At 43.8% G+C, this 72089-nt stretch overlaps 2 protein-coding genes across 2 annotated transcripts; one reads left to right on the forward strand and one right to left on the reverse strand.

Annotated features, from left to right (window-relative positions):
• The first annotated feature begins 20136 nt into the window (after positions 1–20136).
• Positions 20137–21660, forward strand: LOC125520855 (F-box protein At3g26010-like). The gene has a single exon (XM_048685890.2). The coding sequence runs from the start codon at positions 20279–20281 to the stop codon at positions 21407–21409; it is 1131 nt and encodes a 376-aa protein (XP_048541847.1). The 5' UTR covers positions 20137–20278; the 3' UTR covers positions 21410–21660.
• Positions 21661–23480: 1820 nt separating this feature from the next.
• On the reverse strand, positions 23481–45833 carry LOC125518732 (tryptophan--tRNA ligase, cytoplasmic-like). The gene is made up of 11 exons (XM_087532583.1): positions 45778–45833; positions 45503–45607; positions 44228–44425; positions 44014–44065; positions 43666–43818; positions 43184–43276; positions 25626–25706; positions 25382–25453; positions 24667–24735; positions 24454–24564; positions 23481–24199 (listed from the first exon to the last, which is right to left on the reverse strand). Exons 1-11 carry the CDS (start codon positions 45831–45833, stop codon positions 24149–24151), a joined length of 1041 nt encoding a protein of 346 aa, XP_087388709.1. The 3' UTR covers positions 23481–24148.
• Between the last annotated feature and the right edge of the window lie 26256 nt (positions 45834–72089).

The following is a 72089-nucleotide window of genomic DNA, read 5'->3' on the forward strand; positions in this document are numbered from 1 at the left end:
CGGCCGAACCTCCGCGGTGCGAGGGAGATTATACTTGGGCTTCTTGTTCCCTTCACTTTGTTTATCCTTCGAGCTTCGGCTCGATGAGCCCCTCAAAAATCTCTTCATCTTTTTCTGAAAATTTCTGAAATTTTTAGTAACTTCAAAATAAAAGTGAACCAAACTCAACAATATTGACAGCAACTACTCCTACAAGTGCCTAGAGGCAATATCATGCATCAAAACTACTTTTGACCACATAAATTTGACATGCAAGCTCAAGAACGGGGTCACCTAAGCAGCAAAAATATGCAATGAATAAAGCACTAGAACAAAAACTAATTGGACCATTGGAGGAGTCACATACCAAAGAACAATCCCCCAAAGCAGTTTTGTGAATGGAGTTTTAAGCTAGGAGATCGAAAATGGCAGCAAGATGAGCTTGGACTCGGGTTTGAACTGGCTAGTGATGTTTTTGGGAGGAAGGAGTGTGTGGTAGCTGGAATAAGTGGAGGGGAGCCACCGTGGGCCCACGAGGTAGGAGGGCGCGCCCTCCACCCTCGTGGTCAGGTGCTTGCTCCCCCTGCTGTGTTCTCAGTGCCAGATATTCTCAAATATTCTAGAAAAAATCATATTTAATTTTCAGGGCATTTGGAGAACTTTTATTTTTGGGGTATTTTTTATTGCATTGATAATTCTAAAAACAGACAGAAAAATATTATTTTTCTTTATTTAATATAAATAACAGAAAGTTAAAAGAGGGTACATAGAGTTGTTTTTCTAAATTCATCCATCTCATGATCATCAAAAGGAATCCACTAACAAGGTTGATCAGGTCTTGTTAACAAACTCATTCCTAATAATATGGAACCGGAGAAGTTTTGAATAACACTAGGTTACCTCAACGGGGATATGCATGTCCCCAATAATAATAGTATCATATTTCTTCTTGATAGTAGGAAGAGGAAATTCAAAACCTCCAATAGTAATTGTTGAAATTTTTCCAATAGAATTGATACTGTGGACTTGAGGTTGTTTCCTCGGAAAGTGTATTGTATGCTCATTACCATTAACATGAAAAGTGACATTGCCTTTGGTGCAATCAATAACAGCCCTTGCGGTATTCAAAAAGGGTCTTCCAAGAATAATAGGCATACTATCGTTCTCGGGAATATCAAGAATAACAAAGTCCGTTAAAATGGTAATGTTTGCAACCACAACAGGCACATCCTCACAAATACCGACAGGTATAGCAGTTGATTTGTCAGCCATTTGCAAAGATATTTCAGTAGGTGTCAACTTATTCAAATCAAGTCTACGATATAAAGAGAGAGGCATAACACTAACACCGGCTCCAAGATCACATAAAGCAGTTTTAACATAGTTTCTTTTAATGGAGCATGGTATAGTTGGAACTACTGGATCTCCAAGTTTCTCTGGTATTCCACCCTTAAAAGTATAATTAGCAAGCATGGTGGAAATTTCAGCTTCCGGTATCTTTCTCTTATTAGTAACAATTTCCTTCATGTATTTAGCATAAGGATTCATTTTAAGCATATCAGTCAAACGCATACGCAAAAAGATAGGTCTAATCATTTCAGCAAAGCGCTCAAAATCCTCATCATCCTTTTTCTTGGATGGTTTAGGAGGAAAAGGCATGGGTTTCTAAACCCATGGTTCTCTTTCTTTACTGTGCTTCCTAGCAACAAAGTCTCTCTTATCATAATGTTGATTCTTTGATTGTGGGCTATCAAGATCAACAGGAGGTTCAATCTCTACATCATTATCATTGCTAGGTTGAGCATCAACAAGAACATCATCATTAACATTATCACTAGGTTCATGTTCATTACCAGGTTGTGTTTCAGCATCAGAAATAAAAATATCATTGGGATTCTCAGGTGTGTCAATAACAGGTTCACTAGAAGCATACAAAGTCCTATCATTTTTCCTTTTCTTCCTCTTAGAAGGACTAGGTGCATCTATATTAGTTCTCTGAGAATCTTGCTCAATTCTCTTAGGGTGGCCCTCGGGATACAAAGGTTCCTGAGTCATTTTACCACCTCTAGTCATAACTCTAACAACATTAACATTCTTATTATTTAATTCATTGAGAAATCATTCTGAGATTTAAGTACTTGTTCTACTTGAGTGGTAACCATAGAAGCATGTTTACTAATAAGTTTAAGTTCACCTTTAACATTAGCCATATAATCACTAAAGTATTCAATCATGTAAGCATTATGTTTCAATTGTCTACCAACATAAGCATTAAAATCTTCTTGCTTAACCATAAAGTTATCAAATTCATCCAAACATTGGCTAGCAAACTTAGCAGGAGGGATTTTAGCTTTATCATATCTATAGAGAGAATTTACCTTTACTACTTGTGTCGGGTTATCGAGACCATGTGTTTCTTCAAAAGGTGGCAAATTAAGACCATGTATTTCTTCAATAGGAGGTAAATTCTTAACATCTTTAGCTTTAATACCTTTTTCTTTCATAGATTTCTTTGCCTCTTGCATATCTTCAGGACTGCGAAATAGAATACCCCTTTTCTTCGGAGTTGGTTCAGGAAGTGTCCAATTATTTTCATTATTCAACATATTATTCAATAGAATGTCAGCTTGATCAACTGTTCTTTCCCTGAAAACACAACCAGCACAACTATCCAGGTAATCTGTGGAAGCATCGGTTAGTCCATTATAAAAGATATCAAGTATTTCGTATTTCTTGAGAGGATGATCAGGCAAAGCATTAAGTAATTGGAGAAGCCTCCCCCAAGCTTGTGGGAGACTCTCTTCTTCAATTTGCACAAAATTATATATTTCCCTTAAAGCAGCTTGTTTCTTATGAGCGGGGAAATATTTAGCAGAGAAGTAGTAAATCATATCCTAGGGACTACGCACACAACCAGGATCAAGAGAATTAAACCATATCTTAGCATCACCCTTTAATGAGAACGGAAATAATTTAAGGATGTAATAGTAGCGAGTTTTCTCATCATTAGTAAACAGGGTAGCTATATCGTTTAATTTAGTAAGATGTGCCACAACAGTTTCAGATTCATAGCCATAGAAAGGATCAGATTCAACCAAAGTAATTAACTCAGGATCAACGTAGAAATCATAATCCTTATCAGTAACAAAGATTGATGTAGCATAAGCAGATCATATTTCATTCTAGCATTTAAAGTTTTTTGTTTCAACTTAGCTAAAAGTTTCTTAAGACCACTCCTATCATTGCAAGCAAGAAAGTCTCTAGCAGTTTCCGCATCCATAACATAACCCTCGGGAACAACATGTAATTCATATCTAGGGGGAGAATCTTTGTCATCACTTTCATCAATATTATCAGTTTCAATAATTTCATTCTATCTAGCCCTAGCAAGTTCTTCCTCAAAAAATTCACCTAGTGGCACAATAGTATCAAGCATAGAACTAGTTCCATCATAAGTATCATGCAAAGAAGAATTGGCATCATGAATAACATGCGACATATCAGAATCAATAGCAGAAGCAGGTTTAGGTGTCGCAAGCTTACTCAAAACAGAAGGTGAATCAAGTGTAGAGCTAGATGGTAGTTCCTTACCTTCCCTCGTAGTTGAGGGATAGATCTTCGTTCTTGGATCTTTAAAATTCTTCATAACGATAAGCAGATATAAATCCCAGGTGACTAAAAGAATAGAGCTATGCTCCCCGGCAATGGCGCCAGAAAATATTCTTGATAACCCACAAGTATAGGGGATCGCAACAGTTTCCGAGGGTAGAGTATTCAACCCAAATTTATTGATTCGACACAGGGGAGCCAAAGAATATTCTCAAGTATTAGCAGCTGAGTTGTCAATTCAACCACACCTGGAAACTCAATATCTGCAGCAAAGTATTTAGTAGCAAAGTAATATGATAGTAGTGGTAACGGTGGCAAAAGGTAATGGTAGCAAAAGTAATATTTTTGGTGTTTTATAGTGATTGTAAAAGTAGCAGCGGAAAAGTAAATAAGCGAAGAACAATATAGGAAAAGCTCGTAGGCATTGGATCGGTGATGGAGAATTATGCCGGATGCGATCGATCATGTAACAGTCATAACCTAGGGTGACACGGAACTAGCTCCAGTTCATCAATGTAATGTAGGCATGTATTCCGAATATAGTCATACGTGCTTATGGAAAAGAACTTGCATGACATATTTTGTCCTACCCTCCCGTGGCAGCGGGGTCCTAATGGAAACTAAGGGATATTAAGGCCTCCTTTTAATAGAGTACCAGACCAAAGCATTAACACATAGTGAATACATGAACTCCTCAAACTACGGTCATCACCGGGACTGGTCCCGATTACTGTCACTTCGGGGTTGCCGGATCATAACACATAGTAGGTGACTATAGAGTTGCAAGATAGGATCAAGAACTCTCATATATTGATGAAAACATAATAGGTTCAGATCTGAAATCATGGCACTCGGGCCCTAGTGACAAGCATTAAGCATAGCAAAGTCATAGCAACATCAATCTCAAAACATAGTGGATACTAGGGATCAAACCCTAACAAAACTAACTTGATTACATGATAAATCTCATCCAACCCATCACCATCCAGCAAGCCTACGATGGAATTACTCACGCACGACGGTGAGCATCATGAAGTTGGTGATGGAGGAAGGTTGATGATGATGATGGCGACGGATTCCCCTCTCCGGATCCCCGAACGGACTCCAGATCAGCCCTCCAAAGAGAGTTTAGGGCTTGGCGGCGGCTCCGTATCGTAAAACGCGATGAATCCTGTTCTCTGGATTTTTTCTCCCTGAAAGTGAATATATGGGGTCAAGGTTGAGGTCGGTGGAGCGCCAGGGGGCCGACGAGGCAGGGGGCGCGCCTAGGGGGGTAGGGCGCCCCCCTCGTGGATGGGTGGAGGCCCCCCTGACGTGGATCTTTCTTCCAGTATTTTTTATATATTCCAAAATAATTCTCCGTTGATTTTCAGGTCATTCTAAGAACTTTTATTTCTGCACAAAAAAAACACCATGGCAATTCTGCTGAAAACAGCGTCAGTCCGGGTTAGTTCCATTCAAATCATGTAAGTTAGAGTCCAAAACGGCAAAAGTGTTTGGAAAAGTAGATACGACGGATACGTATCAAGGACGAGGGAGAGTTCCGTCAACACGATGGCGTGGTGACGGTGATGATGAAGTTACCGGCGCAGGGCTTCGCCTAAGCACTACGACGATATGACCGGGGTGTGTAACTGCAGAGGGGGGCACCGCACACGGCTAAGTGAAACTTTGGTGTGTCCTTGGGGTGCCCCCCTCCCACGTATATAAAGGAGGGAGGAGGATGAGGCCGGCCTAGGAGGGGCGCGCCTATAGGGGGAGTCCAACTAGGATTCCCAATCCTAGTTGGAGTCCCCTTCCTTTTCCAAGAGGTGGAGAGACGGAAGGAGGAGGAGAGGGACAAGGAAAGAGGGGGCGCTGCCCCCTCCTAATCCAATTTGGACCAGCCCATGGGGGGGCGCTGCCTCCCCTTGTGGCCCTTCTTTCCTTTTCACTAAGGCCCAATACTTCCCCCGGTGAATTCTCGTAACTCCCCGGTTCTCCGAAAAATACCCAAATCACTCGCAACTATTCTGATGTCCGAATATAGCCTTCCAATATATGAATATTTACCTCTCAACCATTTCAAGACTCCTCATCATGTCCGTGATCTCATCCGGGACTCCGAACAAACTTTAGTCATCAAGTCACATAACTCATAATACAAATTGTCATCGAACGTTAAGCGTGCGGACCCTACGGGTTCGAGAACTATGTAGACATGACCGAGACACATCTCCGGTCAATAACCAATAGCAGAACCTGGATGCTCATATTGTCTCCTACATATTATACAAAAATCTTTATCGGTCAAACCGCCTAACAACATACGTTGCTCCCTTTGTCATCGGTTTGTTACTTGTACGAGATTCGATCGTCGGTATCCTCATACCTAGTTAAATCTTGTTACCGGAAAGTCTCTTTACTCGTTCTGTAATGCATCATCCCGCAACTAACTCATTAGTCACATTGCTTGAAAGGCGTATAGTGATGTGCATTACCGAGAGGGCCCAGAGATACCTCTCCGATACATGGAGTGACAAATCCTAATCTCGATCTATGCCAACTCAACAAGCACCTTCGGAGACACCTGTAGAGCATCTTTATAATCACCCAGTTGCGTTGTGACATTTGATAGCACACAAGGTGTTCCTCCGGTATTCGGGAGTTGCATAATCTCATAGTCAGAGGAACATGTATAAGTCATGAAGAAAGCAATAGCAATAAAACTAAACGATCATAATGCTAAGCTAACGGATGGGTCTTGTCCATCACATCATTCTCTAATGATGTGATCCCATTCATCAAATGACAACACATGTCTATGTTGGAGAACGCAGTATTTCAAAAAAATTCCTACGATCACGCAAGATCTATGTCTACAATACTAGAGTAAATAATCTAGTTCACATCTTTATGTGATTAGTTCACATCTTCATGTGACTAATACCCAAAGGGTTTAGTAGAGTCAATAATCTGGTTCACATCGCTATGTGATTAACACCCAAAGAGTGATCATGTTTTGCTTGTGAGAGAAGTTTAGTCTACGGGTCTGCAACATTTAGATCCGTATGTATTTTGCAAATTTCTATGTCTACAATACTCTGCACGGAGCTACTCTACCTAATTGCTCCCATTTTCAATATGTATCTAGATCGAGACTTAGAGTCATCTAGATCGGTGTCAAAAGCTTGCATCGACGTAACTCTTTACGACGAACTCTTTTATCACCTCCATAACCGAGAAATATTTCCTTAGTCCTCTAGGGATAATTTTGACCGCTGTCCAGTGATCTACTCCTAGATCACTATTGTACTCCGTTGCCAAGATCATGCTAAGGTATACAATAGGTCTGGTACACAGCATAGCATACTTTATAGAACCTATGACTGGGGCATAGGGAATGACTTTTCATTCTCTTTCTATTTTCTGCCGTGGTCGGGTTTGAGTCTTAACTCAAGTTCACACCTTACAACACAGGCAAGACCTCCTTCTTTGACTGTTCCATTTTTGAACTACTTCAAAAAACTTGTCAAGGTATGTACTCATTGAAAAATTTATCAAGCATCTTGATTTATCTCTATAGATCTTGATGCCCAATATATAAGCAGCTTCACCGAGTTCTTTCTTTGAAAAACTCCTTTCAAACATTCCTTTATGATTTCCAAAAAATTCTACATCATTTCCGATCAACAATATGTCATTCACATATACTTATCAGAAAGGCTGTAGCGCTCCCACTCACTTTCTTGTAAATACAGGCTTCTCCAAAAGTCTGTATAAAACTATATGCTTTGATCAACTCATCAAAGCATATATTCCAACTCCGAGATTCTTGCACCAGTCCATAGATGGATTGCTGGAGCTTGCACACTTTGTTAGCACCTTTAGGATTGAAAAAACCTTCTTGTTGCATCATATACAACTATTCTTTAAGAAATCAATTAAGGAATGTAGTTTTGATATCCATTTGCCAGATTTCATAAAATGAGGCAATTGCTAACATGATTCGGACAGACTTAAGCATCGCTACGAGTGAGAAAATATCAGCGTAGTCACCACCTTGAACTTGTCGAAAACTTTTTTTCGACAATTCGAGCTTTGTAAATAGTAACACTACTATCAGCGTCCGTCTTCCTCCTGAAGATCCATTTATTTTCTATGGCGTGCTGATCATCGGGCAAGTCAACCAAAGTCCACACTTTGTTCTCATACATGGATCCCATCTCAGATTTCATGGTCTCAAGCCATTTTGCGGAATCTGGGCTCATCATCACTTCCTCATAGTTCGTAGGTTTGTCATGGTCAAGTAACATGACTTCCAGAACAGGATTACCATACCACTCTGGTGCGGATCTTACTCTGTTTGACCTACAAGGTTCGGTAGTAACTTGATCATAAGTTTCATGATCATCATCATTAGCTTCCTCACTTACTAGTGTAGGAATCACTGGAACTGATTTCTGTGATGAACTACTTTCCAATAAGGGAGCAGGTATAGTTACCTCATCAAGTTCTATTTTCCTCCCACTCTCTTCTTTCGAGAGAAACTCCTTCTCTAGAAAAGATCCATTCTTAGTAACAAAGATCTTGCCTTCAGATCTGTGATAGAAGGTGTACCCAACAGTTTTTTTGGGTATCCTATGAAGACGCACTTCTCTGATTTGGGTTTGAGCTTATCAGGTTGAAACTTTTTTCACATAAGCATTGCAACCCCAAACTTTATGAAACGATAGCTTAGGTTTCTTGCTAAACCACAGTTCATACGGTGTCGTCTCAACGGATTATTTAGACGGTGCCCTATTAACGTGAATGCAGCTGTCTCTAATGCATAACCCCAAAACGATAGTGATAATTCGGTAAGAGACATCATAGATTGCACCATATCTAATAAAGTGCAGTTATGACGTTCGAACACACCATTACGCTGTGGTGTTCCAGGTGGCGTAAGTTGCGAAACTATTCCACATTGTTTCAAATGAAGACCAAACTCATAACTTCAAATATTCGTCTCCGCGATCAAATCATAGAAACTTTATTTTCTTGTTAGGATGATTTTCCACTTCACTCTGAAATTCTTTGAACTTTTCAAATGTTTCTGACTTATGTTTCATCAAGTAGATATACCCATATCTGCTCAAATCATCTGTAGGTCAGAAAATAACGATACCCGCCGCGAGCCTCAACACTCATCGGACCGCATACATCAGTATGTATTATTTCCAATGAGTCAGTTGCTCGCTCCATTGTTCCGGAGAACGGAGTCTTAGTCATCTTGCCCATGAGGCATGGTTCGCAAGCATCAAGTGATTCATAATCAAGTGATTCCAAAAGTCCATCAGCATGGAGTTTCTTCATGTGCTTTACACCAATATGACCTAAACGGCAGTGCCACATATAAGTTGCACTATCATTATTAACTTTTCATCTTTTGGCTTCACTATTATGAATATGTGTATCAATACGATTGAGATTCAGTAAACCATTTATATTGAGTGTATGACCATAGAAGGTTTTATTCATGTAAATAGAACAACATTTATTTTTTGACTTAAATGAATAACCATATTGCATTAAACATGATCCAATCATATTCATGCCCAACACAAACACCAAATAACATTTATTTTAGGTTCAACACTAATCCCGAAGGTAAAGGGAGTGTGCGATGGTGATCTTATCAACCTTGGAATCACTTCCAACACACATCATCACCTCGTCCTCAACTAGTCTCTATTCATTTTGTAACTCCTGTTTCAAGTTACTAATCATAGCAACAGAACCAGTATCAAATACCCAGGGGCTACTATGAACACTAGTAAAGTACACATCAATGACATGTATATCATATATACTTTTGTTCACTTTGCCATCCTTCTTATCCGCCAAGTTATTTGGGGCAGTTCTGCTTCCAGTGACCATTTCCTTTGCAGTAGAAGCACTCAGTTTCAGGCTTGGGTCTAGCTTTGGGCTTCTTCATGGGAGTGGCAACTTGCTTGCCATTCTTCTTGAAGTTCCCTTTCTATCCCTTGCCCTTTTACTTGAAACTAGTGGTCTTGTCAACCATCAACACTTGATGCTTTTCTTGGTTTCTACCTTTGCCAATTTCGGCATCGCGAAGAGCTCGGGGAATCATTTTCGGCATGCTTGCATATTATAGTTCATCACGAAGTTCCAGTAACTTGGTGATAGTGACTAGAGAACTCTGTCAATCACTATCTTATCTGGAAGATTAACTCCCACTTGATTCAAGCAATTGTAGTACCTAGACAATCTGAGCACATGCTCACTGGTTGAGCTATTCTCCTCCATCTTGTAGGCAAAGTACTGTCAGAGGTCTCATACCTCTCAACATGGGCATGAGTCTGAAATACTAATTTAAACTCTTGGAACATCTTATATGCTCCGTGGCGTTCAAAACATTTTTTAAGTCCCGGTTCTAGGCCGTAAAGCATGGCGCACTAAACTATCAAGTAGTTATCATACCGAGCTTGCCAAACGTTCATAACGTTTGCATCTGCTCCTACAATAGGTCCGTCACCTAGCGGTGCATCAAGGACATAATTCTTCTGTGCAGCATTGAGGATAATCCTCAAGTCGCAGACCTACTCCGCATCATTGCTACTATCATCTTTCAACTTATTTTTCTCTAGGAACATATCAAAAATTAAAATAGGGGAGCTATACGCGAGCTATTGATCTACAACATAGATATGCAAATACTATCAGGACTAAGTTCATGATAAATTTAAGTTCAGTTAATCATATTACTTAAGAACTCCCACTTTGATATACATCCCTCTAATCATCTAAGTGATCATGTGATCCATATCAACTAAACCATGCCCGATCATCATGTGAGATGGAGTAGTTTTCAATGGTGAACATCACTATGTTGATCATATCTACTATATGATTCATGCTCGACCTTTCGGTCTCAGTGTTCCGAGGCCATATCTGCACATGCTAGGCTCGTCAAGTTTAACCAGAGTATTCTGCTTGTGAAAAACTGGCTTGCACCCGTTGTATGTGAACGTAGAGCTTATCACACCCGATCATCACGTGGTGTCTTGGCACGACGAACTGTAGCAATGGTGCATACTCAGGGAGAACACTTGTACCTTGCAATTTAGTGAGAGATCATCTTATAATGCTACCGCCGAACTAAGCAAAATAAGATGCATAAAGGATAAATATCACATGCAATCAAATAAGTGATATGATATGGCCATCATCATCTTGTGCCTTTTGATCTCCATCTCCAAAGCACCGTCATGATCACCATCGTCACCGTCTTGACACCTTGATCTCCATCAAAGCATCGTTATCATCTCGCCAACTATTGCTTCTACGACTATCACTACTGCTTAGTGATAAAGTAAAGCAATTACATGGCGATTGCATTTCATACAATAAAGCGACAACTATATGGCTCTTGCCAGTTACCGATAACTGTGTTACAAAACATGATAATCTCATACAAAACTTTATATAATCACGTCTTGACCATATCACATCACAACATGCCCTGCAAAAACAAGTTAGACGTCCTCTACTTTGTTGTTGCAAGTTTTACGTGGCTGCTACGGGCTTAGCAAGAACCGTTCTTACCTACGCATCAAAAACCACAACATAGTATAGTGATTGCTTTTTGATCTTCAGAAAGAACCTTGTTCATTGAAACCGATTCAACTAAAGTTGGAGAAACAGACACCCCACTAGCCACCTGTGTGCAAAGGACGTCGGTAGAACCAATCTCGTGTAAGCGTACACGTAATGTCGGTCTGAGCCGCTTCATACAACAGTACCGCTGAATCAAGAATCAACTAGTGACGGCAAGCAATATGTATATACTCACGCCCACAACTCCTTTGTGGTCTACTCGTGCATGTAACATCTACGCATAGACCTGGCTCGGATGCCACTGTTGGGGAACGCAGTATTTCAAAAAATTTACTACGATCACGCAAGATCTATCTAGGAGATGCATAGCAACGAGATGGCAAGAGTGTGTCTACATACCCTCATAGACCGAAAGCGGAAGCATTATGAAACGCGGTTGATGTAGTCGAACGTCTTCGCGATCCAACCAATCAAGTACCGAACACATGGCACCTCCGCGATCTGCACACGTTCAGCTCGGTGACGTCCCTCGTACTCTTGATCCAGCTGAGGCCAAGGGAGAGTTTTGTCAGCAGGACGACGTGATGACAATGATGATGAAGTTACCGACGCAGGGCTTCGCCTAAGCACTACAACGATATGACCGAGGTGGAATTCTGTGGAGGGGGGCACTGCACACGGCTAAACAATCAACTTGTGTGTCTATGGGGTGCCCCCTCCCCCGTATATAAAGGGGTGGAGGAGGGGGCCGGCTAGCCACCTTGGGCGCGCCCCCAAGGGGGGAATCCTAGTCCTACTAGGAGTAGGTTCCCCCCTTTCCTAGTCCTACTAGGAGGAGGAAGGAAGGGAGAGAGGGGAGGAAGGATTGGGCTTGGGGGGGGCGCCCCTCCTCTTGGCCTTCTCCTCTCTCTTCCACTAAAGCCCATGTAGGCCCATTAAGCCCCCGAGGGGTTCCGATAACCTCCCGGTACTTCGGTAAATGCCCGAACTCATCCGGAACCATTCCGGTGTCCAAACATAGCCTTCCAATATATCGATCTTTATGTCTCTACCATATCGAGACTCCTCGTCATGTCAGTGATCACATCCAGGACTCTGAACTACCTTTGGTACATCAAAACACATAAACTCATAATACCGATTATCATCGAACATTAAGCGTGCGGACCCTACGGGTTCGAGAACTATGTAGACATGACCGAGACTCACTTCCGTCAATAACCAATAGCGTAACCTAGATGCTCATATTGGTTCCTACATATTGTACGAAGATCTTTATCGGTCAAACCGCATAACAACATACGTTGTTCCCTTTGTCATCGGTATGTTACTTGCGCGAGATCCGATCGTCGGTATCTCAATACCTAGTTCAATCTCGTTACCGGCAAGTCTCTTTACTCATTTTTTAATGCATCATCCCGCAACTAACTCATTAGTCACATTGCTTGCAAGGCTTATAGTGATGTGCATTACCGAGAGGGCACAAAGATACCTCTCCGATACACAGTGACAGATCCTAATCTCGATCTATGCCAACCCAACAAACACCTTTGTAGACATCTGTAGAGCATCTTTATAATCACCCAGTTACGTTGTAATGTTTGATAGCACACAAGGTGTTCTTCTGATATTCGGGGGTTGCATAATCTCATAGTCCGAGGAACATGTATAAGTCATGAAGAAAGCAATAGCAATAAACTAAACGATCATAGTGCTAAGCTAACGGATGGGTCTTGTCCATCACATCATTCTCTAATGATGTGATCCCATTCATCAAATGACAACACATGTCTATGGCTAGGAAACTTAACCATCTTTGATTAACGAGCTATTCAAGTAGAGGCATACTAGGGACACTTTGTTTGTCTATGCATTCACACATGTACTAAGTTTCCGATTAATACAATTCTAGCATGAATAATAAACATTTATCATGATATAAGGAAATATAAATAACAACTTTATTATTGCCTCTAGGGCATATTTCCTTCAGTCTATGGTCAGGAAATATAACCATCTTTGATAAACAAGCTAGTCAAGTAGAGGCACACTAGGGACACTCTGTTTGTCTATGTATTTCACACATGTACTAAGTTTCCGGTTAATACAATTCTAGCATGAATAATAAACAATTTAGCATGATATAAGGAAATATAAATAACAACTTTATTATTGCCTCTAGGGCATATTTCCTTCAGAACTATGGTTTGGCAAGAAACCAAAGCTGTTGTTTCTTAAAGTTTGGGGTTGCGATGCTTATGTGAAAAAGTTTCAAACTGGTAAGCTTGAACCCAAATCGGAAAGGTGCGTCTTCATAGGATACCCAAAAGAAACTGTTGGGTACACCTTCTATCATAGATTCGAAGGCAAGATATTTGTTGCTAAGAATTGATCCTTTCTAGAGAAGGAGTTTCTCTCGAAAGAAGTGAGTGGGAGGAAAGTAGAACTTGATGAGGTAACTATACCTGCTCCCTTATTGGAAAGTAGTTCATCACAGAAATCAGTTCCACTGATTTCTACACCAATAAGTGAGGAAGTTAATGATGATGATCATGAAACTTCAGATCAAGTTACTACCGAACCTCGTAGGTCAACTAGAGTAGGATCCGCACCAGAGTGGTACGGTAATCCTATTCAGGAGGTCATGTTACTTGACCATCACGAACCTACGAACTATGAGGAAGCAATGATGAGCCCAGATTCCGCGAAATGGCTTAAGGCCATGAAATCTGAGATGGGATCCATGTATGAGAACAAAGTATGGACTTTGATTGACTTGCCTGATGATCGGCGAGCGATTGAGAATAAATGGATCTTCAAGAGGAAGGCGGACGCTGATAGTAGTGTTACTATCTACAAAGCTCGAATTGTCGCAAAAGGTTTTCGACAAGTTCAAGGTGTTGACTACGATGAGATTTTCTCACTCGTATCGATGCTTAAAGTCTATCCAAATCAAGTTAGCAATTGCCGCATTTTATGAAATCTGGCAAATGGATGTCAAAACTTTATTCCTTAATGGATTTATTAAAGAGTTGTATATGATGCAACCAGAAGGTTTTCTCAATCCTAAAGGTGCTAACAAAGTGTGCAAGCTCCAGCGATCCATTTATGGACTAGTGCAAGCCTCTCGGAGTTGGAATATACGCTTTGATAGTGTGATCAAAGCATATGGTTTTATACAGACGTTTGGAGAAGACTGTATTTACAAGAAAGTGGGTGGGAGCACTACAGCCTTTCTGATAAGTATATGTGAATGACATATTGTTGATCGGAAATGATGTAGAATTTTCTGAAAAGCATAAAGGAGTGTTTGAAAGGAGTTTTTCAAAGAAAGACCTCGATGAAGCTGCTTACATATTGAGCATCAAGATCTATAGAGATAGATCAAGACGGTTGATAAGATTTTTCAATGAGAACATACCTTGACAAGATTTTGAAGTAGTTCAAAATTTAACAATCAAAGAAGGAGTTCTTGCCTGTGTTGCAAGGTGTGAAGTTGAGTAAGACTCAAAACCCGACCATCGCAGAAAATAGAAAGAGAATAAAAGTCATTCCCTATACCTCAGCCATAGGTTCTATAAAGTATGCTATGCTGTGTACCAGACCTATAGTGTACCTCACCATGAGTTTAGCAAGAGGGTACGGTAGTGATCCTGCAGTTGATCACTGGACAGAGGTCAAAATTATCCTTAGTTACCTAAGAGGACTAAGGAAATGTTTCTCGGTTATGGTGTTGATAAAGAGTTCATCGTAAAAGAGTTACATCGATGCAAACTTTAACACTAATCCAGATGAATCAGAATCTCAATCTGAAAACATATTGAAAGTGTGAGCAATTAGCTAGAGTAGCTCAATGCAGAGCATTGTAGACATAAAAAATTTGTGAAATACATACGGATCTGAATGTGGCAGACCCGTTGACTAAGCTTCTCTCACAAGCAAAACATGATCACACCTTAGTACTTTTTGGGTGTTAATCACATGGCGACGTGAACTATATTATTCACTCTAATAAACCCTTTGGGTGTTGGTCACATGGCGATGTGAACTATTCGTGTTAAATCACATAACGATGTGAACTAGATTACCGACTCTAGTGCAAGTGGGAGACTGAAGCAAATATGCCCTAGAGGCAATATTAAAGTTGTTATTTATATTTCCTTATATCATGATAACTGTTTATTATTCATGCTAGAATTGTATTAACCGGAAACTTGATACATGTGTGAATACATAGACGAAACAAAGTATCCCTAGTATGCCTCTACTTGACTAGCTCGTTAATCAAAGACGGTTAAGTTTCCTAACCATAGACATGTGTTGTCATTTGATGAACGGGATCACATCATTAGGAGAATGATGTGATGGACAAGACCCATCCGTTAGCTAAGCATTATGATCGTTTAGTTTGATTGCTATTGCTTTCTTCATGACTTATACATATTCCTCTGACTATGAGATTATGCAACTCCCGAATACCGGAGGAACACTTTGTGTGCTATCAAACGTCACAACGTAACTGGGTGATTATAAAGATGCTCTACAGGTGTCTCCAAAGGTGTTTGTTGAGTTGGCATAGATTAAGATTAGGATTTGTCACTCCGTGTATCGAAGAGGTATCTCTGGGCCCTCTCGGTAATGCACATCACTATAAGCCTTGCAAGCAATGTGACTAATGAGTTAGTTACGGGATGATGCATTACAGAACGAGTAAAGATACTTGCCGGTAACGAGATTGAACTAGGTATGAGGATATTGACGATCGAATCTCGGGCAAGTAGCATACCGATGACAAAGGGAATGACGTATGTTGTTATGCAGTTTGACCAATAAAGATCTTCGTAGAATATGTAGGAGCCAATATGAGCATCTAGGTTCCACTATTGGTTATTGACCAGAGACGTGTCCCGGTCATGTCTACATAGTTCTCGAAGTCGTAGGGTCCGCACGCTTAACGTTCGATGATGATTTGTATTATGAGTTATGTGATTTGATGACAGCGGTCAGTTCGGAGTCCCGGATGAGATCACGGACATCACGAGGAGTCTCAAAATGGTCGAGAGGTAAAGATTCATATATTGGAAGGTTATATTCGGACATTGAAATAGTTTCGAGTGATCCGGGTATTTTTCCGGAGTACCGAGGGGTTAACGGACCCCCCCCCCGGTGAAGTGTCGGGACAAGCCCATGGGAGGTGGCCGCGCGCCCCCCTCCTTGGGAGTTCGAATAGGACAAGGAGGAGGGGGCGGCGCCCGCTTCCCTTTCCCTCTCCCTCTCCTTCCTATTCCCTCCGGTGGAAGAAAGGAAAAGGGGGGGGGGCGAATCCTACTTGGACTAGGAGTCCAAGTAGGACTCTCCCCATGGCGCGCCCCTCCTGGACGCCGGCCTCTCCCCCCTCCTTTATATATGTGGCCAGGGGGCACCCCAAAGCACAACAGACAATTTCTTAGCCGTGTGCGGTGCCCCCCTCCATAGAATTCCACCTCGGTCATATCGTCGTAGTGCTTGCGAAGCCCTGCGACGGTAACTTCATCATCACCGTCGCCACACCGTCGTGCTGACGGAACTCTCCCTCGACCCTCTACTGGATCAAGAGCTCGAGGGACGTCATCGTGCTGAACATGTGCTGAACACAGAGGTGCCGTACGTTCGGTACTTGAATCGGTTGGATCGTGAAGACATTTGACTACATCAAGCGCGTTACTAAACTCTTCCGCTTTCGGTTTACAAGGGTATGTGGACACACTCTCCCGTCTCGTTGTTATGCTTCTCCTAGATAGATCTTGCGTGATCGTATGATTTTTTTGAATTACTACGTTCCCCAACACTTGGCTGGTCTCTAGCCACGAGAATGATGGCCGACGGTGACCGCTGATCAGGGAGGAGCTGTTCCTGGTGAACGCGATGGAGGTGTGTGGCTGCTAGGTGGTCCAGATCCCCTCCACGACCGGTGTTGCTGTCTAGCTTTAAAGAGGAGGCGAGCAGGGAAGGGATGGAAGGAGATGATGGATGCGGTGCGCTGGCAAAGGAGGGGGAGGGGAGAGAGAGAGAGATGGAAGGAGGAAGGAGAAGGGTGGATCACAGGTAGGATCCATGCCTCCTCTGCCACCACAATTGGTCTTTTTTTTGCATTTAGTTCTCACCACGTCAACCCGACAGGTGGGCCCTACATGTGGTTTAGCTGTTTTCATGACCAAATCCGAGCATCAGTTCTCCACGTTACAGGTTAGACATAGTTTTCATGGTATTTTGTGCCGTGGCACAAATGTGATATCAAGTTGTTATCCTGATGATTTCCTGTAAATAACTCACCACCTACCATTTGCCATTTCATCACCCCTATCCATTCTAATCAGCCGCCCGCGCATCACTTGCCACCTCGGACGGTAGAACATATCTCGGTGGCGCGACGGTTGAGGCGCCTATCTTGCACGCAGCGAATGCAAAAATGAGCTCGGTGGCGTGGGCACGATGCAATCAAACTTGCAAAAGATATATAGTTGGCCGTGGTCATCTTCATATCCTGGAACTGATAATGATATGCTTATAATTCGCCTCAATAATGAAAATACTAGGTTGCATCGCCTGTCCCTCCAATTAAGCTTGTTGATAATGGAAGTAAGGCCTATCTTGGTGATGAGTGGCGGCCACGCATCCGGCGATTTCGTCCACTCATCCCGATTCGTCTCAATAATGGAAATAGGTTGGGAGAATTGTAAGTTGATCCTACTTTTTTTTGGGCGAAAAGCTGGAGTTACTTGAAGTTTTCAAGTAGGAGTACCGACCAGCCAGAAAGTAACCACCGAGCTTTCATGCGAAAGTTAGTGGAGACTCGGACTCAGGTCGGCACAATGAACCAAGTCTCGCTAGGTAGACATACAGTTTTCTTTTGTCGGATACTGGGGAGATTACATTCAAGGGCGGGCGGCAACACGCAATTGTACAGGTTCAAGTGCACGCTCGTTTCCTTGGTCTCGACTCCAAACAAAACAAACCCACGCTTGCAGCTGGCGTGCGTACGTTCCAATCATGTTAGACGATCTGGGGGATTAGTTTAAGCAATTACACTATGTTCATCATATGCTAATGCGTCCCGGCAGTTGTTTCGGTTGACGTGCACGCATGACCACCGCCGGCTCCACGATCATGCCACACCGGGGCAGACCATACGCAATGGGCCCAGAGGGTGTTAAGTTGTCTTGAGCAAGAAATGCAAACGTGATGACCACGATGTTGGGAATTAGCGTGCGATTAAGTTGATGTACGTACTGGCCACCATGTTAATCATTGCTACTACACCGGCCAGGTCATATGCAATGGCCTAGAGGACTCAAGTTGCTTTGAAAAAGAAGACAAACGTGATGACCATAATGTTGGGAATTAGTGTGCAATTAAGTTGATCTACTACTGTATACCTGCAAGAAAAAGTTGATAGGCACAAGAACACACTTCCCGCAAAACAAACAACAACAACAACAACAACAACAACAAAAACAACAACAACAACACATGAGCATCATATTTTTGAAGACTCACGGGAGCAAACTGCATTGAGAGCCCCTTCGGGAAACCACCGTGAGTTTGTAGGTTTGTTAGGAGGCCCCTTTTCACTTTTCTCTCCATTTTTTTCCTTGGTCCTCTGACCGCCACACAATTTTTGTTATCACCATGTTCTCCCTGCTATGAATCAATGAAATAGCTAGCAATTGCTGGACAGTTCAAAAAAAATATTTTTTCCGATGGAGAACCCCAATAATAGCATAAGAATCACACAAAAAAAAAGCTAAACAACTCCCCTTTCTTTTGTGCATAGTTCATGACTCTAGCTTGCAACCTTTGTGGCGATGTACTCTTGCACATGTTCAGACCATTTAAGACCACATAAGGAGAATATTCACGATACACTGTCATGTATAGAACAAGGACTCTACTATAAATATGACGTCAGATTTTTTAGCATGTCAAATCGAACATGTTCATGGCAAATTATGTTCTTTGATGATGGTAAGTTTACTTGACGAGCATAACAAATCTGTCTTAGTTTAGTTTTTTCTTCAGATAATTGCCGTGCTTGTAAACTAAAATTTTCATCATCATCATGTACTCAAGGATGTAACTCTGTCGATATTTAAATAAAGTGCCAACTGGCTTCCCTTCAAAAAAAAATTGTCATCATCATGCCAATATAAATTGTCGCAAAAGTCAGATTTGCCATGCCTAAAAATTAGCATTTTGTAAAACAACAGAAAAAAAGGAGAAGTCCAACTATAGACACACGATAAGCCTAAAGTGTATCTCTTCCCATCTAAACCTTTCTTTTGTCCTTTTTTTTCAATTTCCGGAAGCTCTTTATATTAACCCATTTGCTTTTTGATAAGCTGGCCGGGTTTTGACGTACTAAACCCACGTAACTTTTCCCAACTCAATTTTGATAGGCGAAGAATGATCAAACGGAAATGGGGCATTCTGATCGCGTCATTTGCGTGTGAGGAGAAGGAGCGATCCTAGACTTTGGAGCCGGCGCACCACCGCACAGGGCATGTGAAGTGCGGCGCGGCGCGGCGGTCTCGATTATTTTTCCACCGGCCACGACCACCGCACCATATCGCGCCACCGCCGCGCACCGGAAAACGTTGCTCGGAATGCGGCCGCCACCTCCCCTTTCCGCGGTGATGCGGTGTCAGCTGGTGGCGACGAGAGAAGCCCGAACGAACCACTGGAGCTCAAGTCCAGTTCTAAACGGGTATACGTGTCACGACCTAGCATAGTCCACGATGATCATCGCCATCCCTCCCGCAGGTTCTCCTCTGCTGTCGACTGAGCTACGTACCAGATACACGTCGGCGCACACGCGGGCTCCAATCATTCCATTTCGTGCCGACCAGGTAGCACGCGAGTATTCTCATCCACCCGTATACATTTTTTGGAGGCCTATTTATAGCCCATCCCTTCTAATCTTAGCATTGCATTCCATCTGCATCCATCACTCTTATCTGAAACTTCCTGCTGTTGTTTCTTCCTCCGTTTCCCTCTACTCGGTCTGTATATTCAGTAAAGAGCGCAGTGTACGTGCCAAGAAGAATTATATATGGCGATCCTCAAGAGTTGTTCCGTCGACAGCGACGCGAGTGCCAGGGGCTTTGCTCCGGAAGAGATCGACCTGGGCGACGACGTGCTCGCGGAGATCATCCTGCGCCTGCCCCTGGACTCCGTCGCGCGCTCCAGGTGCGTCTCCAAGAACTGGTGCGCCGCCATCGCCGACGGCTATGTCCGCCGCCGGCTCCCCCTGCACATGTCCATGATCTGCTTCCCCGACGACGACGGCGACGCGCTTGGCGGCGGCGGCGGCAGCAGGCCCGTGTACGCGTGCGCGGGCGAGGGCCGCCGGCTCGAGGCCCGGGACCTCGGCTTCTTCCCGCTGCACGACAGCGTCATCTTCTGCGACGGGTGCAACGGCCTGCTCCTCTGCCGCGCCCCCGGCTCGCCGGAGTTCTATGTCGTGAGCCCGGTCACCAGGAGCTGGGCGGCGCTCCCGAGGCCGGCCAAGGAGCCGCGGCTCTCCGTGCTGGCGTTCGACCCGCTCGTCGGGCAGCACTACCACGTGATCAACTTCACCGGGTGGCGCGACCGCGGCGCGGCGGTGGAGGTGTTCTCGTCGGAGACGCGGGCGTGGGCCGCGCACGACGTGGAGTTCGGCGGCGTCCCGGCGGGCTCCCTCTCCGGCTCGGTGCACTGCCACGGCGGCGCTGTGTACTTCCTCGCCTCCGACCCGGACTGCGTCGTCCGCATGGACCTCGCCGCCGGGCTCGCGTGCACGGTCATCGACCTCCCCGAGCCGGCGGACGGCGACGGCCGCGTCGCGCACTCCGGCGGCCGGCTGCACTACCTCTGCAGCCACAGCGGGCTACTCAAAGTCTGGTCGCTTGAGGACGACCGCCCGCGCCAGCGGTGGCGCCTGAAGCACGCCGTGAGAGTCAGCGACGTCGTGGACGGCGGCGAGGTGAGGTTCCTGGCGATGCACCCGGAGAACCAGGCGGTGGTGTACATATGGTCGCCGTGGAAGGTCGTCGAGTACGACCTGGGCAAGCGAGAGATCACCGGCGCGGCGTGGGAGTTCGGCAAGGGCGCGAGGAACCGTGTCGTCAAGACGTGGCTTGTCCCGTCCTCGTGCTACCTTTCGGATTGCTTTGCGGACGATGGTCCGTTACCGGCGCGCTGAATTGATCAGGGGACAGGGGTGGGTATGGAGCGGTGAGGTCTGAACCGTGCGCCTAACCCATCGAACCGAGATGGAATGAATCGCTCCGTGGGTCAATGTACACTGGACCCAGCGCTCCGATGGTTAACGTGGCTCCATCCATTTTCTCCCTCTTTTTCTTATTTGTAAATATAAATTTTACTTCATTGTAAATATATTTTATATTAGATAGAACATTTTTTTATAACAGTACAATCGAAGTCGTTCCAATACACACTCCTTTATAAACGCACGCACACATACTATGGCCACCTTCAAGCCGGCAGCATCTTAACATTTAGTCCTTACAGGCGCAGTTGATTGAAACATCTTCTCACACTAAACAAATGTTGCTGGAAGTCTCCTCACAATTAACAAATATCGTCGGAAGTGCATGAGATAAATTCATGAATAATACGAGCACAATATTAAGTACAATTTTAACACTCTTTTATAATCACGAGGACATATTGACTTTGACGGCAAGCCCATGGATTCGTCTCTCCTTTGCATATTGCTTCGGCTGTAGGCAACACAAAAAAGAGTCTCAGTGCCTTTGCTCAGGCTAGATGTTCATGTTATGGTTTTTTGTCCTTGCATAGTAGCTTATGTTAGGGTTGTTGTTCTCGTAAATATTACAGTTTTTTGTCCTTGCATAGAAGCTTATGTTAGGATTGTTGTTGTCCTCGAAAGTGTGACGTTTGAGTGAATGATGATGTTTTTTTCCGGGTTTCAACCGTCATCCTTACCCATTGTTCATTCTGTCTTTTTTGAGGAGTTTTGAGCTTATTTTGTTTTATCTGTTGGGAAGCTTCGAGCTCAAGACACAGGTAGAAAGGAAAAATTAGCAAAGTTGGACAAGGAATGGGTACAACAACGGGCTAATACTCCCTCAGGTTGATGCAATGTATTTCAATGTTTTCACCGGCTCTAGTCAACTGGAAATGCAAAGTTACCGATTATCATAGGGACATCAAACAAAATGACTGCTGGATTTAATAGGAGGATCGGTAGTTAGTTGTCTTTATTGGTTGGTTTTCTTTCTCCTCTGTATGCTCGTGAAAATTGTCTAAAACTACTCGCTAACAAGACGAACTTCTTCCTTCAGGCTATGCTGCTCATCTAAATCAGTATCAATAACTTCTATTGTATTTCTACCTCTCATTGAAATGGTAAGTTTTCTTTCCTTCCGCTTCCATCAATAAATATAGCATGAAGAAAGGCTCCAATGGTGTGATTCCTCGGTCACCCGATCCTTCTCGAGTTCGTTCATCCAGATATAGTTAACAGAGCTTAGATTCTTGTAGTCTCCCTTATTGTGCGAGATGATAACATTTGATGTCAATTGTTTCAGATTTATTCAAGGGTTTAACGACAACGACTGCGGCCCAATCTTCTCTAATTAGGTATCAGAAAAAAATCATATCTAACCAGTCTATAACTTGAACCAGTTTTGCGCATTGTTTAGGCATTATATCCCTCATACAAAGTCTGCTTCGGCTCCACGGCCACTCAAATCGAAGCTGTCGCGAGTTGTATCTAAGAATCCAACAACATTGACTCTCCAAATTGGCCTTTAAGTGGGGCATTTTGCTTTCTAAAGTTTCATAACACCACTCGCCACATTTTTCAGATCGCATACAAAATTTATTGACCTCCCAATCCAATATTGTTGTAGCTTGAGAGGTACATTTTCCCGTCATTTTTTTCATTCTTTATGTTAATCAATATGCTGAATTTTGTCAACGGAAAGTTTAAACATGGCAAATCGAATATTTTTCATGGCAATTTATGTTGGTGGATGATGGCAAATTTAATTTTCAAGCATGGCAATTTCCTGGCAAAAAAAATGAACTGAAGCAAATTTGCCATGCTCGTCAACTAAACTTGTCATCTTCGGCAAACATAATTTGCCATGAAAAATGTTCGATTTTCCATTCCTAAAAATCTGATGTTTCCTGAATATCCAGGTCCTTTTGTCAATACAAAGTGCCTAGGTCCTACAAACCGATGGGCATCCTTTTGGTTATCTCCATCAAAAGCGACACTCAATGCAATGATAAGTACTGCCTCCGTTCATTGTTATAAGATGTTCTAACTTTTTTCTTTCTAAATCGGATATATATAGACTCATTTCAGTCCGTATATAGTATATATGAAAATATCCGAAGCATATAATAATAGTGAGTGGAAGTAAGTTTCAGGAGCCTTTTGTTACATTTCTGATTTCTCTGTACAAGAGTGTCAGCTTGTGCAATTGTCATGCTTCTCAAGTAGTAACACAAAGGGATCTTGCTACATGGTCAACTGATTTCTCAGCAAACAAAAATGTTGGGAATGCAGTTTCAAAATAGCAATTCTAGTTTTAAAAACATGGAAGGAGTGAGGTGTATGGAGATAGATGCTAGTCAGTTTTGCCAAAAAAAAAATTGTGTGCCTGTGGGCCCAAGCCCAGTCTACAAGGAGGAGGTTGGCTATTTTTGGGGGCAAAGAATCTTGTCCAGTCAGACACTTGGATAAGAAGGTCAACTTTGTTTTTGCACAACCAAAAAGAGACTAGTGAATTAGTACTTCGTTATTCTGCGTCGAAATTGATCATGGCTAAAATCATTAGCGTCTTGGGACCGTTGCTACGTCAGGCCACTGGAAAAAATGAAAAAGAACTACTCTGACTAAAAATAAACCTTGTACATTGGTAGCATTCCTGTCTTGATAATATTCTCAGCCAAACATATTGGGAAGAGGTCTCGCAGCCATGAAGGCGTCAACCATCTGCACAAGCAGGAAATCGTTAAATAGACAAGTAATATATGTTCGATGCATATTGCTGAGATGAGCATTTCGTTAAGAAACTATAGCCATGCTGTCAGCCGTGCTTGCATATACATGCTGTCAGCCGTGTGAGCACAGTGGATACGAAATATCTTTTTTGTCGCAAAGATACTAAATATTATTGCGCCATACTCATTGTGTACTTCAGAATGTACAGAAGTGTGCAAGATGACAGATCTGATGAATTGCATTACCTCCTCGGTCACTTGAGCTCTAGCTCTCTCATGTCTTTTAACCAGCTCAGATAGAACGTCACCAAGAAGATTCTTCACTTTACCAGTTAGCAGGCTTCCATCCCCGTAACCCTGACGTTGAGATTCAGAACATACATTTAGTTGAGGAAAATAGGTAGAGGAAACGTATCCAATAAACTGATCCCATATGTGTAGCATAACTTGAAATATTACCTTCTTTATCTGCTCAAGATCATCGTCGTCTTCAAGGAAGAAGTTCAGGTACTTAATCGGGACATCCACCTGAACACCACAATTATAATTCACTGATTGGTTTTGTCTTGCTCAAGGAACCCAGTACACAACAAGAATATTGCAGGAACAAAACAAGAATAAGACGAGGTGCGAATGATGCTTTGTCACGATGACGTTCCTTTCAATTGTAGGCCAGCACATGTAAGATCACTAGCAGGTATAGTATTCCCTCCGTAAATAAATATAAGACGTTTTAACTCTTTTCTGATTCAGATGTATATAGACGCATTTTAATGTATTCTTCATTCATTTCAGTCCGTATGTAATCCATATTGAAATATCTAAAATGCCTGATACTCCCTCCGTTCCAAAGTAAGTTCCGTCGTTTTAGTTCAAATTTGGACTTATTTGAACTAAAACCACGACACTTATTTTGGGACGGAGTGAGTATTTGTTTACGGAGGGAGTACCAAATAAATCGTATGCACATCGCTTCCCAACTGCAGATTCTGTAGGACTGAAAGCTTTTCTCAATATATACTCAAACTATTTATTTAGTTTAAGTTTTGCATCTCAAGCAATACATCTCAGAAAGTGGAGTACAATACAGGCAATCGGAGAAGCAAAAAAGGCTTGCTATCTGCACTAATTTGTTGTCCAATAAAGAGTGCTCAAGAGCAGGACAAGGGCTTACCTCAAGGTTAGCTCCAAGCTCTCTTTGGAGTTCCGCTGAGTCTTGGCCACCTGAGAAAGCATATTTGTTCACCTGGAAAACGAATAACAATAATGATAAGCCTGTGAAATAATAGAACAATCCCACAGTCCACAGTTTCATCTTTGGCTCAAGCTAGCAACCATTTCACACAAAAAAAGGACTAGCTCAAGATTTGTAATTGTCGGCAAATATTTCTCAGGTCAAAGTTATGCTCACAACAAACCTTCTTCTTTATTTCTTCTTCATTATCTCTCACATATATCGCAGAATTTGGATCACTAGCTGACATTTTCGTGCTCTCCCCCTGTAAAATAGAAATAAGCAACTGGTAAAGTAGTGTCTTAAAAATTCATCGCATCCAAGATATCCTCCGTTTAAAATTGTAGAATGTTATGGTTTCAACCTAAATCAAACTTCTTTATGTTTGACCAAGTTTATAGGATTTTTTTTACCAAAAACAGTAGGGAAAACCCCTACCGTGAGTCTTTTTCATTTATAATTAGCAATGGTAATGTACAATGGTCTGTACATAACAGCATGTTACAAGTTCATAGGAAATGTATCAGCATTTACAATACCTGATGAGGACATGACTACCTTAGATACGACCAAAAATATTGCATACATGCATATTTGTCAGGTGATTTCTAATGCAAACTATTCAATAATCTATTTATGTTATCCAGAAAAAAAAATACTTCACACACTTTTGTGTTTTGTCTAATTGCAGGTGTATGGGACATTTGTACAATCCACATATGAAGATAAGGGAAAAGGAGAAGTTTATGTTGTGTTCAAAAAGTCCTCTCACGTCACTTTTGGGCCAAGAGAAGATAGAGTCCAAGTCTCTCACGTTCTGGATTCAGATTCGGACTACACAGACATATCTGACTCAAAACGCCAACAACTTTTTCATACGGACTCCGAATTGGGTGATTCTTTTTTTGTTGGAAACTAGATTTCATGCTCTTTCCAACCCAATTGGATTCACCTTCAAATTCGTCCGGAGCGTTGAGTTACGGACGAAACAATCTGACGTTGCAGCAGAATCCGAGTCAAACTACAAGCCCAAAGGTGTTGCATCACCTCCACTTGGGCCATGAGCCTTGTACGACCTAGGGTTAGTTTTAGGCTGCCTTGGGACGTCCTCCCACCTCCTTGGCCGCCATCCCTTGCTCCTATATAAGTAGATCCATCTAGTAGCTTTTTCCTGGGGTTTTGTTTAGATTAAAAGTTCGCCATAGCTGCAACTTCGCGTACTTCGTTTGTGTCCAACGACCAGACCAAGACGTCACAGAACCCCACCTTGATCAATAAAACTTTCATCTTATATTCGCAATATCCCGATTGCAATCTCAGTTTCTTGCTTGTTCTTCGTTTGCTCGCAGGAAACAGACCCTCGTGGTCAGGTTGATCGTGCTCCGGCGTGGTCAATAACCCTTGGAAGTTGGTTTAGCGATTGCTAAGGCGCGACGTCTCGCACGTTCGTAGTCGGATCGTCAAGGTCGACTCCCACAGAAAACGATAGCCACCATCTCATCGAAACATCGGGACACCTTAGCCTCTATCAATACCAAATAAATATACTACGAAAATCTATTTCATGGCAGATTTAGTGAAATTTTGGTGCGGTAGATGGTGCTATATTTTTCTATAAATTTGATCAAACTTAAAGAAGTTTGACTCAGGAGGGAATCCAACCCGCAACCCCAAGGTTATGAGTCTTATAAGCTACCAAACTAAGCAATTTCAAAAGGAAAAGCTACCAAACTAAAACATGTTATAATTTGGAACTGAGGGAGTATGAAGTAAAAAAGAAATGCTGAACAAAAGACATGTTTCATGGACTCCATAAATAGAAGTCAAAAGTCTTGTACATGTTCAAAAAGGCCAATTTGAGAAAATAGCAAGTTCAACAACTAACTAGTACCAGTTAAACTGGCTTTGTATTTATCATAATAATACAAGCTTGTGGACAATTTGATAATCGCGATCTTACAGTATGTGCATCATGAGATTTGTTTGTTTCCAGGGAACCCTCAGGCCAACGTCAACACCACAACACCGATGTGTAGACAGGTTCAGGCCCCCTGATTGGGTAATAGCCTACGTCCTGTGCGTATCGATTATATGATGAACAAGTGTACAGCAATGACTCTAGGCGGACTGGGAAGCAACCCAACAAATTCTAGGGTTTATGTGGGGTATTGAGGCGGTGGAAATGATTTTTATGCGGGGCCCTCTCCACCCTTTATGTAGGGGTATTTAGGCGGTGGAAACCCTTCTACATCCGGTTTCTACCTTGCCTTGCAAGCTACTCCCTCTGGTCCCGAAAACAAGGCATCCAATTTTTCCCATCTTTCTCCAAAAGGAAAGCGTATCTCCAATCAGGAGTTGAGCTAGGGGTGTGAATATTCATAGGACTGGTGCGCTCTGGTTTGTGTTGGTCTACGTGCAACCACATGCACGCCCTCTTTTTGAAAACGGAGGGAGTAGCTTAGGGATAAGCCTGCCCTGTTTATATCTTGGATATCAGCATGTGATTTCTAGTACCCGTGACTTACCCAAACTAAATCAGATTACCCGTGTGGGCCCTAAGGCATAGTATACGTAGGCACAGACATGCACAAGGTATTGAGAAAATTCCTTATTTGACACTATCTTAAAATCTGCTTCCTTATTTGATACTGGAAAAAAAATTCTTCCCTATTTGACACAAATTCTAAATTTTATTCCCTATATGACATTTCCGTTCATTTTGAGCCTAAATGACATCTGAAAGACTCTTTTGCCCCTCATGTGGTATGTGTGTGGGGGACAATAGCGCACACACGCAGCACCAGTGCGAGTGCAGGAGCACACACGCAGCAACACATACACATGCACCAACACATACGCAACAACACGCACGTGCACGTACACACACACGCAGCAACACACATGCACGCGCACACACGCAGCAACACACACACATACACACACACGCAGCAGCACACAGCAGGCAACAGCACACACACGCGCGCGCACGTACACACGCAGGCAACACATAGGCACGCAACAGCACACACGCGCGCGCACGTACACACGCAGTAGCAAACACACACGCAGCGGCACACATGCACACACACATGTGCGCGTGCACCCACACACGCAACAACACACACGCGCGCACACACATACCGCATGAGGGGCAAAATCGTCTTTTCATGTGTCATTTAGGCTCAAAATGGATGGAAGTATTGTATAGGGAATAAAATTTAGGACTAGTGTCAAATAGGGAAGAAAAACTTTTCCGGTGTCAAATAAGAAATCAGATTTTAAGACAGTGTCAAATAAGAAATTTTCTTCAAGGTATTTTGGTACAGCCATACCGTGGGTATAATTATCCCTCGGTAAAAGCTATTGCATTTATCTCATAAAGAAAGGTTAGTTACATTTGTTAGTCTTGGTTAACATATGCATAAATATGGGATGCACTTGTAACTTCACAATTAGAAATTCTAGGAACAAGTTTGAATACTTCCAATTGAAACATTTCATGTGTAAGATATCACTTTGCCCTCCAGACCCCATCACCCTCCCCTCCTGCCCGTGCTCTGCCTCCCGGCCACCAGGAGCTCGAGACGCCACTGCCCCTCGCAGGATCCTGCAGCCCCGCGTCGTCCTCTCCTCTGCTCCTTCTCCGTCCTCCCGTGCAAGCTGCTGTGGCGCCGCATCCCCACAAGTGCAGCTGCGCATCTCCTTTGCGCCAACGCCACGGCCTCGCCGGCCGGCCATCGGAGTTGCCGCCCCGACCACCTCCGCGATCTCCGCCCTCCCCTTCCTCTGCTCCTCTTGACTCCCTCACGCCCGAGCCGCATGGGAGACGAGCACCCCGCAACAGCGCCCGACCCTGCGTTCGTCTCCTCGGCCGGACGGCCACCTCGCCGGCGACCAGGCGCCACTCCACATCCGGCATGCCCCTGCTCCCTTCTCCTCCTTGCCGCTGCTCTGCTCCACACCGGCCAAGTTCCGTTGCCTGCTCGCCGCCATCGCCCTAGCAGGAGCTCTGCTTCCCTTGCTCCACGTCAAGGCCGACGCCGGCTCCACTTCGTCTTGCTGCTGGTCTGCCATCGACCTCCTGTTGCTGCCTGCATGCACATGTGGCGCTCGTTGGACCGAACGCCTCCGGCCCTAAGCCAACAAGTACCCCGGAGCCCACTTCGACGCCATGTACCTCGACCGCCGCTGGCTTCGGTGACCTGCCAAGGCTGGTTACAACCCATGTACCACTACTATCGCCAAGACCGAACCTGAAGGACCAAGGATGCGCCAAGTACCTCGTCGATACGTGTACGACTACATTCACCGAAGACCGCGAGTACAACGACTTCCACAACGCGTCGTGTATGACTACCGTCGCTTGGGTTCGATAAGGCGCCGAGTACCACTATGTTTGCCATGTACATCTACACCAAGACCGGTTCGACAAGTACCCCAAGAACGTCTGTACCTCTACCGTCACCGTGGGTCCGGCAAAACCAAGTGTACAACTACCGTCGCCCCGAGGACGTTGGATTCATCAAGTACCTCTCTGAAAACGAACATGTACCACTACTTCCACTTCCGTCACCGAGGACCGATAGTACCACTACTTCCCACGACCGTCCCGAGAACGTCTACTTCCATCTACATCCCATCAAACCCGAACCGCCCCGAAGGCACGCTTCGGAGGTATAACCCCGAGACGACCGCCCGTGAATGAATGCATGTGTTGTATGAGATGAATGTTTGGATGTTGTATCCTCCCGTGAATGTTAGTTGTTTCCCTCGCTTGGCACCATCGTCGACCCGTGGGAACCCGGTATCCGGGATCACCCCATCATCCTTGCATGGCACGCTCCCGTCGCCTTTTCTTTTGCACCGACATCTCGATGAGTTGTCGGATCATCGGAATGTTGCCGTGCATCATTTCCGTTGTCGTTGCCGTGGCACCCTTTCTTTCCGCCGTGGTGACAAAATGCTCCACATTTTATAACTTGCCAACATCTTCATAAAATTGCATAAAACTTGCACATGTCATCCGCATCATGATAATAACATTTAAAATGTTTAAACTGTTGTTTGCTTAAATTGCTAAATGCATATGGGGATTTACCGGAATTGTTGTTTGATGTTTCCGGCCCCCATTTAAATTGCTTAGATAGTGTAGTTTAATTGTGCTTCACCTCTTGCCATGCTTAACAACATTTAATATTGTTGGATACATAACCGAGAGCGAACTAAATAAAAGGATGTGGTGTTTTTTCAATATGCATCTCGTTGCATATTGAGCTCCACTTAACTTGTAGTTTTATTTGTGCACTTTGCCATGCCATGCATAGTTAAACCGGACATGCATCATCCTTGGTTGTGCATCATGCCATGTTTATGCTTGTGTGTTTACCATGTTGTTTGCTTCTTTCCGGGTTGCTTCTCTCGTTAGCTTCGGCTTCGTTCCGGAGTTGTAAGGATTTGTTCGACTACGTCCGTTTGTCTTCTTCATGGACTCGTTCTTCTTCCTTGCGGGATTTCAGGAAAGATGACCATACCCTCGAAATCACTTCTATCTTTGCTTGCTAGTTGTTCGCTCTATCGCTATGTCGCGCTACCTACCACTTGTTATATCATGCCTCCCATATTGACATGTCAAGCCTCTAACCCACCTTCCTAGCAAACCGTTTGAAAGTGCAACTATCCCTAGGTGGTTTTGGTAATTCATAACAACATATAGCTCATTGAGCTAATGCTATTCCAAGATGATTATTTCAGGAAAGCTCAATGATTGGCATGGCATGGATGTGAAAGTGGAACCCTCAAAATGCTAAGGACAAAGGATTGGCTCAAGCTCAAAAGCTAAAGACTCTTCATTTTATATTTTAGTGATCCAAGATCACATTGAGTCTTTAGGAAAAGCCAATACTATCAAGGAGGGATGAGGTGTTGCTTAATGAGCCTCTTGCTTCATGTGCTTAGTGATATGCTCCAAAACCCTCAACTACTTTCCCATATCCATATGACCTAAACCCTAAGCCAAACTTGGTCCTACCGATTCTTTCTATCCGGCGCCACCGAGTTTCACTTGTCATAAGCCACTGCCAAACCCTAGCAATTCGGTTCTACCGATAGGGATCTCGGTCTCACCGAGATGGGATTGCAAACTCTCTGTTTTCCTTTCGTAACTTTTCGGTCTCACCGAAAGAGCGGATCGGTCCCACCGAGATTGCAATGTAAATTCAGTGTTTCCTTTTTGTAACTTTTCGGTCTCACCAAAAGAGCAAATCGGTCCCACCGAGTTTGCCTGACCAACTCTCTGGTTAGCTAATTACCAAAGTCGGTCTCACCGAGTTTGTGTAATCGGTCTCACCGAGATTACGTTATGCCCAAACCCTAACCATATCGGTCCTACCGAGTTGCATGTCAGTCCCACCGAAAATCTCTAACGGTCACTAGGTTTACCTTTTCGGTCCGACCGAGTTTGTTGATTCGGTCCCACCGAGATTGGAAAACTATGTGTAATGGTTGTATTTTGTGTGGAGGCTATATATACCCCTCCACCTCCTCTTCATTCGTGGAGAGAGCCATCAGAACACATACATAATTCCAACTCATATGTTCTGAGAGAGAACCACCTACTCATGTGTTGAGACCAAGATATTCCATTCCTACCATATGAATCTTGATCTCTAGCCTTCCCCAAGTTGCTTTCCACCCAAATCTTCTTTCCACAAAATCCAAATCCTATGAGAGAGAATTGAGTGTTGGGGAGACTATCATTTGAAGCACAAGAGCAAGGAGTTCATTACCTACACACCATTTGTTACTTCTTGGAGAGTGGTGTCTCCTAGATTGGCTAGGTGTCAATTGGGAGCCTCCGACAAGATTGTGGAGTTGAACCAAGGAGTTTGTAAGGGCAAGGAGATCGCCTACTTCGTGAAGATCTACTGCTAGTGAGGCAAGTCCTTCGTGGGCGATGGCCATGGTGGGGATAGACAAGGTTGCTTCTTCGTGGACCCTTTGTGGGTAGTTGCTTCTTCGTGGACCCTTCATGGGTGGAGCCCTTCGTGGACTCGCGCAACCGTTACCCTTTGTGGGTGGAGCCCTCCGTGGACTCGCGCAACCGTTACCCTTTGTGGGTTGAAGTCTCCATCAACGTGGATGTAGGATAGCACCACCTATCCGAACCACGGGAAAAACATCCGTGTCTCCAATTGCGTTTGAATTCTCCAAACCCTTCCCTTTACATTCTTGTTGCATGCTTTACTTTCCGCTGCCAATATACTCTTTGCATGCTTGCTTGAATTGTGTGATGATTGCTTGACTTGTCCTACAATAGCTAAAATCTGCCAAGAACTAAAATTGGGAAAATGTTAAGTTTTTATTTGGTCAAGTAGTCTAATCACCCCCCCTCTAGACATACTTTCGATCCTACAAGTGGTATCAGAGCTTTGGTCTCCATTTGCTTTGATCTCCATAGCTTTTGGTGGTCATAGCCTTGGTTTCACAACCTAGGAGAGTATGGCGTCTAGCGAGGGAAATTATCACCGTAGAGGTCCTTACTTTGATGGTACTAATTTTGCTAGTTGGAAGCGTAAAATGAAAATGCATATTCTTGGACATAACCCCGCCGTTTGGGCTATTGTGTGTGTTGGTTTGCAAGGTGACTTCTTTGATGGGAAAGAACCAAACCGTGAAGCTACCGCGGATGAGTTGAAGATGTTGCAATACAATGCTCAAGCTTGTGATATTCTCTTCAACGGATTGTGCCCCGAAGAATTCAACAAAATCAGCCGTCTTGAGAATGCAAAGGAAATTTGGGACACTTTGATTGATATGCACGAAGGTACCGACTCCGTCAAGGAATCCAAGTTGGATGTGCTTCAAAGTCAACTTGACAAGTTCAAAATGAAGGATGGTGAAGGTGTCGCTGAAATGTACTCTAGGCTTGCTCTCATCACAAATGAGATTGCCGGCTTAGGAAGCGAAGAGATGACCGATAGATTCATCATCAAGAAGATTCTAAGAGCCTTGGATGGAAAATATGATACCGTGTGCACATTGATCCAAATGATGCCCAATTACAAAGATCTCAAGCCAACGGAGGTGATTGGAAGAATTGTTGCTCATGAGATGTCACTTAAGGATAAAGAGGAACTTCACAACAAATCAAGTGGTGCCTACAAAGCCTCATGTGAAGCCCCTACATCATCAAGTGAGAAACAAAACTTCAATGAAGAATTGAGCTTAATGGTGAAGAACTTCAACAAGTTCTACAAGAGTAGAAGCAAAGATAGAAGCTTCAAGTCAAGGTCCTACAATGAGAAAAGATCTTCTAGTCGAGAGCGAAACTGCTACAGTTGTGGAAGACCCGGACACTATTCCAATGAGTGTACGGCTCCCTACAAGAGAAGAGAAGATTCTCCAAAAAGAAGAATCAAAGAATCACCACCAAGAGAGAGAAGGAGTAGAGATGATCGTTATGAATGAAGATACTCACGGAGAAGCAAGGATTCGGAAAGGAAGGAAAAATCATCAAGGAGCTACACGAAACGAAGACATCAAGCTCATGTTGGTGAATGGGTATCCGGCTCCGACTCCGACAGCCACTCCGAGAGAAGTTATCACTCCGACTCCGAAGATACTCAAGATGAAGGTGTTGCCGGTCTAGCACTTGTGTCAACCAACTCCTACGACATATTTGACTCACCAAATGAAGGAATTGGAAGATGCTTCATGGCCAGAGGTCCTAAGGTAACACACCCCGAGTATGTTGATTTCAATAGTGATGAAGATGACTTGTTAGGTGATGATTTGCTTGGTGACAACTCTAGTGATGAATACTATGATGAAAGACCAATTAAACATCCTAATTAAGATAAAACGAATGATAATGATAAGGAGAAGATTGAGGCTCTAACTAAAGAACTAAACACTCTTAAGTTAGCTCATGAAACTATCTTCGAAGATTATCAAGAACTTTTAAGAGCTCATGAGAAATTACGCTTTGAAAAGCTCAATCTTGAGCAAGAGCATGAGTTCTTAAAAGCAATCAATGATGATCTCCGCAAGAAAAGTTCTTCTTAAATTGCCAAGCGTTTACTCTTATCCACTTACATGCCTCAAGTCAAGTCTAGTAACAAGAACAAGAAATATTCTTCCTCTAGCAGTAACAATGATCATGCTAAATCCAATATTGTTGCTTCTAGTAGTTCTCTTGATTCCACTAATAATTCTCTTAGCCAAGTTACACTTGAGCAAGAAAATAGCTTATTGAAGGGAATTATAGAGAAAGGAGTGTACAAAAGCCTTGCCGGGAGTAAGCAATTCGAGGAAATTGTGCGCAAGCAAGGAATGCACCGGAAGAATCAAGGTGTTGGTTTTGAACGAAAGTTCAATGCCAATGGAGTTGAGTGGGAAGAAGATCAATACCCCAAGACAAAGTTTGTTCCTAAACAAGAGAAGTATGATGCTTCCTTCAAGGGGACACAAGCTCAAGATGATCTTCCACTACAAGACTACAAGCAAAAAGGCAAGGACAAGCTTCAAGAGGAAATTGATGCATTTGAAGAAGCTCCTAAGACCTTAGTCAAGTGGATTCCCAAGACTACTTCAAGTTCCACTTCATCAAGTACGACTACAACTCCAAGGATTCCCATCAAGATGGTGTGGATCCAAAAGAAGAAGAACTAGAGAGTTCTTGAGGGTGACTCCGCCAACATACTTCACTCTTATCATTTTGGCAAGAACAAGTGCAATCAACTTCCACATCTTGCACTAGTTCAAGGAGTCACAAACCCTCTTGTTGGTAAGACAAGGGACAAGGTAACCTAAAAGTTTTCATGGACATCATCTTGTGTGTGCATCACTCTATGTCTATGGATATCCTTGTTTGTTCCTTGTGGGACTAACCCATGTAGGTATTGAAAGTGCAATTCACTCAAATGGATAGCTCCAAGTGATATACATCAACATTGAGCATCCACATCTTCAACATCTACATGAAGTCATCATCGACAAAACCCGAGGTTAGTTCATCCCTCTAAGGGGGGATATCACATCTAGGGGGAGCTTTAATCTAAGACTTGAGCTAAAGCAACTCTAAAGATGTGAACACAACAATGCTTTATGTAAAAGTGGTAACCCCACTTGAGCTTAAACGATGAGTATGACCTATGATCAAGTGTTCTCACTTGACTCCTAAGTCAATATACTCATATATAGATGACCTTGTCATCGCAAATTGCTTGATAGATGCTAGAATTGGTTGTGCATGCCTTGTCACATATTTCATTTGCCATCTTATTGTGTGAGCATGCTGGTTGCATATTTTACTCATTCGAGGACATCCACTTGTTGTTTTGATTGTTTGGTTTTATTTCCTTTTGCCAAGTGGATGGACAAGAATGCCTAAGAACCTCCTCTAGCTATCTATGCTTTTCTCGTCTCAAACTCTATTCATGCTACATCACAAAATTTGATCAAGTCAGATTCGAACCACTCTATGTGAGGAGCGCTCGGAGTCCCCGATTCGTCATAGACTTAAACTTCCAAAACCTCTTTATGATTCTCGGTCTGACCGATACCCCACTTTCGGTCCTACCGAGATCATTAAGTTGATCTAGGTTTTCGATCTCGGTGCAACCGATTTGAACCTTTCGGTCACACCGAGTTTCAGTAACTGCTTGCAGTTATGAATCTCGGTGCCACCGAGTTGTTCCACTCGGTCACACCGACAGGGTCGGGCTATATATAGTCACGGGCAAAATTTGGAAATTTCTCCGAACCCCTTCACCCGCGCGATAGCCTGCTCTGCCAACGTGGTCTCCGGATCGTCTTCTCGCCGCTAGCCGCCTCCAGTCGCTGGTCTCCATCGCCGTCAACGGAATTCTACCCCGCCGTTGCCGCCGTAGCGAGTCTCCGCCGAATTAGGGTATGGACTCGATCTTTGTGCTACTCTCCAATCCGATTCTTAGCACATTGTGATCATCATGATTCTTGCCACGATTGAAACACTCCTATCCAGTCAATGCGCTCGTAGATCAGGTTTGATTTGAAAATTTTAGGGTTAGGTTTCTGCCGAAACCATCTCGGACCCACCGAGTTGAAAAACTCGGTCCCACCGATTTGGCTTATGCCATTGCACAAGTGAGACTCGGTCTGACCGAGAATTACTTATCGGTGTGACCGATTTTGGAACTTTGTGAAAACCTAGCAGTCTCGGTGCCACCGAACTGTGACTCGGTCTGACCGAGTTCACTAGTTTAGGTTCCAAAACTGCTTCGGTATCACCGAGTTTAAAAATCGGTAGATCCGAGATGATTTCAGTGGGAAACTAAAACTAAGTTTTTGGATCATTCTTTTGCAAAAAATTCTGCATTTTGTGATGCTCATCTATTCTACCTCATCTATAAACTATTCATAGGGTCAGCAGACAGCTTGTTCATCATGTCAGATCAGAGTGACAGCCAGAATGTGTCAGAACAGCAAGTGCACATGAGTGAGGGCACTAGTCCCTCCAGTTCTTCTGATGAAGGCAGCAGGAGCACCCCTAGCAATCTGCCAAAAGCTGCCACCAGACAAAGGAGGAAGAGAACCTCAGACTCAGAGGATGAGGACTATGTGGCAGAAGAGGAAGCAACTTCCAAGAGAATTGAGTCAGCTCAAGGCACAAAGCCAGGGATGAAAGTCAAAAGGCCAGCAGGCAGGCAGCCTATGTCAAAGGCCAGAGCTTCAACTGAGAAGCCCACTCCCATAGAGCCAGTTGCTGCTGAAGGCAAGAAAAGAAAGGAAAGGGTGAAGAAAACCGTAGCCAGAGTGCTTGGCAAGGCTTCCATCATGGAAGAAGAAGAAGAAGAAGAGGTAGCTGCACCAGCACCTAAGGCACCCAAGCTGATGGGTGATGCCATAAGATCAGGGGCAGCTACTTCCAAGGCCAAGCCAGCTCCAAAGCCAAAACCAAAGAGGAATACAAGAAGCATCCCAGCTGCTGAGAAGAACAAGGCCCAGTGCCTGAAGCTGCAGAAGAAGATGATGAAGAGCAAGTACTCAGAAAACTCAAGCCCAAGACCCCAGACCACAATGATGCTCATCCTGTGGCTGAGGATATGAAGCTCAGGAGAGACTCAGGGCTGAGTAAGTGGAGAGAAGCAGATCCGTATGCTTCAAGGAGAAGGACTGCTGTGGATTACAGATTTCACACCAAGGAACAGCAAGATTTCTATGAGACAGTTTTGCTTGATAAGAAGTCCATTGTTTGTGACATGAGATGGGTCGACTAGACCTACATGAAGGAAAACGAAGAGCACTACCCTGGAGTGCAGGACAGCTTTAGTGCTTGTGGAGTTGCAGACTTTGTTGGGCAGAAGCTCACAAAGTGGAACAAGGAGCTCATTATGCAATTCTACTCCACGGCACACTTCTATCCAGATGGTAGGATAACTTGGATGTCTGAGGGTACGAGGTACCAATCTACTGTTGCTGAGTGGGCACAGCTCATCAATGCCCCTGAAGAGCATGAGGATGACTTGGATATCTATGCCAAGAAGAAGATGGATCATAACTCAATGTCAAACATGTACAAGGAGATTCCAAATGAAGCACTTGACACTTTCAAGTTTGGGTCTGTGCATTATCTTCTGTCAGGGCTGCCAACTATTAATTGGATTTTGAGGCACACTCTCTTGCCCAAGTCAGGTGATCACAAGATGATCAGAGGCCATGCAATCAACTTGCTACATATCTTTGATGTGCCACAGAAGTTCAAGGTGATGAGCCTCACGGTAGAGACAATCAAGAGGACAGCAGTAGACCAGAAGAGGAGTTGTGGATATGCCCCACAGATTCAGGAGCTCATCAACTCCAAGATGGGTACAGGCATATACTTATTGGACAAGGAACACCTGCCCATCCGTCCAAAATTTGAAGATAATCAAGTTGTTATGACTGAGAATGAACCATCGTCTGCACAAGCACAAGCAAAGAAGGAGAAGGCAAGGAAGGAGAAAGCTGCCAAGATGCCAACTCAAGAGGAGGCATCTGAGTATTTCTTGAAAACCAAACAAGAGCAGCTTGGTTACCTGATTGCATCCACCCTGCGGATTGAGAAAGGACTAGCCACCCTAACTCAGAACCAGGCAAGCCAAGAGAGAATCATGGAACAAAAGTTCTATGACTTGGATGTCAAGGTGACAGAGATTCAGACTGCAGTGGAGCAGCTCCAAGATGACATGCAGGAGAGGAGAGGCAGGACTACAACTGATGCCTTTGCCAGAGTGCCACGAGGTCCGACGTCATCTGCAGTGCCAGTTCCTGACACAAGAGCAACCGCCTCAGCTCCAGCCGTAGCACCAGCCCAACCTGCTCCAGCATCTACCTCAGCTCCAACTCCAGCGTCTACTTCAGCGTCTACGGAAGCCTTCGTCCTTGGAGTGATCCGGACTCCACCACCACTTGAAGATCAAGCCTGAGCGTCGATCTAGCACTATGCATTTTCTAGGAACTTTTTGGTAACTTGTTGCCAAAGGGGGAGAAAAATGTATAGATCATAGGCTTCGAGAGAGAGTGTTGCTTTTTTCTCTCTTGCTTTATTTGGTGGTTTTTCGAACTTTGTTTGCTTTTGAGTGCTTGAGATACTATACTTGTGAGACATTGATGATCATGTGTTTGATCATAAGCTACACTTAATGTTTGCTTAATGCTATTATCTTATCTATCTTATGTGATCATTCACTATTCTTGGTGGTGAGTGCATGTATTTCATTCTTATCATTTTAAGCGCTCCACCAAGATGTATGTGACATGGAAGAGTAACCCATGACTCTAACTCCTTGTGCATTTGCAGTCCAAAGCAAATTTTAAATATGCACAAATTTAGGGGGAGCTCTTACTTATCACATACTTCTCAAATCGACGATATATTTCATGCTTATTATCATTTGTCGAAGCTTTGATCTATATGTTGTCATCAATTACCAAAAAGGGGGAGATTGAAAGTGCAACTATCCCTAGGTGGTTTTGGTAATTCATAACAACATATAGCTCATTGAGCTAATGCTATTCCAAGATGATTATTTCAGGAAAGCTCAATGATTGGCATGGCATGGATGTGAAAGTGGAACCCTCAAAATGCTAAGGACAAAGGATTGGCTCAAGCTCAAAAGCTCAAGACTCTTCATTTTATATTTTAGTGATCCGAGATCACATTGAGTCTTTAGAAAAAGCCAATACTATCAAGGAGGGATGAGGTGTTGCTTAATGAGCCTCTTGCTTCATGTGCTTAGTGATATGCTCCAAAACCCTCAACTACTTTCCCATATCCATATGACCTAAACCCTAAGCCAAACTCGGTCCTACCAATTCTTTCTATCCGGCGCCACCGAGTTTCACTTGTCATAAGCCACTTCCAAACCCTAGCAATTCGGTTCTACCGATAGGGATCTCGGTCTCACCGAGATGGGATTGCAAACTCTCTGTTTCTCTTTCGTAACTTTTCGGTCTCACCGAAAGAGCGGATCGGTCCCACCGAGATTGCAATGTAAATTCAGTGTTTCCTTTTTGTAACTTTTCGGTCTCACTGAAAGAGCAAATCGGTCCCACCGAGTTTTCCTGACCAACTCTCTGGTTAGCTAATTACCAAAGTCGGTCTCACCGAGTTTGTGTAATCGGTCTCACCGAGATTACGTTATGCCCAAACCCTAACCATATCGGTCCTACCGAGTTGCATGTCAGTCCCACCGAAAATCTCTAACGGTCACTAGTTTTACCTTTTCGGTCCGACCGAGTTTGTTGATTCGGTCCCACCGAGATTGGAAAACTGTGTGTAACGGTTGGATTTTGTGTGGAGGCTATATATACCCCTCCACCTCCTCTTCATTCATGGAGAGAGCCATCAGAACACATGCACAATTCCAACTCATATGTTCTGAGAGAGAACCACCTACTCATGTGTTGAGACCAAAATATTCCATTCCTACCATATGAATCTTGATCTCTAGCCTTCCCCAAGTTGCTTTCCACTCAAATCTTCTTTCCACAAAATCCAAATCCTATGAGAGGGTGTTGAGTGTTGGGGAGACTATCATTTGAAGCACAAGAGCAAGGAGTTCATTACCTACACACCATTTGTTACTTCTTGGAGAGTGGTGTCTCCTAGATTGGCTAGGTGTCACTTGGGAGCCTCCGACAAGATTGTGGAGTTGAACCAAGGAGTTTGTAAGGGCAAGGAGATCGCCTACTTCGTGAAGATCTACCGCTAGTGAGGCAAGTCCTTCGTGGGCGATGGCCATGGTGGGATAGACAAGGTTGCTTCTTCGTGGACCCTTTGTGGGTGGTTGCTTCTTCGTGGACCCTTCGTGGGTGGAGCCCTTCGTGGACTCGCGCAACCGTTACCCTTTGTGGGTGGAGCCCTCCGTGGACTCGCGCAACCGTTACCCTTTGTGGGTTGAAGTCTCCATCAACGTGGATGTAGGATAGCACCACCTATCCGAACCACGGGAAAAACATCCGTGTCTCCAATTGCGTTTGAATTCTCCAAACCCTTCCCTTTACATTCTTGCAAGTTGCATGCTTTACTTTTCGCTGCCAATATACTCTTTGCATGCTTGCTTGAATTGTGTGATGATTGCTTGACTTGTCCTACAATAGCTAAAATCTGCCAAGAACTAAAATTAGGAAAAGGTTAAGTTTTTATTTGGTCAAGTAGTCTAATCACCCCCCCTCTAGACATACTTTCGATCCTACACCGTTGTTTGGCTATGTTACCGCTTTTGCTCAGCCCCTCTTATAGCGTTGATAGTTGCAGGTGAAGCTGAAGTTTGTTCCATGTTTGGAACATGGATATGTTGGGATATCACATTATCTCTTATTTTAATTAATGCATCTATATACTTGGTAAAGGGTGGAAGGCTCGGCCTTATGCCTGGTGTTTTGTTTCACTCTTGCCGCCCTAGTTTCCGTCATCTGGTGTTATGTTCCTTGATTTTGCGTTCCTTGCGTGGTTGGGTGTTATGGGAACCCCTTAACAGTCCGCTTTGAATAAAACTCCTCCAGTAAGGCCCAACCTTGGTTTTACCATTTGCCTAACAACCTATCACCTTCCCTTGGGTTCTGCAGACCCGAGGGTCATCTTTATTTTAACCCCCCCGGCCAGTGCTTCTCTAAGTGTTGGTCCGAACCGAGCCTCCTGCGGGGCCACCTCGGGGAAACTCGAGGGCTGATTTTACTCATAGCCTGTCTCATCCGGTGTTGCCCTGAGAACGAGATACGCGCGAATCCTATCGGGATTGTCGGCACATCGGGCGGCTTTGCTGGTCTTGTTTTACCATTGTCGAAATGTCTTGTAACCGGGATTCCGAGACTGATCGGGTCTTTCTGGGAGAAGGAATATCCTTCGTTGACCGTGAGAGCTTGTGACGGGCTAAGTTGGGACACCCCTGCAGGGTATAAACTTTCGAGAGCCGTTCCCCCAGTTATGTGGCAGATGGGAATTTGTTAATATCCGGATGTAGAGAACTTGACACTTGACTTAATTAAAATGCATCAACCGCGTGTGTAGCCGTGATGGTCTCTTTTCGACGGAGTCCGGGAAGTGAACACGGTCTTGTGTTATGCTTGAACGTAAGTAGTTTCAGGATCACTTCTAGCTTCTCGACCGTTGCGTTGCTTCACTTCTCGTTCTTATTTGCGTATGTTAGCCACCATATATGCTTAGTGCTTGTTGCAGCTCCACCTCATTACCTTACCCTACCCATAAGCTTAAATAGTCTTGATCTCGCGGGTGTGAGATTGCCGAGTCCTCGTGACTCATAGATACTTCCAAACAGTTGCAGGCGCCGATGATACCAGTGCAGGTGACGCAACCGAGCTCAAGTGGGAGCTCGATGAAGATCTTGATCATTGTTATGCGTCTTTTCCGGTTGATCAGTAGTGGAGCCCAGTTGGGACGATCAGGGATCTAGCATTTGGGGTTGTCTTCTTTTATTTTGGTTCCGTAGTCGGACCTTGATTGTATTCTGAATGATGTATGTTTAACTTGTTATTTGTGTGAAGTGACGATTGTAAGCCAACTCTTTATCCCTTTCTTATTCAGTACATGGGATTGTGTGAAGATTACCCCTCTTGCGACAAAACCACCATGCGGTTATGCCTCTAAGTCGTGCCTCAACACGTGGGAGATATAGCCGCATCGTGGGTGTAACAAGTTGGTATCCTAACTGGCTGGCATTGTATGGATAATCCAATACCATCAAAGATCTCCATTGTGCATCCATGCATAAATTCATGTCTCATCGCCACTAGCTAAATACCTGTGCATTGCTACGGAAGTTAAATGTGCAAGCATTTGCTACAGAAGTTCTTTTTTATTGCATGAGTTGTTTAAACGCTTGTGTCATAGTAATCTCTAGCTTTGTGCAAATAAAAATATATTTCAAAATATATATCAATGGATCAACTAATAAAAATATTATGATACATTTATCTACTACATACTCACTCCGTCTCAAAATTTTTGTCTTAGATTTGTCTAAATACGGATGTATTGATACATCCGTATTTAGACAAATCTAAGACAAGAATTTTGGGACGGATGGAGTAGAATGCATGATAATCATGGTAATTGAATTTTTGCAATTTAAGAGGTTATCTCTAAGGGTGAATGGACTGCCACCAACTCAGACTTTTATAAGAGTAAAGACAAAGATTTTCAAACTTCTGTGCAGTGAAGATTAATTTCTGGATTCATATTCCTGAGAAAAATAAATGTACCTGAAGAGCAGGGAAAAATCTGGATTCAGTCAGTGATGGCTTTTGACAACCAATTCTAGGGGCAACGTCATGGGTCATCCTGAAATAAGGATCCTGGCAGAATAGAAAATGAATCGATTGACAAACAGATGCTTGTTAAAAAAATATAAACATCTACCAACAGATCAGCATCTATGACAAAATTATTCAGACATGCTTTTGGCCCAGATCTTTTGGCAGCTTATGGCATAAGCCATACCTTCCCCAGTTTATTTCAGAAGCCGCCCCCATACTATGCATTGAGGCTTCTAAACCAGTTAACCAAATAAGCTGGGGAGGGGGTAGCTTATTTTAGAAGCCGCCAACAGAACTGAGCCTCCATGATATTTGCATAGGAATAAAGACATCCATATTTTTTTTTACGGGGTAAAGACATCCATATTGATAGGATATAAAACCAATCATGTTAGACAAGATGATTATACAAAAAGTTATGTTTATACCTGGTCTACTGCACATGGGATCAGGCAACATAGTTGTTCCATGCCAGAGAAGAGATGGGGAAACGAAGAAGGGAATGACGGAACTGCTTGCACAGGAGGAAAGCTAATCTTTCCTATGTGATCCTCTTGACTGAATCCAAATATTCCTACAACCTGTCATTCAAGAGTAAACTATATTGGTGAAAGATAATGCTTGAAGGGAAGCGACTCGATTTTGGAATGTACTCCCTCCGTCACATAATATAAGATCTTATTACATCCAATATATGAGTATATTGGATGTAATAATATCTTATATTATGGGACAGAGGGAGTAAACATTCTCCTTTTCAACTGAAGAGGCCTCACCTTATTATATGTCACACATCTAGCAACTTTAACCATGTTTTCATAAAAGGCACTGCAAGGAAAGGAAAGAAGACTTAATTTGTCATCTAGTAAGCAAAGCTGTGACGAACAGCATACACTTCACTTGCTTAGCGGCAGAGTTATCTGAACAGAAACAAGATGTGCCACAAGGTCAAAAATTAATCAGAACTACAATTAAAATGAGTAACCTTACCCTCCAACAAAATTAAAATCAGAGAAAATGAAAGTCTTTTCAACATCAAAACCACATGCTATGATGTCTTTTGCATTTTCACGTGCAAGCCTTTTGCTTTCGTTAACAGTCAAATTCTTCCACAGGAACTTCTCATCATCAGTGAGCTGTATTACCAGTGGCACCTTAAAAGCATCCTGCAAATATCTGAACAAAAAACTTGATGGTTAATCAACATTGTCCATGGTTACTTACAAAATAAAAAATGGGAGTCAGGACCCCAATGCAAGAATTAAATGGCCATTTAGTTAGTATAGATGCTACATAAAGGCTAGGGAGTATAGTATGCATTTTGGGCTGTATTGTATTTATGGTCTACTTAAACATGAAAGATAAATGGTAAGCATCCTCATCGTGCGACCTAGCATTTTTTTCAAATAAGGTAATTGATGGTTACTCAACTTCCGTTCTCGTGCAAATACGGTCACAAAATGCGTATGCGGGCATATCCGCTGCCGCGTGGCAGGTCACACGTGCATGGCCCACTGTCGGTGACTATTGGTGGTGAAGGCGCTAGGTGTGATATCATTTTTGCAGAAAAGAAGTGCTAGATGTGACGTCATTTTTGCGAAAAAGATCCAAAAAAAATCATGACGTGAGCTATCGAGCCAGCAACCAAATTCAGTCTTGTCATGTGCTAACAACCCACACAAGGCGTCCTTGCCTTTCTAGTAACTAGTTGATGCCCCGCGCGTTGCTGCGGGAATTTGTTGTGGACTTCTAAGTAACTTGAACAAAAAAAAAGTTAATAATTCAAATTAATAATATGAGATTTCATATAGGTAATGATGAGCAACAATATGATAGCTTTCATATAGAGGCAATGATTAAAATTATTAGTGGTATAATTATATATTGTATTGATTGCATGAACCATATCTCAGCATAATCTATTTCACGTTGTTTGGAGGAGTGTCTTCTTCGACCAATAGGTAGTAGAGAAGAGTAATATAATGCAGGCGGGATATAAAATTTATTCACTCTGGTATATATTTGATTTTGTACTGCTGAAGGCACATAGAAGTATATGAGATTGTTCCTCAGTTACAATAGAATTTTTCTTCCACTCAGTTACATTAGAACTGATCTCCCACAGAAACAATTGGTAAGGACATGTGATAGATGACATAGAGCAAGGTAAGTAAACTGAGAAAGGTAATCAATAAATTATATAATGACCGGACCAAATGTAATAGACCAAGTAACCATATAGCAGGAACCAATGAAAGTAGCTACCTGACATATTGAGACGGGGGACACACGGCAAAGAAAACAAATAGAGCGATCCAAATGCAACCATCCAGCCAAAGACCATTGATATTGAGATACACCCATTGGCACCTGCACATCATAACAAAAAGGAAGCCAGCATGCACATGCACAGAAGGAATATGAAGCAATCAAGAGCAGCGGAGAACACGACTTTGGTCCTCGCATGCGGCAACAGCAGCATCCGGCTTCAAAGAACGGCTCTCTGTCAGGCTGGCCCAGCCGGCTACACCGCTACTCACAGCGGATGTGGCACCCAGCCCACGCGGCAAAGGCCCTCGGCCACGACGCCGCTCATCCCGGCACAGCAACATTGTGTGGCGTCGTCAGCAGCACGCGTCGTTGTTGACGCAGGACGGCGCGTGGCGAAGCCCTTTGGCTTGACCTGTTGCTGCTCCCACGGCGAGCCTGGCCATGGAGGCGGCTAGCATGGCTGCACCCAACGCTACGTCTTCCGACCGGCCGTCCGTGATGACGCCCTCCGGCGTGCACGCGCGTTGGCTGCCCAGCAGCCCAGGCTACACTTCTTAAAGGGAGATGAACTACATCTGTTACCCATGCATGAGGAGGGAGAAGAAAATCCATCTGTTTCTATTGCAATACAAAAGTGGGATTTGATGGGCATTGAAGAAGGAAACGGAAGCCATGGTGATTGCAGAGAAGTAGGAAGCACCGATGGAGGGCCCTACAATGGGGAATTAATTGTGTAAAGAAACTCATGTAGATATCTGTGAAGGAGAAGAAACGGTGCGATCGGGCAGAGCAGCGGTCCTTGGGGCTAAAATGAAGTTGTATGGTGAAGAAACGAAAAAGAGAGGAAGAGAAATTAAATTACAGGAATAAGAAAAGTATTTGGAATTGATGATGTGGCTAGAATGCTCAGGTGGACTGAGATGGATGGCTGCATGTAGATTGATGATGTGGATAGCTTGCATGTCAAGAGAAATCATGTAGTGGGGGGCTTCTATTTGCATATAATAGATGAGATGAATATTGTATTATATTGGTCAACCCAACAAATAATATATTTTTTACCATTGCAAAAAAACAAATAATATACTTTTTTTGCTGGGACACCCATAAAAATAATTTGAGGGTGAGCGAATATTGTTGCCATTTCGAAATTCGTACTTGTTCATGTGTCTAAAGAGAAATGCATAATTTATATGTTGGCAATGACGGCTACTCGTATCCAACATTTCTTTTTCTCGATGCCGGTTTTTTCTGAGTATGGGCCAGAAAAAAGGGTTCTCGATAATCTCAGAAATTTTGGTTTTTTCGACCGAATTTATTCAAACAAATTTTTTTGGCATTAAAATATATACAAGCGAACCTAGAAAAGAGCAAATCTTATGCATAATTCCAGCGGTTAGTAATGCGCATATGCTAGATGACCCCAGCTTGGGAGTTCAAGTAAATATCAGCTAAACTTAATGATGGAGACCATTGGAATCAATCAAGTGACCATGGGTAATACAGAAAAAGCTGTGGCACCGAACTATGCACTGCGTTGTATGATTGTGTGCACACAAACCTTATTTGATATAGTTCTGGGCGTTTAAATTCAAAAAATACATTTGAAATTTTGGCACGAGGTTTAGTGACCACCGGGATTTCTCATAATAGAATAACAAAATATCTTCTCATATCTTGGACCAGTGTTTCAATTCAAATTTGATTTAAAACTTTACGGTTAAAAAATCTGAGATTTTCTGAAAACTGGCTTTTTCGGTCGCACTTGGAAAAACAGAATCTAGAAAAAAGGCCCAGATGTGCAGGTGAGGAGCCTACAATTAAATACAGAGCGGGGTGTATTTGTAAAAAGAACATGAACACATCACACGTACCACCGTGTTGTTCCGGTCACTGACAGTGGCCATGGCAACGTTGGCATGCCACGTAAGCACAATATGCATCTAGATATGGATGATGTGACCGTATTTGCACGCGGGGACAAATTGGATGACCACAATTCCGTATTTTTAAAGCTTTAGCATTAAACTGGATATCGAGTGCAAGTTCTATGACTTCTGGTGATATTAGCTCAAAAAACATCATGTTCCTCTCTCCGTATCTCATCTATATATTTTGTGCAACATTGCCTATGTTGCAGAAGTTCTTCCACGACACTACCCTTGTTGCAGAAAAAAGTGAAGACAGAAAAAAAATCTGCAACCGAACCTATGTTGCAAAAAAATCTCGCAACACAATCTATGTTGCAAAACAAATCCCCGCGACTCAACTTATGTTAAAAAAAAGTTCCACAACGCAACCTATTTTGCATATGTTTCTGCAACAAGATCTTTGTTGCAAAGCGGAAGAAGATGTTCAGTTGCTCGATTGATCAGATCTGATGGCCCGTGAGGCGACAGATCTTTTAAAAAGATCCGCCAGCCGATGCGTAGCAGGCCCCTTTGTATATAGGATACGAACCGGTAGGCCCTACCTTTTAGTTTCGGGCCTCCAGTTTTTCTCTTTTAGTTTTGCGGGACCGTTGAACCACTTCCAACCTCTTATAAAAAAACACTATAAACTCCCTTCTAGAGTATATAATCTATCAACCCGGTGAAAAAGATTCTATTCAACCGAGTGATAACTCGCTCGTGCCGATCGCCTCCTACATCGCGAGATCCTCTCGATCGTGCAGTGGGAGTGCACACACTGTTGGCGGCCACAACGCCCTTTCAGCCACACATCTCATGAGTCTTATCTTATTCTGGTCATCTTCCTCTCCGTACGCCCCATCTTCTCCCAAATCTTCAGGCGATGTTGGCCCGTGGAGTGTTGCCTAAGCGCTCGCCTGAGTGCAAGCACAACGCGGTCGTCGTTACAGATGCAGCGGGTGCTGCCATCACCTGAACATGCATGTGCGGTCGCCATCGAAGACGCCGAGGTACAACAAGGCAGAGCCACGCCCGACAAGCCTAGGTGGAACCTGGATTATGCCGCAGCCATCCCTGTCGAATGTGGGCGCGCATCCCCCATCACCTCCGCCACGACACTAGCCCGACCGAAGGTCCTAGGTGGCGGACTCATATAGCAGAGATTTGCAACGAGCCTCTTGCTTGCATAAAGGCGCTCCTTGTTGCAAAGATCAAAGAAAAAATGATTCTTTTTTTCCGCAACAAGGCTCTTGTTGCACAAGGCCGAGCGCAACAATGCCCTTGTTGCTTAGATCGGAAGACAAAAATAATAATCCGGTATCATCATCCATGTTGTAAAGTCCTTTCGCAACATTATTTTTGTTGCAAAAAGGTGAAAGAATAAAAATAATAATTCTGTAACACAACCTCTGTTGCAACATGACATTTGTTGCAATGATAACACTTCAAGCTCAGGAAAGAAAAAAAAAATGCTCCGGATGGTTTTGCAACAAAGCCTCGGTTGGAGAGCGAACAACACAACAACCAGCTTGTTGCAATTCATGACCTGAATGTTTGGGGGAGATCCGACCTGAATGTTTGGGGGAGATCCGCTATTTTTCCATCAATCAAACACCCCAGAGGTGATCAATGTTTTGTGCTTTCCGTTGACCGATCATGTGATTTTCAAGATTCATTGTAATTAATGCAATCAATGTTCCCAAATTATGCTAATGTGATGAATACATCATTGGAGTAACGTGGTACATTGGATGTAGGTGGTTCCTGAAGGAAATATGCCCTAGAGGCAATAATAAAGTTGTTATTTATATTTCCTTATATCATGATAAATGTTTATTATTCATGCTAGAATTGTATTAACCGGAAACTTAGTACATGTGTGAATACATAGACAAAACAGAGTGTCCTTAGTATGCCTCTACTTGACTAGCTCGTTAATCAAAGATGGTTATGTTTCCTGACCATAGACATGTGTTGTCATTTGATGAACGAGATCATATCATTACAGAATGATGTGATGGACAAGACCCATCCGTTAGCTTAGCATAATGATCATTTAGTTTTATTGCTATTGCTTTCATCATGACTTATACATGTTCCTCTGACTATGAGATTATGCAACTTCCGAATACCGGAGGAACACCTTGTGTGCTATCAAACGTCACAACGTAACTGGGTGATTATAAAGTTGCTCTAGAGATGTCTCCAAAGGTGTTTTTTGGGTTGGCATAGATCGAGATTAGGATTTGTCACTCCGTGTATCAGAGAGGTATCTCTGGGCCCTCTCGGTAATGCACATCACTATAAGCCTTGCAAGCAATGTGACTAGTGAGTTAGTAAAGGGATGATGCATTACGGAACGAGTAAAGAGACTTGCTAGTAACGAGATTGAACTAGGTATGATGATACCGACGATCGAATTTCGGGCAAGTAATATACCAATGACAAAGGGAACAACATATGTTGTTATGCGGTTTGACCGATAAAGATCTTCGTAGAATATGGAGGAGCCAATATGAGCATCTAGGTTCCGCTATTGGTTATTGACCGGAGATGTGTCTCGGTCATGTCTACATAGTTCTCGAACCCGTAGGGTCCGCACGCTTAACGTTCGATGACGATTTGTATTATGAGTTATGTGATTTGATGATCGAAGTTTGTTCGGAGTCCTGGATGAGATCATGGACATGGCAAGGAGTCTCGAAATGGTCGAGAGATAAAGATTCATATATAGGACAATGGTATTTGAACACCGGAAGTGTTTCGGGTGATACGGGTCACCGAAAGGGGTTCCGGGCAACCCCCGGCAAAGATATGTGCTTAATGGGCCAAGTAAGGGAACACACCAGTCCACAAGGGGCTGGTGCGCCCCCTATAGGGCCAGCCACGTGGGGAGAAAAGGAAAAGAGAGGAGGAAAAGGAAAGTATGAAGTAGGACTCCTACTTCCTTCCCCTCCCCCTCCTTCCTTTCCTCCTTATCCAAATATGGTAGGGGGAGGGGGCGAATTGGACTAGGAGCCCAAGTAGGATTCCTCCTACTTGGGCGTGCCCTAGGCTGCCTCCCTCCCTCTCCCTCCTTTATATACGTGGGGAGGGCACCCCTAGAACACACATCAATTGTCCCTAGCCGTGTGCGGCGCCCCCTCCATAGTTAACACCTCGGTCATATCGTCGTAGTGCTTAGGCGAAGCCCTGCGCTGATAACTTCATCATCACCGTCGCCACACCGTCGTGCTGACGGAACTCTCCCTCATCCTCAACTGGATCAAGAGCTCGAGGGACATCATCGTGCTGAACGTGTGCTGAACACGAAGGTGCCGTACATTCGGTACTTGGATCGGTTGGATCGTGAAGATGTTTGACTACATCAACCACGTTACTAAACGCTTCCACTTTCGGTCTACGAGGGTACGTGGACACACTCTCCCCGCTCATTGCTATGCTTCTCCTAGATAGATCTTGCATGATCGTAGGTAAAAAAATTGAAATATTGCGTTCCCCAACAGTGGCATCCCAGCCAGGTCTATGCGTAGATGTTATATGCATGAGTAGAGCACAAAGAGTTGTGGGCGATAATAGTCATACTGCTTACCAACAACGACTTACTTTGATTCGGCGGTATTGTTGGATGAAGCGGCCTGGACCGACATTACATGACCACATTCATGAGACTGGTTCTACCGACGTGCTTTGCACATAGGTGGCTGGCGGGTGTCTGTTTCTCCAACTTTAGTTGAATCAAGTTTGACTACGCCCGGTCCTTGTTGAAGGTTAAAACAACACACTTGACGAAAAATCGTTGTGGTTTTGATGCGTAGGTAAGAACGATTCTTGCTAGAAGCCCGTAGCAGCCACGTAAAACTTGCAACAACAAAGTAGAGGATGCCTAACTTGTTTTTGTAGAGCATGTTGTGATGTGATATGGTCAAGACGTGACGAGGTATAAATTGTTGTATGAGATGATCATGTTTTGTTAAAGTTATTGGCAACTGGCAGGAGCCTTATGGTTGTCTCTTTATTGCATAAGATGCAAGCACCATATAATTGCTTTACTTTATCGCTATGCGATAGCAATAGTTGCAAAAGCAATAGTTGGCGAGACGACCATGTGACGACACGTTGATAAAGATCAAGATGATGGAGATCATGGTGTCATGCTGGTGATGATGGCGATCATGACGGTACTTTGGAGATGGAGATCAAAGGCACAAGATGATGATGGCCATATCATGTCACATATTTTGATTGCATGTGATGTTTATCTTTTATGCATCTTATTTTTCTTAGTACGATGGTAGCATTATGAGATGATCCCTTACTAAAATTTCAAGATATAAGTGTTCTCCCTGAGTATGCACGGTTGCGACAGTTTTTCGTGCTGAGACACCACGTGATGGTCGGGTGTGATAAGCTCTACGTTCATATACAACTGGTGCAAGTCAGTTTTGCACATGCAGAATACTCGGGTTAAACTTGACGAGCCTAGCATATGCAGATATGGCCTCGGAACACTGAGACCGAAAGGTCGAACGTGAATCATATCGTAGATATGATCAACATAGTGATGTTCACCATTGAAAGCTACTCCATCTCACGTGATGACCGGACATGGTTTAGTTGATATGGATCACGTGATCATTTAGATGACTAGAGGGATGTCTATCTAAGTGGGAGTTCTTAAGTAATATGATTAATTGAACTTAATTTATCATGAACTTAGTCCTGATAGTATTTGCATATCTATGTTGTGATCAATACTTGCGATGTAGCTCCCCATTTATTTTTGATATGTTCCTACAGAAAATTAAGTTGAAAGATGATAGTAGCAATGATGCGGTCTGGGTTCGTCACTACAGGAATCAGCTACTTTGCCATCTGCCATGGCAGACGGCAAAGGCATGGATGGCTGACGGCAAAGGTCTTTGCCGTCTGCCGTGGACGACAAAAGGGGACGGCAAAGTAAGGTTCAGCAAAGAGCTACTTTGCCGTCTGCTTCGGGCGGCTGCGGCAAAGGGGCCTTTGCCATCAGCAGCGGACGGCAAAGAGTGCAGACGGCAATAAATGCGCTGTTACTCCGTTAGGTGGTTAACGGCAGGCCTTTGCCGTCCGCCGCTGACGGCAAACTTCGGAAGGCCTTTGCCGTCCGCCGAATGATGTCATCCGACGTCACTACACGGCAGGCCTTTGCCGTCCGCCATTGTGGGCAAAGTTTTTACTCTTTGCCGTCCACCGCCGACGGCAAAGCCTTTGCCGTCAGCCACTGTAGGCAAACTGACCAAATTGGTCAGCCTCCCAGGAAGCACAGTTGCCTGCCACGTGGCCTCTTTGCCGTCCGCTGCTGATGGCAAGAGCCCTTTGCCGTCGGTGGCAGATGGCAAAGAGCCTGCATATTGTCTCTTTTTTTCTGTTTTTTTAATCCAACAATTTTCACAGCAAATATATATGACATATATAGATATATTTAACAGCAAACATATCACATATCCAGCACATAATTCCATATACATATTACATAGCAAAGTTTCATCAACATAGCAAGTTCCATCAAGTTCCATCCATACACATTGTTCCATATGCATATTACATAGCAAAGTTTCATCAACATAGCAAGTTCTATCATAGCAAGCTAGATACAATGCAAAGTTTTAGCAAAGAAAAAAAAAGCACTCCATCATAGCAAGCTAGCTTCCATGAAGTGAGTGAAATCTGCAAAATGGTAAATAAGAAAGTTAGAAATAGGTGAATAGAACAAGAAGAAGACTAGAACAAGAAGTATATGTCATTTATGAGCTAACTTAGGTGAAATGGATCATATATGAGCTAACTAAGTTGAAATGGGTTGTTTATGAGCTAACTTAGTTGAAATGGATCATTTATGAGCTAACTTAGTTGAAATGGGTCGTTTATGAGCTAACTAAGGTGAAGGGCATCGATTTTGAGCTAACTAAGGTGAAATGGATCGTTTTTAGCTAACTAAGGTGAAATGGATCGTTTTTAGCTAACTAAGGTGAAATGGATCGTTTTTGAGCTAACTAAGGTGAAATGGATCGTTTTTGAGCTAACTAAGGTGAAATGGATCGTTTTTGAGCTAACTTAGGTGAAATGGATCATTTATGAGCTAACTTAGGTGAAATGGATCATTTATGAGCTAACTTAGTTGAAATGGGTTGTTTATGAGCTAACTAAGGTTAAATGGATCGTTTTTGAGCTAACTAAGGTGAAATGGATCATTTTTTAGCTAACTTAGGTGAAATGGATCATTTATGAGCTAACTTAGTTGAAATGGGTCGTTTATGAGCTAACTAAGGTGAAATGCCACGTTTTTGAGCTAACTAAGGTGAAATGGATCGTTTTTGAGCTAACTTAGGTGAAATGGATCATTTAAGAGCTAATTTAGGTGAAATGGATCGTTTTTAGCTAACTTAGGTGAAATGGATCGTTTAGGAGCTACTCTAGGTAAATTGAGTCATTTTAGAGCTAACTTGGATAAACTGGATCATTTATAAGCTAACCTAGGTAAGATGGCTCATTTTGGAGCTAACCTAGGTGAAATGGGTCATTTTGGAGCTAACCTAGGTGAAATGGATCCTTTTAAAGCTAACGTAGGTAAAATGGATCATTTAGGAGCTAATCTACATAAAATGGGTCATTTTAGAGGTAACTTGGATAAATTGGATCACTTATAAGCTAACTAAGGTAAAATGAGTCATTTTAGAGCTAACTTAGGTAAAATGGATCATTTATGAGCTAACTAAGTTAATTATGCAATTTTTGACATAAGTAAGCTAAGTACATATCGTTTTAGAGCTAACTTAGGTAAAATGGATGGTTTATGAGGTCAGTAAGCTTATTAAGTCATTTTGGAGGAAAATAAGCTAACTCTAGGTCATTATGGTAAGCATATTGGAGGAAATAAAGCTAAGTCTAGGTCTTTATGCATTTGTTAAGCAAAACACTAGAGAAACTTACCGTGATCACAGAGGTGTAGGAGCGGGCTGGCTCACGCCGGTAGCTGGAGAAGGATTGTGCGATGCGTTTCTGGAGTTAAGCTGCACCAAAGATCATTTCGAATGTCTCGTTAGCATTATGACACTCAAATGTTAAGACTAGCAAGTAATGTCCATTCAAATTAAACTCACCGTGCTCCCAGGAGCAATCACTGGCATCGGCGGAGCGGTCTGACCGGACTTCTCGCACACAGACTGCACATTTGGTTTTCACAACAGAGTCATACTAGTTAGTAATGAGACTCAAATGTTAAGACTAGCAAGTAATCTGCAGAAGAAACTTACCACAAGGAGCTCGTACATGGCCCTTGCCTGCATGTCATTTCGTGCCCTCTCCTTCTCCAACAACTTTGTCGTCCTCTCCTCCAACTCCCGCTGCCTCTCCACCGCCTCCGCTAGAAGTTTCTCCGTTCTATCTCTCTCACTCTGTATAGCAGCCTGCAACACCACTCACATGACCATTTGTAATCATTGATGGAAGCGCACATAATGTAATGGAGAAAGATAGCTGAGTACGTATAACTAACCTTGAAGGCGAGTTGGACTGGCCATTCACGAGGCCTTATCTCAGGAGCGGAGCTCGACTGGCGCGCCTTGATCTCCGGGAGAGTGCTAGGACAACGGATAAGTCCATCTCCCATGGCTATGGAGCCATGGGACCTCCCGCCACCAGATATCATCAGCAGCTCTGTATCAATGGGACCCTGGCTCGGGTTAAAGTCCTCCCCTTTCCTCGCCTTCCCCTGATCTCTATATTGCACGAGCTTGTCGTGGGCGGAGATTTTGGTGAAGTTCTTTGGATCATCGAGGTCAGACGCAGAGAATGCCTTGACTTTCTTGTAAGGGCCAGTGTGGGCCATGGCATACAGGTCGTACACCTCTGGCACCTTATCCGCCTTATTGTAGCGTGCCTGAAAGAGAGAAACAAAGTAAATTAGTAATTAAAGGGCTAAAGCTAGCATGATGAATGAATTGCATGAATCATGAAGCAAACCACATACACAGTTCCGCCCGTGCTGAAATAAGTTGGAGCCGCCTTGGTGGTGTGGCACACCTTCCATTTGGGCACGTTTGTCCTTGGCCTCTTTGTGGGTGGCCAGCCATTCTTTTGAGCACCATGCATTGACCAACACCTCCCAACAATCCATCCGATCCGCACACCATCTCGGAGGGGCCTAAGTTAGCAAATAGAAACTTGAGCGCTACGGCTATGAATTACTAAATGAAGGAAGTAAGTACAAGCCCTTAAGAATTACCTTCATGTACTTCTCCTTACTCAAGAACTTATCGCGGCACTCCTGCTTGGGCTTCTTGGTACCACGCCCGGTGTAGTAGTCTCGAACAGCCTGCACCCGAACCTCATGCCGTAAGTTCTGAAGTGGGCGCTTGCACTCCTTATGGATAACATCTGCCGCCTCCTCCTCGTATCCCTCCTCACACCTGTAGAATGTCTGCAATCAAATGAGACAATATTGATTAGTACAATTAATAACTAGCTAGTTGAAGATTTTTAATTGTGTAAAGGAGCAATTACCCAGAACTTTCTGATCACCGCGTCTACCCTCATCTTGCACAAGACACCGTCGATAATCTCACCCGGCGGGGCCGGGGCAGCCAAGTAGTGCTCCCAAGTCAATCCAACCTCTGGAAGCCGACCCTCACCAGGCAACGTGACAAACCCCAGGACGTTTTGCCGAATCAAAACTCCAAGGACGGAGTTGGGCCGGCGGACACTTTCATGGTGGTCCCAACCCCTGCAGCATGACAAGGCCAACACATCAGTTATTTGAAGATACGTGAATGCAGAAGGTACAAAAAGATTAAATGTACTTACCTCTCCCCATCAGGGAAAATCAACCACCTCTGCTCGCGGGTTGCCGGCACGGACGGGAGCCGTGTAGCACCACACTGGTAGACGTTGCCCCCCTCCTCCCCCTCCTCATCAGTCGACTCCCCGCCATCATCAGCATGGCCACTCGGCTCCCCGCCATCATCAGCATGGCCACTCGGCTCCTCAGGCTGACCCGACCAGTTACCCCATCCAGACGTGTGCTCCTCCGGGGTCTCGTGGGCCCAAGTCCCGTGGGCCGAAGGCCCTCGACCCGAGGCTTGTGGTCCGAAGACCCGTGGACCGGAGTTCGTGCAGCCTCCTCCTCAGACGAGTCCACCCTAGCAGTCACGTGCTCGGGTGAAACAGCTGGGGGCGGCGGCGAGGAAGGCGCCGTAAGAGTCACCCTACCTCCTCTCCCGCGACCACGTGCTCCACCTCCTCTCTTCTTCTTACCTCGTCCCCTGCTGGGCATCACGGTCGACGAAGAAGGGCCCGGCGGTGTCGCCATACTATCCAGCAATGCTCGGCGGAGAGGTGCGTGTGGAATGGAAGACATCGCACCACGCGCCGACGAAGAAGGGGCCTCGACGCGCTCCCGACCATCGCCCACCATCTTTCAACACCTGCCATGACAAAGAATAAATGAAATTAGTACAACATAAAAAAAGTACCGACATGAATAATAATATGTATATCACTTAAGTGTATCATCATCAAGTACAACATAAAAAAATTGAATACCTGACACTACTAATAATCTCGATCAGTATCATCAATAAATGCATAATCATCATCATCACTGTAATCAATGATGGGCTCATAGGGTTCATTGGCATCAACATGTGCAAGGCCACCTTGACGTAATCGGTCAAGCATTGACAGGTCATCCGCAGCAGTAACCTCTTCTTGTTCCTCCTCTGGGGTGATGTCAGATTCATTGTCGCTGTCTACTTCAATGTTTTGGGGTGAAGTATAGCGGTTCTTGAAACGCTTTTTGGAAAGACGTGTCTCTTGGAAGAATTCTCCTTCATATGTGTCTGGGTTAATGTGAGGTTCATAATCCTCTTCCTTTGGGGGAGAAAGTCTAGCACGTGGCGGCACTTCATAAACGACATTCCAACCTTTCAGATTTGGATTAGTTTGGTAGGACCACGGTAGATAGAATACTTGGGTCGCCTGTTGAGCCGTAATATAGACATCAGGAACATCTAAATGGGTGCTTTGGTTGATTTCAACTAGCCCTATATGTTCATGAGTCCTTCTAGTCTCCTTCGGCTGAAACCAATAACATTTGAAGACTACGACATTCGGTGGGTTTTCACCATAGAACAGAAGTTCATAAATTGCTTCAACTCTCCCATAATACTCGGTACCTCCTTCGCCGATAGCAGATACACAACAATTTGTAGACTTTCGGTCGGCCATAGATAGCTCTTTGCCATAGGTACGAAAGCGATACCCGTTGATGTCGTACTTGTCAAATGAATGGACCTTATAGTCAAAACCATTAGCGACTTATCTCAATTCGGCGTCCATAGACTCTGAATTGGCCTACAAGTTTAATATGAAAGGATTGTTGCATTACGCACAAATTAGCGAATGAAATGAAATTGTCTAATAGAAATTACTGTTTGTTTGAACCAAGAGATGAAACTGGGATAGCCGCCTCCTTGCTTTGCGAGAAGCTCATACTCTTCGACGGAATCCTTTTGGATCTCTGCTCCATACGAGAATATGGCGACGTATCGACTGTATGACATATCCAGGAATAAGAGCAGTTCAAAGGAAATAGAAGTTGCAAAACAATGTACCAAGAACCTACTCGATGTACGGCCGCACTTCTATCAGGTTGTTGAAGATATACAACGAAATGGTCCGCCATTCTTCGTTATCCAAAGATACTGGATGTGAAACACTAGCTGGTGCGAGATTCCCTTTGAATAGGCTGAGGTTGGATCCACCCTTTTTAGGGTCGTCAGCATTGTACCGAGGCTTCAGATTATGCAAATGATGATTTTTGGCTTCGTAGTGCGCTGTTACGAAGTTTGCCGCCTCCTCTGTGATGAATGCCTCAGCCATCGGTGCTTCAATTCTACGTTGATTTTTACATTTTTCTTGAAGCGTCTTCTACATCCTCTCAGTTGGGTAGCACCAACGATTTTGCACGGGCCCCCCCAATCTTGCCTCGGTCGGGAGATGCAAAATCAAATGCTGCATTGGATTAAAGAAGCCCGGTGGAAAGATCTTCTCTAACTTGCAGATCAACTCCGACGCCAACTCTTCCATTTCTTCTAGCACGCCAGGCGATAGTTCTTTCGCACAAAGAACACGGAAGAAATAGTTGAGTTCTGCCAGTACTAGCCATTCATCCTCAGGGATGAAGCCACGCAACATCACCGACATTACCCGCTCAATCCATATGTGCCAATCATGACTCTTGAGACCAAATATCTTCATTTTATCAAGATTCGCACCCCTCTTTAGATTCGCTGCATACCCATCGGGGAACATCAACTGCTGTTGCACCCACAAGATAATTTCCCTCATAGCTGGCCTTCTAAGATTGAACCATGCCTTTGGCTTCGTCCAGTTCTGTTTTCCTTTCGGTTCTTTCATGTTTTATAATGGCCTATCACATAGCGCCTCCAGATCGACTCTAGCCTTAGTATTATCCTTTGACTTCCCATCTATGCCGAACAATGTACCAAAAAGTGCCTCGGCGATATTCTTCTCAGTGTGCATCACGTCGATGTTGTGTGGGCAAAGGAGGTCTTTGAAGTAAGGCAGATCCCATAAGCATGTTTTGTGAGTCCACACGTGCTTAGTATTATACCCCTTGAAGTACCCTGGATGTTGTGGATCTGGCTCGAGAGCGTTTAACTGATCCAGGGTCTGTTGGCCTATCAATGCAGGTGGTGCAGAGTTTTTGACAACTCTACCCCTGATGAAGTTCTTCTTGTCTTTCCTGAACTTATGGCGAGGATCCAGGAACTGTCTGTGCATGTCGAAGCAAGAAAACTTGCGACCGGCCTGAAGCCAACGAAACTCAAGAGCTCCCTTGCATGTGGGGCACGGGAACCTTCCATGCACACACCAGCCAACGAATAGCGCATACGCCGGCAAGTCATGCGTCGAGTACATGTACCAGACACGCATTATGAAGTTCCGTTTGCTAAAGGCGTCGTATGTCTTGAACCCATTATCCCAGGCTTCTTGCAATTCGTCCTTAAGCGACTGCATGTACACATTCATATTTTCCCCCGGATAGTTGGGCCCTGGAATTATCAACGTTAGGAAAATGTTCTTTCTTTGCATAATCTGTCCGGGGGGGGGGGAGATTGAGTGGAAAGACAAATACGGGCCAACAACTGTATTGGACTGCCGTCATACCAAACACACTGAACCCATCCGTGCTGATGCCGACTCGAGGATGCCTCGGATCTGCCGCTTTGTCAGCATGTAATTCATCAAACTTTTTCCACGCAACACCATCCGATGTGTGTACCATCATCAGATTCCCATCTGCATCTAGTTCGGTTCTTTTGCCTGTTTTGTGCCATGTCATCTGTCTGGCCGTCTCTTCGACCATGAAAAGACGTTGAAGTCTTGGTACAATTGGCATATACCGAAGAACACTAACGGGGATTTTGGTTTGTGTCTTCTCACCCATACCGTTGTCTACCACAATATACCCGGAAGACTTGCAAATGGGACAATAGTTCAAGTCCGCATACTCAAGCCTAAATAAGGCACATCCTTTCTCACAGGCATGTATCTTCTCATAGGGCATCTTCAGTGCACGGAGGATTTTGTCCGACTGGTACAGGTTTGCAGGCATTACATGGCCTTTGGGTAGAAAGCGTCCAAATACTGTCATAATTGCGTCATAGCATTCTCTGCCCAAGTTGAACTGAGCCTTCAGAGCCATTACTTGTGAGATGGCATCCAACTGACAAAGCTCAGTGTGCTCGTGGAGCGAACGTTTTGAAGACTCCAACATTTCATTGAAGGCCTTTGCAGATTCCTCCATCTCCTTGTCCGGATCCCGAGCATCATCATAGTCTTGCACCATGTTTTCCATCCCGGTACCATGCTCGTCGGTGCGACGACGATCCACCTCAGCCCGGTCACGTTGGGCAGACTCACCATGAAATGTCCACACCGTATAATCGGGCGTAAAACCACTCTTCTGCAGGTGTTTGCCCATTTCAGCCTCTGTCTTCTTTTCCCAATTGCCGCAACGGAAACAGGGGCACCAGGTTTTCTTCTGGCCATTTGCAAATGCGGCTTGCACAAACCCCTTGGTTTTTGTGAACCATTCAGCGCTCCATTTGTTCTGACCAGTGTGACCGGTATACATCCACGCACGGTCACTCATCTTGACTTTCAGAGCTACTGGACACACAACAATTATATATGTAATTCACCATGTATATATTCATCAGTTGATCTACTTTGTCAATTTTATTACGTCCATGCAACCTACACTCTAATAGGTAATGATAGGTCCTAATCCCATCCGTGTATGTGTAGATTGGGTTCATTTTCCCATGCTATGCTCCGGATCCGACGCAAAATTTCGGCAGCACCTCCCCGCTGTTCTCCTGATACACGTCTCTGCAATAAACAGAGAGGATGTGTACCCAGAGAACAACAGGGGAGGCACTGACGAAATTTATGCGTCGGATCCGGAGCAAAGCATATGGGAAAACGAACCCAATCTACACATACTCGGGCTGTCCATGGATAGCGTTGGAGAATTCGAAAGAATCAAGGTTATAAATATGCAAATGCATGCATATTTATAACTATGACGCTTTCGAACGGGAGACACATATTGGTTACGCATACTGATGATTCAAGACACATATATAGCTAGCTATCAAGTTTCATCGGAATAGATCAAATAATTAATGGGGGAGGAGGACATGTCATTTGTGCTCACCCACGAACGAAGGGGCAGAGCTCGTCAAACGCACGGCGAGGTCGTCGAACACCAAACCTCGCAGCGATAAAACAACTGCACATTTAAAACTACCCGATCAACACAATTAGATATGATGTTTTTCATAACAAAATCGAAAAAATATATGACCTAACTAATAATTCACAAATATATGACCCCGTCGGCCTCTGCAAGGCCAAAGAACACCTTTTTGGGAGGTGTCGGGGGTCGGGGTGTCGTGTCGGTGTCGGGGTGCCGTGTCGGGGTCGGGGTGCTGTTTCGGGGTCGGGGGGTCGGGGTGTCGTGTCGGTGGGTCGGTGGGTCGGGGTGTCGTGTCGGTGTCGGGGTAGTGCCGTGTCGGGGTCGGGGTGCTGTTTCGGGGTCGGGTGTGGTGTCAGGGTCGGAGTGTCGGGTCAAGCTCGGGGTCGAGGTGTCGGGTCAGGCTCGGGGTCGATCGGGGTGTCAGGGTCAGGGTCTCGGGGTCGGGTTGTCGGGCCGGGGTGCCGGGTCGGGGTCGGGGTGCCGTGTCGGTGTCGGGGTCGGGGTGTCGGGTCAGGCTCGGGGTCGGGGTGTCGGGGTCGGGGTCGGGTTCTCGGGGTCGGGGTGTCGGGTCTCGGGGTGCCGTGTCGGTGTCGGGGTCGGGGTGTCGGGTCAGGCTCGGGGTCGGGGTGTCGGGGTCGGGGTCGGGGTCGGGGTGTCGGGGTCTCGGGGTCGGGGTGTCGTGTCGGGGTGCCGGGTCAGGGTCGGGGTACCGTGTCGGGTCGGGTTTCCCCCCCTCTTTTTTCCTTTTCTTCTTATTCCTCTTCTTCCTCTTCTTCCTTCTTCTTCTTCTTCTTCTTCTTCTTCTTCCTCCTCCTTTCCTTTTTCCTCTTCTTCTTCTCCTCCTCTCCTCTTTTTTCTTCTTCTTCTTCTTCTTCTTCTTCTTCCTCTTCTTTTTTCTTCTCCTCCTCTTCTTCTTCTTCCTTTCCTTTTTCCTCTTCTTCTTCTTCTCCTCCTCTCCTCTTTTTCTCTTCTTCTTCTTTCCTAAAACTAAACTAAACCTAAACCTAAAACTAAAAAAATAGAAAAAAGGAAAAAACTAAATCTAAACCTAAAACTAAACTAAAACTAAATCTATAAACCTAAAACTAAAACTAAAACTAAATCAAAAGTAAACATAAACCTAAAACTAAAAAAAAACAGAAAACAGGAAAAAAGGAGGCAGAGCTCACCTGGGGTGGAGGAGGGGGGCGGGGCGGCCTGGGGCGGCGGAGGAGGAGGGCGGGGCGACCTGGGGCGGCGGCGCCGGGCGGCAATGGCGACGGGGCCGGGCCCGGCCGGGGCGGTGGGGCACGGGGGGGGGGGGGGGGCGGCGGGGCGCGGCGGCGCCCAGACGGCAGGGCGGCGGGGGCGACGGGGGCGACGGGGCGGGGGGCGGTGGGGCGCCGGGCGGCAGTGGTGACGGGGCGGGGGGCGGTGGGGCGGCACGCGGGGTGGTGGGGCGACGGGGCGGCGGTGAGTGCTGGGGGCGGCGGCGCGCGTGTGAAGAAGAGAAAGAGAGAGAGGGGGCGGGGTGGGGCGCGGCCGTTAACGTTAGTGGGGCCCCTCCCTCTTTGCCGTCCGCCCCCCTTTGCCGTCCGCTTATTTTCTCTTTGCCGTCTGCTAGCGGACGGCAAAGAGGCAGGGCCGTTAGGTTTTTTTAAAACATCTCGTCAGTGGGGCCCCCTCCCTCTTTGCCGTCCGCTAGCGGACGGCAAAGAACTGGCTGATGGAAAATTAGGTCTTTGCCATCAGCCTGTTCGTTGCCGTCTGCTTTTTGGTAGCTGATGGCAAAGAGCTTCTTTGCCGTCCGCTAGCTGACGACAAAGAGCTGGCAGATGGCAAAGTACCTAATTCCAGTAGTGTGTGATCCGAGGATTATCCTCATTGCTACATAGAAGAACTATGTCCTTGATGCACCGCTAGGTGATAGACCTATTGCAGGAGCAGATGCATACGTTATGAACATTTGACAAGCTCGTTATGATGACTACTTGATATTTTAGTGGACCATGCTTTATGGCTTAGAACCAGGACTTCAAAAATGTTTTGAATGCCATGGAGCATATGAGATGTTCCTAGAGCTGAAAATGATATTTCTGACTCATGCCCGTGTTAAGAGGTATGAGACCTCTGGCAAGTACTTTGCCAACAAGATGGAGGAGAATAGCTCAGCTAGTGAGCATGTGCTCAAAATGACTGGGTACTATAATCACTTGAATCAAGTGGGAGTTAATCTTCCAGATAAGATAGTGATTGACTGAGTTCTTTGGTAACTATCACCAAGTTACTAGAACTTTGTGATGAACTATAATATGCAAGGGATGACGAAGAAGATTCCCAAGCTCTTTGCGATGCTGAAATTGGCGAAGGTAGAAATCAAGAAATAGCATCAAGTGTTGCTGGTTAACAAGACCACTAGTTTCAAGAAAAAGGGCAAGGGGTAGAAAGGGAACTTCAAGAAGAATGGCAAGCAAGTTGCCACTCCCGTGAAGAAGCCCAAAGCTAGACCCAAACCTGAAACTGAGTGCTTCTACTGCAAAGAAAATGGTCACTGGAAGAGGAACTGCCCCAAAAACTTGGTGGATAAGAAGGATGGCAAAGTGAACAAAGGTATATTTGATATACATGTTATTGATGTGTACTTTACTAGTGTTCATAGTAGCCCCTGGGTATTTGATACGGTTTAGTTGGTAAGATTTGTACCTCGAAACAAGAGTTGCAAATTGAACAAATACTAGTTAAGGGCGAGGTGACGATGTGTGTTGAAGTGATTCCAAGGTTGATAAGATCACCATCGCACACTTCCTTTACCTTCGGGATTAGTGTTAAACCTAAAATAAATGTTATTTGGTGTTTGCGTTGGGCATGAATATGATTGGATCATGTTTATTGCGATACGGTTATTCATTTAAGTCTAAGAATAATTTTTGTTCTGTTTATACATGAATAAAACCTTCAGTGGTCATACACCCAGGGTGAATGGTTTATTGAATCTCGATCGTAGTGATACACATATTCATAATATTGATGCCAAAAGATGCAAAGTTGATAATGATAGTGCAACATATTTGTGGCACTGCCGTTTAGGTCATATTGGTGTAAAACGCATGAAGAAACTCCATGCAGATGGACTTTTGGAATCACTTGATGCTTGCGAACCATGCCTCATGGGCAAGATGACTAAGACTCTATTCTCCGGAACAATGGAGCGAGCCACTGACTTATTGGAAATAATACATACCGATGTATGCGGTCCGATGAGTGTTGAGGCTCGCGGCGGGTATCATTATTTTCTAACCTTCACAGATGATTTGAGCAGATATGAGTATATCTACTTAATGAAACACAAGTCTGAAACATTTGAAAAGTACAAAGAATTTCAGAGTGAAGTGGAGCATCATCATAACAAGAAAATAAAGTTTCTATGATCTGATCGCGGAGGTGAATATTTGAGTTACGAGTTTGGCCTTCATTTAAAACAATGTGGAATAGTTTCACAACTCACGCCAGCTGCAACACCACAGCGTAATGGTGTGTCCGAACATCGTAACCGTACTTTATTAGATATGGTGTGATATATGATGTCTCTTACCGATTTACCACTATCGTTTTGGGGTTATGCATTAGAGACAGTTGCATTCACGTTAAATAGGGCACCATCTAAATCCATTGAGACGACACCGTATGAACTATGGTTTGGCAAGAAACCAAAGATGTCGTTTCTTAAAGTTTAGGGTTGCGATGCTTATGTGAAAAGGTTTCAAACTAATAAGCTCGAACCTAAATCGGAGAAGTGCGTCTTCATAGGATACCCAAAAGGAACTGTTGGGTACACCTTCTATCACAGATCTGGAGGCAAGATTTTTGTTGTTAAGAATGGATCCTTTCTAGAGAAGAAGGTTCTCTCGAAAGAAGTGAGTGGGAGGAAAGTAGAAATTGATGAGGTAGTTGTACCTTCTCTCGAATTGGAAAGTATCTCATCACAGAAATCAGTTCCAGTGATGCCTACACCAACTAGAGAGGAAGCTAATGATAATGATCATGAAACTTCAGATCAAGTTACTACCGAACCTCGTAGGTCAACCAGAGCACGTTCCGCACCAGAGTGGTACGGTAATCCTGTTCTGGAAGTCATGTTACTAGACAATGACGAACCTAAGAACTATGAGGAAGCAATGATGAGCCCAGATTCCGATAAATGGCTTGAGGCCACGAAATCTGAGATAGGATCCATGTATGAGAACAAAGTGTGGACTTTGGTGGACTTGCCCAATGATCAACAAGCCATTGAGAATAAATGGATCTTCAAGAGGAAGATGGACGCTTATGATAGTGTTACTATCTACAAAGCTTGACTTGCCGCAAAAATGTTTTCAACAAGTTCAAGGTGTTGACTACGATGATATTTTCTCACTCGTAGCGATGCTTAAGTCTATCCGAATCATGTTAGCAATTGCCGCATTTTATGAAATCTGGAAAATGGACGTCAAAACTACATTCCTTAATGGATTTCTTAAAGAAGAGTTGTATATGATGCAACCAGAAGGTTTTGTCAATCCTAAAGGTGATAACAAAATGTGCAAGCTCCAGCGATCCATCTATGGACTGGTGCAAGCATCTCGGAGTTGGAATATACGCTTTGACAAGTTGATCAAAGCATATAGTTTTATACAGATTTGCTGTGAATCCTGTATTTACAAGAAAGTGAGTGGGAGCACTACAACCTTTTTGATAAGTATATGTGAATGACATATTGTTGATCAGAAATGATGTATAATTTTCTAGAAAGTATAAAGGAGTATTTGAAAGGATTTTTTTCAAAGAAAGACCTCGGTGAAGCTGCTTACATATTGAGCATCAAGATCTATAGAGATAGATCAAGACGCTTGATAAGATTTTTCAATGAGTGCATACCTTGAAAAGATTTTTGAAGTAGTTCAAAATGGAACAGTCAAAGAAGGAGTTCTTGCCTGTATTGCAGGGTGTAAAGTTGAGTAAGACTCAAAACACGACCACGACAGAAAATAGAAAGAGAATGAAAGTCATTCCCTATGCCTCAGCCATAGGTTCTATAAAGTATGCTATGTTGTGTACCAAACCTATTGTGTACCTTGCCATGAGTTTGGCAAGGGGTACGATATTGATCCAGGAGTGGATCACTTGACAATAGTCAAAATTATCCTTAAAGACCAAGGAGATATTTCTCTGTTATGGAGGTGATAAAGAGTTCCTCGTAAAGAGTTACGCCGATGCAAGCTTTTACACCGATCTGGATGACTCTGAGTCTCAATCTGGACACATATTGAAAGTGGGAGCAATTATCTAGAGTAGCTCCATGCAGAGCATTGTAGACATAGAAAATTGCAAGATACATACGACTCTGAATGTGATAGACCCATTGACTAAGCTTCTCTCACAAGCAAAACATGATCACACCTTAGTACTCTTTGGGTGTTAATCACATAGCGATGTGAACTAGATTATTGACTCTAGTAAAACCCTTTGTGTATTAGTCACATGGCGATGTGAACTAATCACATGGTGATGTGAACTATTGGTGTTAAATCACATGGCGATGTGAACTAGATTATTGACTCTAGTGCAAGTGGGAGACTGAAGGAAATATGCCCTAGAGGCAATAATAAAGTTGTTATTTATATTTCCTTATATCATGATAAATGTTTATTATTCATGCTAGAATTGTATTAACCCGAAACTTAGTACATGTGTGAATACATAGACAAAACATAGTGTCCCTAGTATGCCTCTACTTGACTAGCTTGTTAATCAAAGATGGTTATGTTTCCTGACCATAGACATGTGTTGTCATTCGATGAACGGGATCACGTCATTAGAGAATGATGTGACGGACAAGACTGATACGTCTCCAACGTATCTACTTTTCCAAACACTTTTTCCCTTGTTTTGGACTCTAACTTGCATGATTTGAATGGAACTAACCCGGACTGACGCTGTTTTCAGCAGAATTGCCATGGTGTTATTTTTGTGCAGAAATAAAAGTTCTTGGAATGACCTGAAAATCAACGGAGATTATTTTTGGAATATATAAAAAATACTGGCAAAAGAATCAAGTCCAAGGGGCCCACACCCTGTCCACGAGGGTGGGGGCGCGCCTACCCCCTGGGCACGCCCCCTGCCTCGTGGGCCCCATGGTGCTCCTACGACCTCAACTCCAACTCTATATATTTGTGTTCCGGGAGAAAAAAATCATAGAGAAGGATTCATCGTGTTTTACGATACAGAGCCGCCTCCAAGCCCTAAACTTTCTTGGGAGGGCTGATCTGGAGTCCGTTCGGGGCTCCGGAGAGCGGAATCCGTCGCCATCATCATCATCAACCTTCCTCCATCACCAATTTCATGATGCTCACCGCCGTGCGTGAGTAATTCCATCGTAGGCTTGCTGGACGGTGATGGGTTGGATGACATTTATCATGTAATCGAGTTAGTTTTGTTAGGGTTTGATCCCTAGTATCCATTATGTTCTGAGATTGATGTTGCTATGACTTTGCTATGCCTAATGCTTGTCGCTAGCGCCCGAGTGCCATGATTTCAGATCTGAACCTATTATGTTTTCATGAATATATGCGATTTCTTGATCCTATTTTGCAAGTCAATAGTCACCTACTATGTGTTATGATCCGGTAACCTCAAAGTGACAATAATCGGGACCACTCCCGGTGATGACTATAGTTTGAGGAGTTCATGTATTCACTAAGTGTTAATGCTCTGTTCCGGTACTCTATTAAAAGGAGGCCTTAATATCCCTTAGTTTCCAATAGGACCCCGCTGCCACGGGAGGGTAGGACAAAAGATGTCATGCAAGTTCTTTTCCATAAGCACGTATGACTATATTCGGAATACATGCCTACATTACATTGATGATCTGGAGCTAGTTCTGTGTCACCCTATGTTATAACTGTTGCATGAGGAATCGCATCCGACATAATTATCCATCACTTGATCCATTGCCTATGAGCTTTTCACATATTGATATTTGCTTAGTTACTTTACCGTTGCCACTGTTACAATTACTACAAAACTGCTAGTGTTACTTTTGCCACCGTTACCGCTACTTCCATATTACTTTGCTACTAAATACTTTGCTGCAAATATTAAGTCTTTCAGGTGCGGTTGAATTCACAACTCAACTTTTAATACTTGAGAATATTCTTTGGCTCCCCTTGTGCCGAATCAATAAATTTGGGTTGAATACTCTACCCTCGAAAACTGTTGCGATCCCCTATACTTGTGGGTTATCAAGACTATTTTCTGGCGCAGTTGCCGGGGAGCATAGCTCTATTCTTTGAGTCACTTGGGATTTATATCTACTGGTCACTATGAAGAACTTGAAAGATCAAAGAACCAAGATTTTTCCCTCAACTACGAGGGGAGGTAAGGAATTGCCATCTAGCTCTGCACTTGATTCACCTTCTGTTATGAGTAAACTTGCGACACCTACACCTGCTATTCATTCTGATATGTCGCATGTTATTGATGATGCCACTTTTGCTTTGCATGATACTTATGATGAAACTACTTCTATGCTTGATAATATTGTACCACTAGGTGAATTTCTTGATGAACAACTTGCTAGGGTTAGAGAGAATGAAATTATTAAAAATGGTAATATTGATGAAAGTGATGATGAAGATTCTCCCCCTAGATATGAATTGCCTGTTGTGCCCGAGGTTATGTTATGGATGAAGAAACTGCTAGAGACTTACTTGCTTGCAATGATAGATCCGATCTTAAGAAATTATTAGCTAAGCTTAAAGAAAAGTCTTTGAATGCTAGAATGAAATATGACCCTGCTTTTGCTACTTCACCTATCTTTATTACTTATAAGGATTATGATTTCTCTGTCGATCATGAGTTAATTACTTTGGTTGAATCTGATCCTTTTTATGGCTATGAATCTGAAACTGTTGTGGCACATCTTACTAAATGAAATGATATAGCAACCCTGTTCACTCATGATGAGAAAACTCGCTATTACTTTATCCTTAAGTTGTTTCCGTTCTCATTAAAGGGTGATGCTAAAACATGGTTTAATTCTCTTGATCCTGGTTGTGTGCGTAGTCCCCAGGATATGATTTATTACTCGTTTGCTAAATATTTCCCCGCTCATAAGAAACAAGCTGCCTTAAGGGAAATATATAATTTTGTGCAAATTGAAGAAGAGAGTCTCCCACAAGCTTGGGGAGGCTTCTCTGATTACTTAATGCTTTGCCTGATCATCCTCTCAAGAAAAAGGAAATACTTGATATCTTTTATAATGGACTAACCGATGCTTCCAGAGATTACCTGGATAGTTTTGTTGGTTGTGTTTTCACGGAAAGAACTGTTGATCAAGCTGAATTGCTATTGAATAATATGTTGAGTAATAAAAATGATTGGACACTTCCTGAACCAACTCCTAAGCCAACTCCGAAGAAAAGGGGTATTCTATTTCTCAGTCCCGAAGATACGCAAGAGGCAAAGAAATCTATGAAAGAAAAAGGTATTAAAGCTGAAGATGTTAAGAATTTACCACCTATTGAAGAAATACATGCTCTTGATTACCCGGCACAGGTAGTAAAGGTAAATTCTCTCTATAGATTTGATGAAGGTGATATTCCTCGTTATAAGTCTGCTAGCCAATGCTCAGATGAGTTTGATAATTTTATTGTTAGACTAGAAAACTTCAATGCTTATGTTGGTAGACAATTGAAACGCAATGCTGATATGCTTGAGCACTTGAGTGATTATATGTCTAGAGTTAAAGGTGAACTTAAACTTATTAGTAAACATGCTTCTATGGTTACCACTCAAGTAGAACAAGTACTTAAGGCTCAGAATGATTTGCTCAATGAATTAAATAATAGGAAAAATGATAATGCTGTTAGAGTTATGACTAGAGGGGGTAAAATGACTCAGGAACCTTTGTATCCTGAGGGCCACCCCAAGAGAATTGAGCAAGATTCTCAGAGAACTAATATTGATGCACCCAGTTCTTCTAAGAAGAAGAAGAAGAAGAAAAATGATAGGACTTTGCATGCTTCTAGTGAACCTGTTGTTGACACGCTGATGTCTACTACACAACCTTCTTTTTGTAGACGTTGTTGGGCCTCCAAGTGCAGAGGTTTGTAGGACAGTAGCAAATTTCCCTCAAGTGGATGACCTAAGGTTTATCAATCCGTAGGAGGCGTAGGATGAAGATGGTCTCTCTCAAGCAACCCTGCAACCAAATAACAAAGAGTCTCTTGTGTCCCCAACACACCCAATACAATGGTAAATTGTATAGGTGCACTACTTCGGCAAAGAGATGGTGATACAAGTGGTATATGGATAGTAGATATAGGTTTTTGTAATCTAAAAATATAAAAACAGCAAGGTAACTAATGATAAAAGTGAGCACAAACGGTATTGCAATGCGTTGAAACAAGGCCTAGGGTTCATACTTTCACTAGAGCAAGTTCCCTCAACAACATAATTGGATCACATAACTATCCCTCAACATGCAACAAAGAGTCACTCCAAAGTCACTAATAGCGGAGAACAAACGAAGAGATTATGGTAGGGTACGAAACCACCTCAAAGTTATTCTTTCCAATCAATCTGTTGGGCTATTCCTATAAGTGTCACAAACAGCCCTAGAGTTCGTACTAGAATAACACCTTCAGACACAAATCAACCAAAGCCCTAATGTCACCTAGATACTCCAATGTCACCTCAAGTATCCGTGGGTATGATTATACGATATGCATCACACAATCTCAGATTCATCTATTCAACTAACACATAGAACCTCAAAGAGTGCCCCAAAGTTTCTAACAGAGAATCATGACGAAAATGTGTGCCAACCAGTAACGCCCTCGATGCGGCTATAGCTCCCACGTGTCGAGGCACGACTTAGAGACATAACCGCATTGAAAGCAATGTCGCAAGTCAGGCAATCATTACAACAACCCATGTAATATATCATAAAAGGGGAAGAACATAGTTGGCTTACATTCGCCACGTCACATCAGAGTACATGAATAACATCCATCAGACAAACACTCATGGCCCGACTACGGCGCCAAAATGGAAAAGAACCCAACATGCGACAAGGCCCTGAATCGATAACCCCAACTAGGCACCACTACTGATCATCCGGAAAGGACACGTAGTATCGCTGAGAGTCCTCGTCGAACTCCCACTTGAGCTCGTAATCGTCAGCTGGAGCAGAAACACCTGGACCTGCATCTGGAGTTGTAGTATCTGTGAGCCACAGGGACTCAGCAATCTCACACCCACGCGATCAAGACTATTTAAGCTTATAGGAAGGTTAAGGCAAGTGTAGGTGGAGCTGCAGCAAGCGACTAGCATATATGGTGGCTAACTTATACGCAAAAGAGAGCGAGAAGAGAAAGCGAAGCACGAGCGAGAGTCTAGAAGAACAGACTGCGCAAGCATTACTCCAACACCGTGTCCACTTCTCGAACTCCGCCGAGAAGGGGCCATCACGGTAATGCACACGGTTGATAAATTTTAATTAATTAAGGTTCAAGTTATCTACAACCGGACATTAACAAATTCCCTTCTGCCCATAACCGCGGGCACGGCTTTCGAAAGTTCAATCCCCGCAGGGGAGTCCCAACTTAGCCCATGACAAGCTCTCACGGTCAACGAAGGAATAGACCTCCACCCGAGACACGCCGATCAGACTCGGCAACCCGGTACAACAAGACAATTCGACAGGTTAAAACAAGACCAGCAACACCGCCCGAATGTGCCGACAAATCCCGATAGGAGCTGCACATATCTCTTTCTCAGGGCACACTCAGATGAGCCAGACGTCGGGTAAGCCAGCCCAGAGTTGCCC

Source organism: Triticum urartu, chromosome 7A, assembly GCF_056163025.1.
Source record: "Triticum urartu cultivar PI428250 chromosome 7A, HENAU_Tu73, whole genome shotgun sequence".
Taxonomy (NCBI): domain Eukaryota; kingdom Viridiplantae; phylum Streptophyta; class Magnoliopsida; order Poales; family Poaceae; genus Triticum; species Triticum urartu.

Excerpts from the sequence above, each read along its gene's own strand:
- LOC125520855 (XM_048685890.2), top strand. The coding sequence starts at position 20,279 with ATGGCGATCCTCAAGAGTTGTTCCGTCGACAGCGACGCGAGTGCCAGG.
- LOC125518732 (XM_087532583.1), bottom strand. The coding sequence starts at position 45,833 with ATGAGCGGCGTCGTGGCCGAGGGCCTTTGCCGCGTGGGCTGGGTGCCA. Across the intron at positions 45,608-45,777 it reads GGCTGGGTGCCACATCCGCT|GTGCCAATGGGTGTATCTCA; the intron begins GTGAGTAGCGGT and ends TATGATGTGCAG. Across the intron at positions 44,426-45,502 it reads CCCCCGTCTCAATATGTCAG|TTTTTTGTTCAGATATTTGC; the intron begins GTAGCTACTTTC and ends TTAACCATCAAG.